Consider the following 72,089-nt stretch of genomic DNA (forward strand, 5'->3'; position numbering starts at 1 on the left):
AAATAAATTCAAACTTTTCGATAGTTTTGTTTCCACAAATAATTATAGAAGAAATTTACTTATTTCAATATAAATGTACAAACATATGTTTAGTAAAATATTCAATTTACATATGTATCGTGTAATTATAAAGTTATTTTGTCACATTTGATATAAAGTAAGAACTAGGCAAAATAGAAAGTTTTCCCGCACTGACATCTCTTAATAAAATATTTGTTGGCAAACACTGTTTTGACCTATATCTAGTTATAACAAAAATAAGAGAAAGATAACAAATAGATATTCAAAATCGAAACACACAACATATCTGCGATCATCTGAGAAACAAACTCGGGATGATTTCCTCCAGATTTACGAAGGGCTGATGTCATCTTTACCACATTTGGTTTAACAGCTTTTATCTGAGAAAAAAAACCTCTATCATGGAAATCATAACAGGAACATGTTAAGGGATCTTCCATATGGTACGATATTCCAGGGAATGTATTTACTATCTTGGTTTCTTTGATGGAGGATTGTGGCTCACTACATGCATGAATAAAAACGAAGCGATTACCAGATATGGTGAAATCGGTTTACCCTTGCGATGCATATGAAATCGACTGAATTTTTTGTGACATTCGTTTTAGTAATCTTTAGTTTTTATGTTGTGTTGTCTGTACTATTGTTTGTCTATTGGTTTTTTTCATTTTTGTTAGTTGCGTTGTCTGTTATTTTTGACATATGAGTTTGAATGCCCTATCATTACTTTCTCCTCACTTCAGGCACGTTATACTGATGATAATATAATTAGTTTCTCAATAATCACAATAAGCGTTTGTCAAATTGCTATACATCCAATTATTTTTTCATCTGATCAAGCGTGTGGCTCAAGTTTTTGGACATTTTTATATTTTGGATCAAAGGATCAAAGTTTGTCCACATTTTATTAAGAAAAACGAGCTATTTCAATTTCGGTGAAGTAACAATCTAAACACCTTCATGAAGTAATTCAGTCTCTGATAAAGGTTGACTTATTGGCAAGGATACTACATTGTATTATTGATAGAATAACATACGGAAGAATGCTAGTAGAGAAAAAAAAAATAAAGATTAATCTAACAACACATTCATTCACGAATATTTGTAGCACATGGGTTAATTATCAGTTCACGAGCTAAATATTTTTAGATAGTTGGAATCTATGATTATTTATTTTATTATTATGAAATTAACGTACAAAATGCAAGGAACAATATCTTTGTCCACGCATTCAAAAATTTGTTTTGATCCGACGTTTTCGACGTCTTGAAACGCCTGTGGTTGTAATATGTCAGAGGATTGAAATAACCACGTTAATTCATACGTGAAATTATCGGATTTTATTTAACTGGGGAATCAATGTAATTTATTGCAACCAATGTTCTAATTATGTATAAACAACATTGCTCTTTCGCTAATATACCAGTTTGGTCATCTGCTAAAAAAAGCTATATCGAAAATTCATAATTTTGCATATTTTCAGTCACCTTACACAGTTTGGCACAGCTTCACAAAGTTCTTTATTCAGTACTAGTAGTGGCTTGGGTAAACCAGAAAATGCAATATACCCACCTATAGCAAATTAATTTTCTTTACACCGTTGCTCCCATACTACACTCGACTTTAACACAGAACCGGCTTGGTGGATGTTTCAGTTTTCGTTCGAACTTGCGTACATCACAAGCATAACAATATATATTACAGGCAAATGTGTAAGTATGCAATATTATCGGCATTCCAATGGGGACTAACTGTGCACCACTTATTGCGGACCTGTTTTTGTATTGTTATGAGTTACAATTTATGACAAAAATAAGCAAAGACCCCTCGAAACAACATCTGATAAACACATCTAATAATACTTTTTAGATATTTGGATGATATTTTGGCTCTCAATAATGACGACTTCAGTATGTATATTAATGAAATTTATCCTGTTGAACTTACTTTAAATACAACTAATACTAACAATGACCACTGCCCTTTTCTCGATCTTGATATCTATATCACTAACGGAAAGCTGAATACTAATATTTAAGATAAATGAGATGATTTTTCATTTCCTATCGTTAATTATCCGTTTTAAGATGGTGACGTTCCTTTGTCACCATCTTACGGTGTTTATGTATCTCAACCTGTACGATTCGCTCGTTTATGTAACAATGTTTTAAATTTTAACGAGAGAAATTTATGTATTACTGAAAAATTATTACACCAGGGTTTTCGATATCACAAACTAGTCAAAACATTTACTAAATTTTATCATCGGTATAAAGACATCATTCGTAAATATAGCTCAACATGCAGACTTCTGATACGTTCAGGTATTTCACATCCATTTTTTTATGGAAATATTCTTTATAAAGCACAAAGGTGTCAGTATTCACCTCAGAAACTTACAAAACCTTTGAATAGACTTATTAAGAAGGAATATAATGACGATACTATGTTCTTCTCATATATGTTATTATGGTATGATACTAAACCCCTCAAGGGAAGGATTGTGCCTGATGTTAATATGATAAAATCATAATATTTCAGTCAGTTTAATTGAAGTCTGGAGCTGGCATGTCAGTTAGATGCTAGTAGTCTGTTGTTATTTATGTATTATTGTCATTTTGCTTATTTTCTTTGGTTACATCTTCTGACATCAGACTCGGACTTCTCCTGAATTGAATTTTAATGTGCGTATTGTTATGCGTTTACTTTTTTTCATTGGTTAGAGGTATAGGGGGAGGGTTGAGATCTCACAAACAAGTTTAACCCCGCCGCATTTTTGCGCCTGTCCCAAGTCAGGAGCCTCTGGCCTTTGTTAGTCTTGCTTTATCTTAATTTTAGTTTCTTGTGTACAATTTGGAAATTAGTATGGCGTTAATTATAACTGGACTAGTATATATTTGTTTAGGGGAAAGCTGAAGGACGCCTCCGGGTGCGGGAATTTCTCGCTACATTGAAGACCTATTGGTGACCTTCTGCTGTTGTTTTTTATTTGGTCGGGTTGTTGTCTGTTTGACACATTTTCCATTTCCATTCTTAATTTTACATATCGTAAACAGTCTCATACATTGTTTTGGGCATTCGACATTGAAAAATATTTTGAAGGGTTTGTTTCCTCGTAACTTAGATAAGTAAGACACCATTAAAAAAACGAATTGGTTAGTTGAGTAATATTTAATTAAAAGAGTAAACAAGGAGTTACATTTGGTGCCTTTGAATTTGATTTAAATCATTAAGTATGAAAGGTACGAATACTTCTAGAGTTTATGTTTGACATCGGAAATAATGGGACAGCCTGGAAGTCATATTGTGTAAGTGCAAAAGACGAGGCATTAGTTTCTCAAATTATTTTAACATCCAATTTCAAAATTGACAAGATCTCAAGCGGAGGTTCTTCATATGTAACATTAGTTAAAAGTAAAATCGCAAAAATACTGAACTCCGAGGAAAATTAAAAACGGAAAGTTCCTAATCAAACGGCAAAATAAAATGATGAAACACATCAAATAAATGGACAACAACTGTCATATTTCTGACTTGGTTCATGTATTTTGAAATGGTGAATTTAACCTGTATGTATTATTAATGCAGTTTTATAAGTATTAGCTACACATGCTACACTTGTTCATGCAACTGATAAAAATAATATGACAATGTGATGCTCTTCAACTTCGTATTTATTTGGCTTTTAACTATTTTGATCTGAGCGTCACTGATGAGTCTAATGTAGACGAAACGCGCGTCTGGCGTATACAATTATAATCCTGGTACTTTTGATAACCATTTACTGATTGATTCTTCAATACGTACAAACTAATCAGATGACAACTTTTAACAGTCGTGAAAGCATCATATATATATATATCAAATCTATTTATTTCTCAATCATATAGCGATATCTACATGTAAACATATAATAAAATTGAGAATGGAAATGGGGAATGTGTCAAAGAGACAACAACCCGACCAAAATAAAAAAACACAACAGCAGAAGGTCACCAACAGGTCTTCAATGTAGCGAGAAATTCCCGCACCCGGAGGCGTCCTTCAGCTGGCCCCTAAACAAATATATACTAGTTCAGTGATAATGAACGCCATACTAATTTCCAAATTGTACACAAGAAACTAAAATTTAAATAATACAAGACTAACAAAGGCCAGAGGCTCCTGACTTGGGACAGGCGCAAAAATGCGGCGGGGTTAAACATGTTTGTGAGATCTCAACCCTCCCCCTATACCTGTAACCAGTGTAGAAAAGTAAAAGCATAACAATACGCACATTAAAATTCAGTTCAAGAGAAGTCCGAGTCTGATGTCAGAAGATGTAACCAAAGAAAATAAACAAAATGACAATAATACATAAATAACAACAGACTACTAGCAGTTAACTGACATGCCAGCTCCAGACTTCAATTAAACTGACTGAAAGATTATGATTTCATCAGATGAACATCAGGCACAATCCTTCCCGTAAGGGGTTTAGTATCATACCATCATAACATATATGTGAAGAACATAACCCGTGTCATGCCAACAACTGTTTTTAGAATAAATGTGTTTAGTTCCGACGCAAAGACCTTATCAGTGACTCAATATTAACGCCAAAATATGCAATCTTTAATGACTTGACAACAGTATCGTAATTATATCCCTTCTTAATAAGTCTATTCAAAGGTTTTGTAAGTTTATGAGGTGAATACTGACACCTTTGTGCTTTATAAAGAATATTTCCATAAAAAATTGGATGTGAAATACCTGAACGTATAAAAAGTCTGCATGTTGAGCTATATTTACGAATGATGTCTTTATACCGATGATAAAATTTAGTAAACATGTTAATATGAAAGATGATGATTTTTTTGCCTTAAAACAAACACACAGATACGATACTTGTTTAAAAAATACAATCAAAAGTATCAAAGCTCACACCCCAGCCATACACAGCACAGGTATGTTGATATTGTTTGAATGATTGTTTCTCTCACTTTTTAACGTTACAATTTTGTTGTGCATATTTGTTGTAACAACTTACTAACTTTACATTTTATAATTTAGTATCCATCATGTTAGTTTAACTTATAGTTTATGGAAGCACTATTTGGTAAAATAATACAGTCTATCATATAAATAATTTCACAAAATAATATATTTAATAAATCATTGTGAATACACATACATATATTTGTTTTCATTGTGTAATGGAACATGTTCGTTCTTTGTCACGATATAATTCATTGAACGTGCATCCATTTACGGAAGGCGTATCATGACACTCAGAATAGCTCTATATGTGTTTAAAAACTAGAATTTTGGATCTGTCATCGTGAAATTGTTTTCTCTCGCCTGAAACACAAAATGGCAAAATACCATGTAGATTCCTTCCGCAAATGCACTATTGCAGAGTTATCTTTGGACGGTATTAAACCCTTTTTTCTTTGTATTTTTGATTCTGAAAAATTACTGACAGTCTCGCAATTGCATCAAATTTTCAGATTTTATTGAGTTCTTTGTCATAAAGCCGATTGTTTTGTAACCCTTTGAATTATTATCTTTCGTCACAATCTAAATTAAAGGAAATCCTATCTTTGTATTTTGCCATATGTACATGTATGATCTGTTAGCATACAAATTTCTAAAGAACTCTTTGCCAAATAAAATATTATTAAATTATTCATTTAAAACTAACAACCGTATGGTCAATAAATGATTCTTAATGATTGACTAATCCCTGAATGTCTGAAATAATACATTTCATACTTTGAGATGAGACTAATTTAGTTACTTACTAGTACTTTAGTTACTGTGGTTGGTTAAACATTCACGAAGCAGGTTAAACAAAGTACCATTAATGAATGTAAACTATCAAATGATCAATACAATGCAAGTTTGATTCTAAATGATAATAAATGGTAAAATTTAGGTTTCAGTCTTTTTCCTCTACCATTGATTCCGTAGGGACGTACCTGATGAGCTACTAGTATGTCAGATTAGCGTTATGTAATACAAATTTATGAATAAAAGCTTCCATTAGGTCAACAATTTTGTGAAAACAAAAATAAACAAAATATGTAACGGACAACAACGGGTTTGCATGACATGTATACGCTTCCTCTCAAAAAATAATAAAAGTGTAATATTTGTAACAGTAGCTTTAAATGTAATCGCATTGTATGGATTATGTCTAATTTTCAAACAAGTGTAATTTGTGTTACAGTTGCACATCGAATGGATGGGTTTAAGTTATATGTGACCAATACATCAACCATTCCACCTGATGGTTATCTTTGCTATGCTGATCCTGATCCAGGTTTGCCAAACATCACACAAACTATTCCTTGTAACCAACTTGGAAAATATGTCATATACTACGATAATAAAGGATATAAGGAGAGCAAAGGAAATTCCACTCGCTACGAAGGACCTATAGTTGAACTATGCTACGTTGCCATTGATGGTATGTTATTGTCATTTTGTGAGATACTTTCATTTTAATCATGCAGCCTTCCTTTTTAAAGTGCCAATAAGAAGATCTTTAGATGTTTTTATTTGTTATAGTTTGATACAATATTAAAAAAATAATAAAAAAACAACAGACATTTTTGACCATAGTATGAAGTTATATCCAGATGAGTTGAATAATATGGTGTAAATAATAAAACTTTTTTTTTGTATTTTAAAGTCAAAATCAAAACGAAAACATGTTTGTTAAACTGTAAACATAAATACTAAGTACTAAGTTACATTTTTTAGGAACAGAAGTGCTTCTACTTTCTCAAATAGTCAAAGGAATAGGTCATTCATTCCATAATCGAGAATTTGTATCACAAAAGTATTTTGAAATTAAATGAAGCTTATTTCTTAAGTTTAAACTAAATATGTTTAAAGTCTGTAAACTTTAATACAAAATTCTAAACGTACTTGGTGTTTTTCAACTATCAACTGGGGACAAATTATGCTGCTACCTGTCAACCACTATGTTTATGTTGCATTGTCAAAATTTAAATTGGCCTCTATTTATTCTAGACGGCACGCATTTTGACTCAACCAGTCTGAAATCGTCTCATGTTAACCCGATATTTCTGGACTGCAGTCTGATCCATACTTTACTTAGCTTGGACTACACCTTTTTCGACAGGAATTGTACCAATTTACAGGAATTTGAACCATAGTCAACCAAGTAACAATCATTTCCGACCAGGTCTGAAACCAAAATTTATCTAGTCATTTCCATATTCAACCTTAGCTGAACAACACACTTCCAAATTTCAACCAAATTACACCTATTTCTGTTTTCATTTATTGTGTGTAACGAAATAATGAGATATTCATAAGTATTTCCCTTTACCAGAAATGAGACAGTGTTACAATATATGTCACCTTTAAAAAACATAAAAAGCAAGATGAGTTATTAAACGGATTCCGGATCATGCAGTAAATAAAATAAAGTTTCAATGAAATGAATCTAATAATAAGATTCACATTACATACTGTACATAGGACATACCAGAACTTTCGACCATTATTCAAATATCTAAAATGGTACCCCAAATGTTTTTTAATTTTTTTTTAGATATATTTAAAGATTACTGGACAATATTCAGCTCTAACTTAAGTCTGTTACAAATGTTTGATTTCAGTGGAGGGATATTTGCTTATCCTTCTAGAGCATCTGAGTTAACCTATTATTTTTGTGGATACTTTGATATATTTTGCAATGACTAAATCAGTTAGTAATCGACTAATGAGTTTGAATATATATATTCCTTGTTATTTTTTTTAATTTATCTGTTACACGTACCACGGGGCATTGATAATATAACACATCAACATAATGAGTGTTGATACATTAAAAGTCAAGGAATGCATTTAATAACGAACGTACAAAACACTGTATAGTTTACTATAGTCCAGGAATGATAAAATGTGAAACAATTTAAACCACAAAACATCTGAATAAATGGATAAAGCTTTTGGACAAACACACATACGATAAGACCAATATGGCATCGTTAAACACGTGTGTCAGAGCGAATGGACCATGCTGAGTAAACAAGACAAACAGGATTTTTTTTTAAATAAACAAAAGATCATAGAAACACAATAAGCAACAACATCCATTTTTGTTCAAATTTAAGATACACAAAGTGTGTACTTTAAAGAAAACGGTCTCATTACTACGATGTTGAAACGGGAAGCCTTAAAAAATAACCAGTCTTCTTTCTTCCTTTACTTTTTTCTTTTCTGTCAGGTTGTCAAAAGAGCTTTTGGGGTAGTAACTGTAATCAAAACTGCTCCGAAAATTGCATAGACGAACATTGCTACCCCCGGAATGGTTCATGTGTTTGGGGCTTTAACAATAGAACTTATTTAAACGAGGTGCGCGATAACTATACTGCAGTTTGCACTGATTGCTGTAAGGAAGGGCGAATTGGAAACTATTGTAACAGGTGTAAGTTATTGTGATAGAATAACTTTGTTATGACATAACATTTCGTACTGCAACATTAGTAATTGATTTTGAAATTATTATATAAAAAAACTTGTACTTTTGAGCCGACAGCACAAAAACATAATACACAATGTGGTGTTTACTAATGTTTGTATAGAAAGACAAATTAAATATAAAAAATTTCTTCCCTAAAAAAATGAAAAGTTTTCACTCAAATTGATCTATAATGATGTTCTGGAGTTTACTGTATGTGGTCACTCTTAAAAGGACTTCATTTGCCCGTTTAACAATTTGCAGTATGATATTTGGTCATTCTTGTGAATGTGTATTATTTACATAAATATATTAATTAAGCAGTTGCATTATTTAACAAAATCTTTCAGAAAGGTAGGTCTAAAATGAGCATTAATTATTGTTTTGGGCGTAATTGACTTTTTAATCGCGCGTTGCTGAAGGGCCTTTTTGTAGACGAAACGCAGGTCTGGTGGCAACATGATATTTATGGTATATATAATAAGTTTATTTCTAGATCATAAAAGAGGGACGAAAGACACCAAAGGGACAGTCAAACTCGTAAATCTAAAACAAACTGACAACGCCATGGCTAAAAATGAAAAAGACAAACAGAAAAACAATAGTACACATGACACAACATAGAAAACTAAAGAATAAACAACACGAACCCCACCAAAAACTAGGGGTGATATCAGGTGCTCCGGAAGGGTAAGCAGATCCTGCTCCACATGCGGCACCCGTCGTGTTGCTTATGTGATTACAAATCCGGTAAATAGTCTAATTCGGTAGGTCAAATTCATGAAAGGGAAGGGGATTGTAGTTACGACGTAAGGAACATATCCGATATCATTTGTGAAACGGTTATTCCATAACGGTCAACCAACTCGTGATGGCGTCCGTAAAATTTACGAAGGGATGATTTCAACTTCACCATTTGGAACTCTTGGTTTAATAGCTTCCTTGTGAGCAGTAACCCTCTATCAAGAAAATCATGATAGGAAATGCAAGCACGGGAATATCGTATCAATTGGGAGATATATACCCCGTATGCAGGTGATGCTGGAATGTTGCTACTTAGAAATGGAAAGTTCACAATTGGAAAGCTGAAATCATCTCTTTTGTCGTAAAGTTTTGTCTTCAACCGACCCTCATTGTCAATTTCTAGATGTAAGTCAAGATATGAAGCCGACTTAACTGTATCTGTAGTATCCTTTATCTCCAATTCGATGGGATAGATGCGATCCACATAGTCACCAAATTTTGAATTATTAGTGAAAGAACGTCATCTATATATAACATTCAATTCGTAACTTACAAATCCTTTGCGTCTTTTTTTAAATATGCAGACGTTTGTGTTGATAAAATCCTAAAGAATATTTTAAATTTGAATTCGTTTTCTGATGCAGATTTTATTTGGAAAAAGTTTCGTTTGAAATTTAATTAGTCATTGAAATAAACACAGCTGTATTTACATTTGATTTTTAACAGTTTCTTCAAACAAAGAACAGCCTAGTAGCTTACTATCAACCCAGATTGGACTTTTTACTGGAGGTTTTCTCTTTGGTGTTTTGATTATATCCATTGTGTGGATTTTAGTAATAAAAAAACGGCAATGTCTTAAAAAAAAAGGTAAGGTCAATTATAGTATAATATATTTTGCATTCAATAGATTTACAGAAAAGTAAAGAATACTTTGTCTAGTCTATTGTGAAATTAGATTTGAAAAGTTTAATTAGTTCATGTAAATGCTGTATCAAATTATTGGTATTTCAGTATGATCAGCACTTTTGAAAACTTTTGAACACCATGACCAAACTTTGAAAGAATTTTGCATTACTAAGTTAAATTTATAATTCGTTGATAGTTTGTATTAATTAATATTTTGTTATTTGTAGACAATCATGATGTGACGAAAAGAAATCAGAGGTATGTACACAAAGTTTTTCATGTTTTTGAACATTAATTTGCATGCATATCGAAATACAAATGTAGCTTCGTATCTGATAGAAAAAAAACATTATCCCAAAGGGTAAATGAAGAAAACAACCACATTCATTGAAACGACACTACAAATAGCATAAACAGTCACCGTACTTCATATATTCATGGTGCTCATCGTTTTCATTTATCGATATTTAGTGGCACAGTTTCAATGCAACTCCAATGCAACACATAGCAAGCAATGTTAAAATACGTGATTAAATTGATGTTATTACTCTTTTCATAATATATCATGCCATTAGTGTTACATTTTGTACACTCAAGTTTTAAAGACGTACTGGAAAGTCAAAATTCATTGTGACACAATACACTTGATTAAATCCGTATAATTAAAGATTTTTTTTTTTTAACAATGTTGAAGATGAATGTCTGCAAACTTTGATTAATGTTCTTGAAAAAAATTAGAGTGACTGATGAAAACACAGTAATTCTGATATTTTAAAGCGGTGACTGGTGTATGTAAATAAAATAAAAAAAATAAAAAAGATGAATAAAATTGTATTTTTATACCATACTTTGAAGCATATAAGAAGGAAGCATATACTGCATGAATTGTTTGCCATGTTAGATAAACGTATTTTGTTTGAGTACAGATTGTTGAAAGAAACAATCAAGTTTGTCGATTTTAAATCGTTTCTTACTTTGCTATCAAATATTAGATGATTTCATAGAGAATATCTTTTTAAAAGAAGATGTATGTCGATTGCATGCTTTTAAAAGTAACAGTAACTATTAAGTTAGCTCTACACAAGGATAGGTTAAGTTGTTTTCAAAATGATTATTTTAAGCTGCTAGGTCGAAATTTAGTTTAATAAAAAAAAGAATAAAAGTTAATGCTCGACGAAAGGATTTTTTTTTTTAAATACAAGTTTTACGTTTAGTGAAGAAGTGTCAATCACCCTGAATGTAAAAGGAATATTCGGCTTACCTACAGAAATAAAGTATCAGGATACTTTTGACGGATTATATCTGCACTCATCAGATGCTAATTTTTCATCTTATAATCGGTAACGATACATACAATTTAATTTGTAAGAGCCAATCTTCAAAATTCAAATATGTTATTAAACTTTATCATGATTGACGTCTTAAACAAAAAACAAAATACTTATGTAAACCATTGCACGCATTATGTCCTTATGTCGACGTGCTTTCAATGGAAATTTCTAGTAGATAAGCTTCTCTCTGAAAAAAGAGTAATGCATTTAATTTATCTGCGTATTGTGTGTATGATTGTGTTTGTTCAAATACTGCAAATAAAACTTCAACAAAGTTCGAAATTGCAAAGCAATATATATTGAGTTTGTCGTATTTTTTTTGCGTTTTTTGGAACATGTTCTATGGTCATTTGAATCAGAAGAAAGACAATTGAACCGCTGATCAGAATCTTATCAAGTATTCCACTGATTATGTTATACTACATATGTGATGCAATGTAATACTAACAAACTAGTTTTTTGTAGTCATGGGCCACAACAAGATGACGATATTTGAATGGAAAATATATCTGCATATCAAGATCTAAGAAACGATTCCATGCCAAATGAGTATGACCAAATAAGCAGAACATACGTCAATCACTAAGTTGTTAGCAATACATATAAAACATTAGATGGAATCAATTAAACTTAATGCAATAAATATCAAATGATCATATTTAGACGTAGCAACCTCTATACAAAACAAGTACATGTTTATGCAAATGTGTCATTAACGAACATCGTATGAATAAATACTATTGTATTCACTTGACTGTGTGTTTGACTGAAACAAAAATGGCAAGTGTTTTCTTGTAGAGTTTTGATTGGACCATACCAACTTATATGATGTTATTGCTTGAGTTAATGAATAGAGTATGTTAGGGAAAATGAAAATATACAATAACTTGATGATATAATGTCAATAATTGAGATATTTAGGAAAAAATAAATGAGATAGTGTCAAAAAGATAAATGAAAACAAAAACTAATAAAGCCTAATTAAGACACTCTTAATTTAAAATTAAAGTTTGATGAACATAATCATATTAATTGCAGATGTGTTAATAAACCCTTGCATGCTTTGCCGAGTTTGATATATTGTTTCATGTTATTTTGTCTGTAATTAATCAGAACTGTCTCACTTTGATTCTAAAATTACACAAACTGTGTAAGGTTTTCCTCTCAATATTTATGATATTAAAGTCCTTCCAAGTGTATTTTGCGTTCAATTGTCCTTTCAGTGCTTCTTCATGTTTTTTGTTATACATTTAAATCGTTGATTAACAAGTATGACCAAAGTATAATATAAGTGGAAAAAAGCTATGAATCAATATGCAAAGTTATAGCATGAACAGTAAATTAACAAGGAATTCATGATGTATTTAATAGTTGTTTTTTGCTTTGCACATACTCACAGTACTTTACAGAAAGTGATGTGCGAGCACTCTTATATCGGTGCTTTGAGTCTGTTCGTTATTGGTGCTTTTAAACAATCAATTGCTGTTAAACCAATTTCAACTGATTTAAACATAGTGTTTCAATGTTTCAGCATGAATATTATCTTCTTTTTTTTTTAAAACCCATGAAATACACTAACCCCATTGACTCCAGAGAAACTTTTTTTTTTGCGTATTCCTTTTGCCTCAGATACAAATACATGTAAGTGAATAAACTATTCATAATTTTTTTTAAACACAAGCATATGTTTTCACTTAGTTCTTACACACCTGCAACCTTTAGTGTGTACTTTTTTCCTTTTCAAGTTAATATCCCTTGTTAGTTTATCGATGAAGAATTGGATAAAAGTAAGACGTTTGGGCTTCCAAAGTTGTTTTCCTCAATTGTTTACGATGAGTGATTTTGTTTTCCGAATCACAAGTTTTGCTTAGAGTTATTGGTAAAGCACATTTATAGTCTGTAGATCTGTAAAACTACCGAGTGTTTCTAATTGCAACTTTTTTTACTAAAGATGTATTCGATTTAATGTAGATGGGTGCATTGCAGGAGATGTTTATTCATTCAAAGGAATTGATTTTGATTTTTGTATGTTCTTAAAAGACATATCACTTTTAAACTCCTGTTTAATATATAAATCAATAGTACATAGCACAACCCTTTCAGATAAAATGAACACATATTATAGTACGTTAGTATTTTAGAAATATATGTAGACCAAAAATATTTAATGATCCTATTTAGCTTTTTATGTCATAATCAATGATATAATGACGATGGAATAATAGTAAAATATGTCTACATTAAGTGATCAAATAAAAGTATCAATATAGAAGTCAAATATATCTACACATCAGGATCTCACTAGGGATAGTTTATCGAATGGGTGTGATAATAATCATACATCAATGTCAATAACACAACAACTGACGAATAACTCTTGCTAAAAGATAAAATATTTTTTTCTTTCTTAAACCAAGCCGAAATGTGACAAAAACGTGGAATGAAATCAGGCATTAAGTGAACTATCACAATGATATTATATCAGGTGGATAAAGACACCATAAAGCGTTCAAGCTGTTGTGTACGATAGAATGGTCTAAATCTTTTGTCTATTGTGAAATATCAGATAATTATTTGGTATATATGAAATGTGGTAAGATTGCCAATTTTGTAAATTATTGCAACACTTTCGATTGGATACTGTACATCAATATTTAAATTACTTATCATAAAATCAACTTTTGAAACCCTTTTTCATTGAACAAATTGTTAAACAAAACCAACAACTGGATTCTTCTTTTGCATGATCATAGGCATGGTAAATCTGCATATTTCATTTATTATTACACAAAAGTTTATCGATATATCAGAAACATCAGAACACCATGCCATATTTTTATACTATGGCGTATATTCGTATTTGTTTAGAAAAATACATATTTTTTTTCAATAGATACAATATGAATAAAAATTAAATTAAATTAAATCAAACTTTATGAATAAATAAATGCCCATGATGTTTCACTTGAGAGGTTCACTGAATACATAACTTCGATTAATAGGGTATTGATCTGAGTCGACAAGAAGAGTGTTAAAGTTTATTTCGATGACAGGTAAATAATATTAAAAGATAAATAATTATTGGGATCAATTTAACACTCATAATTTTGTTTATAGTTTTCCTTGATGTTTTCAACTGAGGAGATCAATTTGCTTTAGTCTAGAATTTTAGTATATTGAAGGACCTTTTGTCTAAATTTAAAAACTAAATTTAAATTGTAAAAAAACTCGAATTAGCTCTCGCTGCGATACAGTTTTTTTGTACTAATGTGGCGTAATGTAAACAACAATCAATTAATAAATCTGCTTAAGTGTCTAACCTTATTTGTTTTAATTAATATTAGCCGTAAGATGGTACATGTGCGTATATACTTCATCCCAAATAGCATTACATAGGGGGATATTGTAAAGTGTTAGTAATGTATGCATGGCTAGATTTCGGTTATACATCGATGCACTCTAACACCTACTGATTTAGAATAAACTGTTAGGTTCATCAAACATAAAGGAAAGGTATGTCTATTTTTCTTTTTAGTATATTTTATATTTTAAATAATCAAACTACTGATATTTATTTGAATGCATTATAATTGCAAAGAATATTGTGTAGATATATATATGCGTTGGTAATGATATAATAAATGCAAAATATGGTTACTTTTAGTCCTTCATAGTTGCTTTATTAACTTAAGGAAATACTTTTTTGTTTGTTTTAGTTGTCCTTATAACAGTTTTAGTATCGTTACATGTATATAACGTTTTAGTATTATACATTTTTAAATAAGAAAAAAACTATTGTTAAAACAGTACATTATAAAGTAGGCAAGGAGAAATTATTTGTAATATTAAGTATTGTCAATACGCAAATGTTCATAATGATTGTAATGTCAATATAGAAGTGTTGGTGGCATACTGATTAATTAAAAATCGAGATTGAACTGGACTTTGAACAATCAAACTTATTTAATCCGTGCTCTTAAAGAACATTTCGTAAATTAATTGACAAGGAACGTCAACACGCAAATTGGGTAGTCGAAATATTTAAGGCATAAACATACTAAACAAATGATGAGCTATATGATTGAAAGTGACCAGGCGGGAGGATAGAGACACAGACACGTTAATTTGAATCTCTATATAAGTCGCTCCTCACTATCCTACTACCTGTCGATACATATATTTTTGGCATTGCACAAGTCATGTATTCTCTGACTGTTCACGACGTTAAAATACTAAATCCCTGGGATGTGTTTTAGTTGATTTTAGTCTCTGATGCATGATTTTCTATTATTAATTGGTTTTGGCTTTTAATCAGCAGTCAGTAACTGCGAGTACTTTCAAATCGTATTTTTGTTGTTAATTCGATCTGTTTATAATGTTTTTTTGTTATTTTATATTTATATGGATCTTGTGTATATACTAGCTTTGATTATTTGGAATATCTCAAAATTTTACTCCTTACTAAATTTGTATAAACTTCAAGATTTACCTGTATTTTTTTTCTAAAGTGAAAATTTTCGAAGGGTTAGATATTTCGCAGTAGAGTCTTGCCATGGCTTTTTTTGATTTTTGACCTTGAATGTTTGTTCCTTATATTTTATTAACTGTGCATTTGCATTTAGATTTCGCCGATAGAATGTATACGTTCATGGTGTATTAATTTACGTTTTTTGATTGAGTTAAGCCTGCAAATGGATATTTTATCATGTGGTTTTATATGTTGTGTTGTTATGCTATTGTTTCAGAAAAACGGAGAAGGTTTGGATCCAAAACGTTTAATACCGCTGCACTTGTTTGCACCTGTCCTAATCTCAATCTGATGTACAGTAGTTGTTGTTTGTTTATGTAATTTATACGTGTTTCTCGTTTCTCGTTTTTTATATAGATTATACCGTTGGTTTTCCCGTTTCAATGGTTCTACACTAGTAATGTTGGGGCCCTTCATAGCTTGTTTTTCGGTGTTAGCCAAGGCGCCGTGTTGAATGCCGTACATTGACCTATAATGGTTTACATTTTTAAAATTGTTATTTGGATGGAGAGTTGTCTCATTGGCACTCACACCACATCTTCCTATGTCTATAAACACATTCGTAAATATTTAACGATGGATTACATTGATGATAGTAATCATTGTAAAGTTATTTTCGAAAAAAATGAGACAAACATATTTTGAAAATTTATAATGTTTGTTTGGTGACATCGACTTAATTTTCACAAAACGCTATTGTTATTGAATAAGTAACCATGACCATACGTGTATGCTGATCAAAGAATTATTTGTGATTTAAATCTGTAAACACTTCGAATTCTGAATTGACAGTATATTCGCTTTTATAATATATCGCAGTTGTGCAACGATTACAAGTGAAATGGGTGCGGTCGGATCTTACTGCACTTAACTTCTAACATTTTTAAAGATAATTATGTCGCTCTTTGCAAGTACATTAATTATCAACATTTTTATTATCATAATGCGAATTACCATGGCATATCAAATTATAATATTCATTTGAACTTTTTTTTGTAATGGCATATGATCATTCGAAAGAAAGTTAAACGTGTAAATTATGGTGAAAAATATCATATGGAAATGCAAAAAAACAGAACAACAACAACAAAAACAAAAACAACATTGTCAAAATTATTTGTTTAATGTTTTGGTATAAACATGATAAATGTTTGTTTGTTTGTTATTGATGGATTGTATACAGTTCATGCTGATTGTCATTTTAATTTTATTATTTTGAATAAACATGACATGCGTTTTTTAAACTAAGAATTTTTAAAAGGTAAATAAGAAATACTTTGTTTTAAAATCTAATTTGTAACTTTACTTTTATTTAAAGTAAAAAAGGTGAAAAAAAAGGTTACACACAGTCAATAATTGAAAAGTGAAATATTTTGGTGTAGCTCTAACAACCTTTTCTTGTATTAATACGTTATAACATCTATAAGATTATAATATCAGATTCTATATAAGTCAGTCTCTTGATAATCCCAGACGTTTTCATTTAAAATTGATAAAATAATATTAATGGCATTTTTTCCCTGTGCCATATATTTTAGGAAAGTTTAAGTGCTAACTATATCTGCTTGCTGTACATTGTAAACTATAGCTATTATCTAGTGAGTCTCTCGTTGACTCCCGACGTTACGTTTAAAATTGATAAAATATTCTTAAATGGCATTTTTTTCCCTTTACCATTTATTTTAGAAAAAATTTAAGTGCCTACTATACCTGTTTGTTATACATTGTTTACAAGTCAGAAAACATGTTACTACTGTTATCAATGACTACTGTTCTGTTGAGTGTTGCAGCACAACGTAAGTTAATAATGCTATTATTTTAATGAAAAAAAGTGTGTTCACCTTATCAGAATGAACATATGTATATAGATATAGAGGAATATGTGGTATGAGTGCCAATGTGACGACCATCCAACCAAGTTACAATTTAAAAAAAGTAAACCATTATAGGTCAAGGTACGGCCGTCTACATGGAGCTTTTGCTCACTACGAACTGAAAGTTATACAGGGCCCCAAAGAATAACAAGAGTTAAATCATTTAAACGGGCAAAACCAACGGTCTCATTCATATAAATAAACGAGTACGAGGAACACGTATGGACCACATTAACAGAGGACATTCACATCGCCATATAATAACTATACTATTAACAAATATAAGTTATATTTTGGATGACAGATATCCTTCTTCAATAATTTTACGATGTCAAATGAATCATGTAAATATATTCAAACTGAGACACTAGTAAAATCTTAAAATCTATACAATTTAAGCGAACATCACAGACGCTGGTACAATTTTAAAAGTTCCAAACACGGCGCTATAACTACACAGATATGCCAAAATACAATTAGTTATTTGCGATGTAAACTGACACAACTCTAAATTTCCAAAGGTGGTGGCAGTTGAGATGTTAGAACTACTGCATGGATATCAGTCCTAAAATTTTTCAAGTTGGTATACAATTTCAAATTTGACAACGGTAGGGCAATTGCAACAATAACTACACATTTAAGCCTCCCAAACAAATAGCAGTTTAATAATGTGGCAAAGTAAGTGAAATTGTATTTATGAAGGTAAAACAATTAAACGTGGCTACGTCCTTCAAATTGAATGGGGCTCTGTAATTTAAACTGGTATGATTTTTTTTAATTTGAACTTTTAATCCAGTGCGGAAGCCTAAGTTACTGGAAACAAGTGAAGGTAGGTAAACAATTTTTTGAAAAAAGTGATGACAGGAAAATGAATGACTCATTCTATGTTTTTTCATTTATGCCCTCTTTGGAAACTGTTCTTAACTTTCTTATTCAAAATCTTTCCCGATCGACCAACCCTGGTTGTGGTCTATGATTGTAAGGTTTTTGAGATCAGCTTGGACGTGCCTGGGTGATCTATAATGACGACTTACGGGTAGGTCAGGCTTGCAAGTGTAGTCACTTCGATGACCATTCATGCGTTGGTTGAATGACTGCTCTGTCTCGCCACATACTGCATGCCACATCGACACCAAAGGACTTATGCAATAGTATATGCTTATTTTTAATGTCTCAAATTTCGACAACATCAGTTTACACATGGTCAAATTTCATCAACTTTTTAACCTTTATGTTGTGACCGTCATGAATGGACTAACCCACACCAACGTAACTTGCCTCAAATAGCTCTACTTTTAGAAGTCAACTGTTGGATACTTATTTCGTAATTTATGAATTTTCCTTTAACCTTAGGCAATCTTTTGTCATGTGTCTCGTGTTTAGATAGTCTTTCTAGCTCATATACGCATTTGGAAAATTGAAATCGGACAAAAAAGGGTCTTCTGAAGAGTCGATTTTCCCTTCGGTGTCTTACAAAGGAATTTCAAAGGCTTAACATTTGCAAAAAAGATTCGCAAGCAAATAACTGCTGATCTAAACTGTTTTTGAAAAAAATGTACAAGAAACGACATCCTCGGTTTTAGGTCAAGTTGAAGTAAAACATCGGTAAATGCATGAAATTCCGCATCTTTTTATCCTAATGACCTTTGCATAGACTGCTGTACCAATAATAGATTTATTCCCATTTAAAAATTGTTGGGGTCAATTTGTTAACTAAGGTTCACACGCTAAATCCAGACTATATACATATACTATACTGGCATCCCTGGTTCTTCATGATCAATAAAAAGGACAATAAACCTATACAAATTACACTTTTTGCACCTGATGATTAACTGTGGGTACAATTACCACCCAGCCTTCCCGTCTCCTCCCCTATTTTAAACCAGTCCGCCCAATGATACCCCACCTTATATTTAATAAAATCAATTTGCCTCAGAGGTAGGATAAAGATCATTTGCAAATAAGTTGCATTTTTGGCAAATAAACGAAAATTATACATTTTCTCAAAATAATTCAGCATTGTAAACATCACGGCCCTTGGTGGTCAGATTTGGCTGTGTTTTCGTCTTATTTTGGAACAGAATGGATAATACAGGTTTGCACGGGTTAGATCAACAACACATATCAAATTTTCATGTTTTTTTTTTAATTAACCTTTAACCGTGATGTGGCCGTCATACTACGGACTTACCCAATCGTTATTTGGATATAATGGCTCTACATACTTTTAGAAGTCAACTGTATGATATATTTTCGAAATTCATTCATGGTTCCTCAACCTGAGGCTTTCTATGTTCATGCTCCTCGTGTATGAATTGCATTTTGAGCTCATAGACCTATTTCGAAAATTTAATTCAGATAGAACTGGGTTTTCAGGAGCAGTTGGCTTCCCTTCGGTATCTCGCAAGGGAGGTTCAGAGGCTTAAAACACATAATTACTACTGATCGAAATTGTCATTGAAATACGTACAGGAAACGTCAAAAGCCTGGTATAATGTATGTACGGTTACCACAACAGATGCGTTTTATGGCAGATAATGTCTTTTTATATCATTGTGTTTTGTATCATTGAAAGAATTGTTATCTACTGGAAAAACATGAATTATTGGCTAATATGTTTTTTATATATAGCAACTGCGTTTTTTTTGTAGATAACTTAACACCGTATGGCAATGCTACTCAAAGTTCTTCATACTTAACTGCTCCTGTAAATGCCATACATCCACCTATAGCAAATACATTTTCCTTTCCTTACTGTTCTCTCTCGAACATTCAGACAACTGCGGCTTGGTGGATGTTTCAATTCTCTTTTGGAACTGCTTACATTACAGATATAGCTATCTATTACCGAGAAAACTGTAAGTAAAACCAAAAACTCAAAAGGTATAGATATCATCTAAATATATTAATGTATTAAAATATAAAAACTTAGCGCCACAAACCTTAACTCATTACCTGTCAATTATTTGATTAATGACTATATTCGGATTACGAAATGGATAGGTTTCCATTTAAAGTATCAAACAAGACTCATTGTTGAAGGCCGTACGGTGACCTATAGATATTAATAATAAAATTGAGAAAGGAAATGGTGAATATGTCAAAGCGACAACCACCCGACCATAGAGCAGACTGTCTGTTTCATTTTGGTCTTTTGTGGATAGTTGTCTCCCTGGCAATCATACCACATTTTCTTTTGTATAAGTTACGAAATATATTTCCTTAACTTTAACCGAACATGACCAAAAATGAAACTATCGTACTTTAACGCCATTTTCAAATTTAGATGCATTTTATTGCTGACTATGGGGTATGGGCATTGGTCATTGTTGAAGGCCGTATAGTGACCTATAGTTGTTAATTTTTTGTGTTATTTTGGACATTTGTAGAGAGTTGTATCATTGGCAATCATACCACATCTTTATTTTTTATATACAGATTGATCGGATATATTTGAGATACGGTTGTTGTGTTAGAAGTTCTTGACATAATCATTACTCTATAATTTTAAAGCATCCCCGTTTATTTGTATGCGGTTGCTCCAACCAAAATGTTCAGAAACGTACTGTGTTAATTTCTCTCTGTTCTCTTTTTTTCACCTGTCTTGATTTCCAATTATGACTCATCCTATCATTATTTAAGTGAACAGTAAATGATTGCCAATCTACATGATGGTAGTCGTAAACTCAAGGTGTTCAATTAACATGTTTAAAGAATGAATGTCAACTAGTCGCAATTTCATTTTTTTTTTAATAAATTAAGTTTGAATCTCAGATTGTTATAAATATTGTGTTCGTTATTGTCAGGTAGATGTCATGCTTTCAAATATGTGCTCTTTGTTTTGTTCACGCATCTTTGTCAATATAATGAAATTGAATGCAACTGTCATCTAGTTAGCTAGCTATAAAACCAGGTTCACTCCACCATGTTCTACACAAGACAATGCCTGTACCTAGTCAGGAATAAGATTGTTGTTATCCAATTGTTTGGTGTGTTTCAGCTTTTGATTTTGCCATTTGATTTTTGAATTTTTCTCGGAGTTCAGTATTTTTGTGATTTTACTTATTACACAGCATGTGTTGTCAAGTTAAAAAAATGTATTTATTATTACAAGTGTAGCACGCGTTCCTGATTGAAATAAATCTATCCTCGTAAAACAACGCGTTGTACATTACAAGTTATAAAGAGTAATGGTTATTTATTATTATGTCCAAGATGGATTAGCCACTATTTGAAAACAATCTATATCCTCAACTTACAAACCCAGTGGTGTTTTGAATTATCAACTCACCCTGTTAAGGGCATACGATACAGTTTTGATCCTGTATTTACAAGTTCATGAAAATTTGCAACTAGGCTCTTTTTTACCTGATTAAATCATATATGTAATAAAAAATATACCTTCATGTGCTACTTTTTGAGTAAAGTAAGGTCGAAATTTTGTATATTTGCTCAAAAGACAGATTTGTGGCCGTAATTGTTTTTTCGAAAGAAAGACATAACTTTTTCGTTATAAAAGATAAGTACAAAATGTTTTTTTGTTAAATAATCGTTTATTTCTGTTTTTTATTAGTATCCTAAAAAACATGCATTTTTTAAATTCAGAAATATCTCATAGTTATCAAATGTTTATGAATTGAGGACAAAACGTCATTTTTTGCTGCATGTTTAACAAAATTTTAAAAAATCCTCTATTTACAGTTTTATAAAATTTGGGTCACATAATCTCCTTGCAAAATCAAACAAATTGCCGTTTTGAAAAATAGGGGTCCATGAACTCGTTTTCAAATAAATCAGTTTGAATGATAAGAATCAGTCGAAAAATGCATCTTTTCCGGACATGTCACAGTTTGACGTCGCGAAAATAACATTTTACGTTAGCAACGTCATACCTCCCCTGTAACTGTATCGTATGCCCTTAAGCATCTCATTCTAATATCATCATGGTCTTTATTTACCATTTTATAATTCCTAAATTTGGAACGGAAATATTTATCCCAAAACACAGGATTTACAAAATTTAATAGTTAGCCAAGACATGACCTACACATGTGCACACCACTATTTCTTTATAATAAGAATAAATGAAAAGTTTCACTTGTTTCCTTCATCGTTGCAATAAATTATATGAATGTTCATAAATTAAAATTATGACCTCTCAGTCATTTGCTACCGTCCAAACTAATACTAGTGTGCTTTCTATTACAGATGCACATCGCATGGATGGGTTTAAGTTATATGTGACCAATACATCAACAATTCCACCTGATGTTATCTTTGCTATGAGGATCCTGATCCAGGTCTGCCAAACATCACACAAACTATTCCTTGTAACCAACTTGGAAAATATGTCATCTATTTCGATGATAAAGGATCACAACACCATGGACCTGTAGTTGAACTGTGTTATGTTGCCATTAATGGTGGGTTATGGGTTATATACCAATTGTTTCAAGTACAGTGAAAGAGATATATTATCTTTGTCACAATTTATTTGACCGTTATGGAATATCTGTCTTATAGCTGACAATGAATGTGTTCCAAATACCGGAGCAACAATATTGTTACTTGTTCCATTACATAATATCATTCTTTTAGCGACTGAGTTTGTACTTAGAAGCAGCATTTCGTGTTACCCAAGGATAACATTATGTTAATACCTCTTCAAAGTATATGAGACCACTCTGTCATTTTTGTGGGTGTTAGGTGTTGGGTGTTGCTCAAATGTCAGTTGTTTTTTTATGCTTATGGACATTTTTGTCCATTGTTTTGAGTTTTTCTTTTTAATCATAATAACAACATAACGTCTGTTTAAATAATGTAGATGAACAGAGAATGTACTATTTGGTCAACGCTCTCAGTGTGATTCAACACTGTAGAAGAAAACTTTTTTTTTTCAGGTTGTCAAAACAGCTTTTGGGGAAATAATTGTGATAAAATGTGTTCAGAAAATTGCATAGAACGACATTGCCATCCCGAAAATGGTTCTTGTGTTTGGGGTTGCAACACTAAACATTGCTTAAATGATATTTGCGATATACAAACTGCAGTTTGCACTGATGGTTGTGAGCCGAAACGAACAGGACACTATTGTAGCAAGTGTAAGTAAGTGTGTATAAGATAACTTTGAAAAAAAATAGCAAAAAATGTGTGAGTTTTAATTGATGGTTGTATGGAGAGATATATTGAAAAAAATGTTTGCACATAAAGCCAACAGTAGTATGCCGCTGTTCAAAACTCATAAATCTATGGACAAAAAACAAAATTGGAGTAACAAACTAAAACTGAGGGAAACGCATTATTTATAAGAGGAGAACAACAACACAACATTAAAATATAACACACACAGAAACGACTAAGCATTAGACAACATCCTATGAGAATAACAAATATAACATCAAAACTAAATACATGAATTCGGGATAGAAAAGTACAGTGACACGTCTTATAGTAATGTGAAATAACACTCAAATAAAAGAGAAAACAAACGACACAACGGAAACACAAAGTTAAAATGTTACACACACAGAAACTAACTATGGTATAACAATGGCCATTTTCCTGACTTGGTACAGGACATTTTTTAAGATAAAAATGGTGGGTTAAACCTGGTTTTGTGGCATGCCAAACCTCGCATTTTAATGGAAATGTTAAACATAACATTGAAATGACAACTTAATATTGCAGGACTACAATACAAATAAATATTAGAACGTATTAGACAAAGAAACACATGATTAAAAGATAACAAAAGGCATCAGGTTTTAAATTCAATACGCCAAAAACGCATAATTATTATATATGTATATACATGTATTGTACAATAATCATAATAGAAACATTTTTTTTAATAATAACGTTGGTACAATATTAAGCATACTGGGAATGGTCCGGACCATATGAGTATTTTGACCATACGCGTATGGTCACGACCATATGCGTATACTCATATGGTCTGCCAAAAGCGTATACTGTATACTAATATTGTCCGACCATACGCGTATGTTCGGACCATATGAGTATAAAACTCGTTTAGTTATTCACGGGCGAGACCATATGAGTATTTGGACCATGTAGGATTTTTTTTTAAATTACATTATAAAACATGGTATCAGAGCTTTTTTGCACTTGCAAGTCGGTTGTGCACGATCCTTTTCATTTACACCGTTTGTTTGCGAGTGAAAAGCTAGCAGTTTTGAAGCTGCGTAAAGTAATACCGAGGTCATTCCGATATGTATACGGTGTTGTTAAGATGCTCTAGATCTCAAATATCGTACTTTGATTGCAATACACCATATTTACAAGACAACTTGAATAAACTATATTACTTTCCATTGACTTCTTGTGTAACAGCTCATTAAGAAATTTTTGGATTAATTTATTTAAGCCGACATATTGCCATGCACTCGTTATACCAAATCATTGATGACCATCGGTTATGTCCATCGGTATAAAATATAGTAAGTAAAATTTACTATCTGAAACTTTTATTTTTTTTATTTGCTAATCTTTTTATTATTTTAAGATAATAAAATAACCTATAAGATAGTGTTTTTTTAATGGACGGTTAAACCATATGAGGAATTTAGAAGTATTAAAAGTAAAAATGTAGCAGAGTGTTAATTACCCCGAACATACACATACCGTTGGCCCATACGAGTACTCATATGGTCCGGAACAAGGATATTATGTAGTCAGACAATCTGTATTGAATATTCCTAAAAGTCAAACATGAAATTATCTCGAGATTTAAGTATACGTCAAATAAGAATTAAACCTTTACGTCAAGTCGGTCTTCAATATAGGATAATACAAAATATTCCAAATAAATATTGTTTTAGATAACATTGCCTCTGACGGTATAGTCTCACAGACGCCAAGTGGTAGTCAACCGTCAAGTCTAGCAAATGATGGCAACACAAAATCATGTTCTAAAACAAAAGGAACAACCGTGACATTTCAAGTTGACCTACAAAAATAAAGCATTGTAACTGGAGTGCATATAATCTTTGGTGGTATGTGTCTTAACTGTTTACAAACAATTTCCAATGTCAAAAACTGATACAATTATAAACCATTTATTACATTCATGCAAACAACTTTATCACATTACTGGTACTAACGTTACGGTACCATGAGCCCAATTCAGTGATGTTCCAGGTCAAACTAAAATCTAAACTGTATTAATGGAAAAATTCAAGGAAAATATTTAACTTTGTAAATAGAACTTAAACATGTTACAATTCAAATGATATTTTATCAAATTGTTGTCATTTTTAACAACTCTTTATCAATTTAACTTGCTCAATCAGTGTTTAATTGATTAATATATATAACACAAGAATTTGATCAAAGTTACTATAATCTCATGAGCTCTCCTTTTAGAAGAAGGTGTTGTCTAGTGAAAGGTCACCAAATTTTAGATGATTTTTAAAAATTGCTATATGGTATTTTTCGTTGGTGAAAGTTGTGTTATTCTTTAATTTCTGTTTGCATTTGAAAAAAAAAACTATATTAAAAAATTGCTACCTCAGATTTTATGTGTTTGCAAAATTCGAAAGTTCATTTCGATATAGAAATTTCAAGAAATGAGTGAGAATCTAAATCAAGTTTACACACATAAACTCTGGGAAACTGCGTGACATCTAGAATGAGTGCGATTGTGTATTCATAGGGAGGTATTGATCTGTGCTGTTCATGAACAATCTGCGATGAAAATTCAAACTCTGTCAAAATGTTACAATCCTGAATTAAACACATTACAACACACACAATAACACATGTTGCCAAACTTTGTCACTGCACCATCAAAGATTAATGTCAATACTCATACACACAATAAATGTCTATATCTTTTGTCGTTTTTCTTTTATTACTCTTACATTTTAAGTCTTCTTAAGGGTTGCCAGTAAACCTATGATTATACCTGAATAGCCATTGTATTATCAAATTGAAGAATTGTTTTTCAGAAAGTACTACACGAGAGGGAAATCATACTCTTTACGCTTCAAATACAAGCACTTCTTGGAAATCTGGCAGCATTTTATATAAAGAAACATCTTTGCCATCTGAAATCAAGTTGTATGCTGTTTTTAGATACATGACATATGAGTCTCCAGTTGAAGGTTTACTTCCGGAACTTGAAGTGTGTGAGATTGGAATTGTTGGTAAGCTTTTCATTTAAAAAATTAGAATATCATACGTTACGATTAAGACACAATTATCAGCTAGTGTTTTGTTTCGCCTTTTGAAAAAGGGGCATTATAATGTAAACCAATATTGTAAAATAGAGTTGACAGATACCAATTGCAAAGGAACATTAAAACTCATAATAAAAAATCATCTGACACCGCATTGGCAAACAACGAGATTGAAAAATATAAAAATTAATTAATTATATACAATATCATAACATGGAAAACATTAACCCCACTGGAAATTATAGTCATCTTAGGTGATCACGTAGAAGGAAAAGATCCGGCTCCACTGTGTTAACAACATTTATGCACTTTCACATGAATTAAATTGAGAACGTAAATGGGGATATACAACGTGTGTCAAAGAAAGAACAACCCGACAAAAGAGCAGAAAACAGTCGAGAAAATCTCGCACATGGATTTGGACCTCAGCTGAATCCTGAATAAAAATGTGTATCAGTTAAGTGAAAATGGACGTCATACTGATTATAAATGTTGAACCATTTTGATATTAGCTAACACATTTTGCGACTGCCTAAATGTGATTGCAGGTGATACTATACAATGACATGCATTTACATGTCCATCTGATATAACTCAGTCATTTATTGGATCACATTCGATTGAGGTTCACCTTTTCATATTGAAAATACAAATACCATCCATCTCTTTTGAATGTTTTTATTTAATATCTCACCTCAAACATATTACTTATAAAACATTTGTGTAAAATATAAAAAATGTTTTATATAACAGTTGGACACATTGTATTACAAAAAAGGACTTCAATCAAAATGTAATATTGTGACGACTTCGACAACTTTTTCTCTTTTTTTCAGGTTGTCCTCCTTCACATTATGGCCTTTTCTGTAACCGATCGTGTCCAGAAAATTGTAATGGGCCATGTGACCTTGACACCGGGAAATGTATATTTGGATGTTTAAACGGATGGCATGGAGATAAGTGTGAACAAGGTATACCGACTTTTTTTTCTTGTTGAATTACAGTTGAATGACCTCATGTCACAGGCGATTAAAGTATAAATACAGAACAGTGGTGTTCCGTTACAGTTTGAAAATAGAACATGCGTATTTACACCATTTCATGTGTACCTGGTACTTCATTCGCTGTTAAAAAGACGAAATTGTACAAATTGAAAATTTACGTTACACATGTTACATATATGCCGCGGGAACAGACTTATGACTGTTATCAACTGCTGTTCAGAGCCGTTCGGGATCGATGCGAAATTCATTTGGAATTTTTTAAGATTTCACACTGAAATTAATTCGTATTAGAATGTATTGTGTATTGTCCAAACAAATCGCAGAACGAGATATAATACCTTAAAGAAAGGTAAATAATTTGCCTGTCAATAAATTCAGCTTTCAAACTCGAATTTTTTCAGCATGTGAAGCTGGTACATACGGCAAAGACTGTCTTGCTACATGTTCAAAACATTGTTTGTATCCACAATGCCATGGAGTGACTGGAGAATGCTTAGTTGGATGTAATGACGGATGGCAGGGGTTCCATTGCTCACAAAGTTAGTTGTGCTTCTTTTTTCATTATATAACAAATGATAAATATTGATGAATATATTACCATTTCATTTACTCAAACTCACAAAGTCAAACTTGTCATAAGTGTTGTACTGTTTTGCTTTATGGTTGAATACATTTTTCAAATGACATATATTTTTTTGGAACTTGCACAAGTTCATGTAATACGTACTGGTGTTGTTTAAACAAAGAGGCGAAGAGTTCCAAAGTAGTATTCTAGCATATAAATTGAAAACCAACTGCCATGGCTTTGCATTTGTTGCTTTTGTTTTATTGTACTTAACATTACAATTGTACATTGAAAAACCAATATAAAAAGTCGAAATCTTATCTGATCGAATGTTCTTTTTTATGATAATACATATACATGAAAATACGTGTATATACAATTTGGTATGCTTGCCAATCAGATTACAGTTCACCAAAATTCAAATGAAGTGGATGTTAGCAATCACATACAACCATACAACCTTTAATCAAACCCATACAGTAAAATGGTTTGAAAGCAAAAAAAAAAAAGAAAAATATGAATCAATTAAATTGAGAAAAAAATCCTTATCGACATCAAAACAATTAACGAGAAACAAATATGACCGACATGAACCAACGACAACCAATAAACACCATGCTCCTTAGCTCCTTACTTGGGCCAGGCACATACATAACAGATATATCACAAAAGATGTGGTTTGAGTGCCAATGAAATAACTCTTCATCCAATTCACAATTTGTAAAAATAAACCATGATAGGTCAAAAGCACGGTCTTCAATATGGAACATTGGCTTACATAGAACAGCAAGCTATAAAGATATATAAAGGGACCCAAAATGACTGGTTTAAAACCACACAAACGGGAAAACCAACGGTCTATTCTATATAAGAAACGAAGAACAAGAAAACACTTAGGAACCACATAAACAAACGACTACTGATTATCAGGTTCCTGACTTCGGACAGGTACAAATACATGCAGAGAATTGAAATGTTTTTATAAGTATCAAACTTCACCCTGACCTGAAACAATAATGTAACATCACAACATAGAAATACACACTATGAAATATCAATTGAAGTGACTTAACTCAACCAAAAGACATATAAACACAGGTGAAGATACACTTAACTAAAACATTTGATATCTGACACAATGTAAATACGAAATCAACATGTCTGTAAGATCTCAACTCCCCTCAATCTGTGATAGCGTGAAGAATAAAGCACATCATACGAACAAACAGTAAAAATCAGTTGAAAATGGTTTACCTCATCAAATCAGTACACGCATTATGTTCAGATTTAGATGTTGCATTCCAAATTCCAACCTTTTTTTTCAGGATGCCCTAGTGGTCAATTTGGGAGAAATTGTTCCATGTTATGTAAGGGTTGTGTGTCTAGAATGTGTGATCCTAATAATGGATTATGTGATATAACAACCGCCTGTAACCCTGGGTATATAAACGGAAAATACTGTAATACACGTAGGTGAAGTATATTTTTAGAATTGTGCTTACACATGTACCATTGTGTGACAATGATAACACAGTTAACTAAGCACATTACAACTGGACATTTGTAAGCAAAAATTCATTAAGTTAATTTAACGATTTGTTCTACTTCGATCAGCCGCATCACAACTCAGATATCACTTTGACAACTTAAACCTAACACGTCTTACAAAAAGACTGACAACTGGACATCGATTGTAATCCATAATGCAAACCTTTTTTTTTTCATTTTAACTCTATAGAGCATTTTAAAAAAATCATAATTTTGACGGCTTTTTGAGGTGAGAGGTTTTTTTTGTGGTTCCTTGTCGGAAGTCTCACCGTACATTTAAGATAAATAACAGCAAATAAAGCATTGTTCTTCTGGTTTAAATATGTTTTTGATATTCATATACTGATTGTGCGTCATGAATGGATCGATTAATATCGTTTGTTTTTCTATTATACTTATAGAGGTAAATTCTCGTATTTTGTGAAGGCAGAAGAAAGGTAACCCCATTGCGTGAGGTGTTTTATAATTTGTATTTTTAGTCTGGTGTATTCATTCGTTAGATGTCTTCTCTCATGTGATCCAATTCATTTTCGCATTAACTGGTAAAAGTTTGTGTATCATATTTAAGATATAAGTTAGTCGCACACTACATCTGCTTAGTCCTCATTCTTTCTATGTTAATTTTTTAAACATTTATGGTACCTGCGTCCTATATATCGTATTTAATTTGACCTTTTTAACTTTTTGGGATTCGAGCGTCACCGATGAGTCTTTTGTAGACGCAACGCGCGTCTGACGTAAATACAAAATTTAATCCTGGTATCTATGATGAGTTTATGTTCACCTACCATAGTAGTTATCGAGGTTTTAGATATACCAGATCAGGTACTAAGTATCTACTTATATGCTTTCGTTTTTGGATAAATGTATTCATGTTTTGATCATTTAAGACAACCAGCAAAAAGGTGTACTACAATGACCAACTATAGTCCTTCAGCTGAATTCGATAACTGCAACTTTACGTCAGAAGTATTTTGATTTAAATATGTACTACCTTCCAATATGTTCTTTTCGACTTGACCGATCTAGTGATGTTACATGTTTCAAGGTCTTCCAGCGCTCACCCGTCTTTTAAAAAACATACTGGAGATGTGTTTTGCTAATTTGATTTTGAGGTTTGATGTTTTGTTTGCAGTCTTCTTTAACAATGTTTGAGGAACAACTGAAAAAGATTTCAAAAAACATTTCGAACGCATCAACCTATGCAAGTGTTTTTTCCCTCAATTACCCGATTTCATAAAACTCACTGTTAAGAATATATAAAACTATATTGAAGTATTTTTTGCCTTACATGTATGTAGATAATGCAGTGCCTGCAATACAGGATAAGTTATATGTGCATACACTTTTCTTTGATAACTTTATTTTACAGCCTGCATTGATGGTTTATACGGTATAAACTGTCAACAGGTATGCTCACCACTATGCTTACATCAACCTTGTGATCGTAGAACAGGAGAATGCATTGGTGGATGCGTGCACGGATTACAGGGAATTAATTGTACAGAAGGTCAGTCTTTAGTAACAGTTATCTTTCCTTTGATCTCCTCTGGTCTTTTTATGATGCTGATGCTCTCTTTATTGTATATGTGTATAATACAATTATTATTCCTGTTATTTTCAAAACCATAACTTGTTCGATGATTTTTTTATTCATTGTGCATGCTAAAAATAGTTTGTACCGGTTCTAAGATATGTTTAACATGATATGTAAGTGCTCAATTATTTATACATGTATCTAGAATGAAATCGAACAGCTATACAACAACAATACTTAAATTCAACTACATAATAATGATTTTGTTATTTGAAATTATAATTTTTTGGGTGCTATTTTAAAATTGAATCTACCAAAGGCATATATATTTATTCTCTTGAATATAGTATCTGCAATTAAAGAAAACAATGGTTCCCCAGTAATAATTCAAGTTGGTCTTTTCGCTGGAGGTTGTCTGTTTGGTGCTGTGATCACAACTCTTGTCTGTTGTATAACCATAAAAAAGCGAGAAGAACGAACAAAACAAGGTAAGAAGTAGAGTACATATGTTTTGCTATATTTTAATAATATTTATAACCGGATGGAGCAATAAATGTTTAGTACAACATTAAATTTTATCATATATGTGAACTGACATCAAAATCAGCACCATTGATATCATTCTAAGTAAAAAGAATGTTATGCTATTGAGAAATTACTCCTAGTACAATTGGATTATAATTTTGGACTCCATCTTGTACATGTATAATATTTAGTGTATATTTTTTTTATTGTAAATATAGTGTAGTTGAGTTTTATGATTATAGTATTTATTTTCAGATCAAGGTATTATATAAACACATAGAAAAATACTTGTTTGTAATGATACCAAAAACTTTAAAAAAAAACGTGATTGTTCTGTTTTAAATAGTATATAGTAGATTTATCATATGAAGGTAGCTTACAAAAAAACCAAATAACTATGTATGTTGTGCAAAACATTGTAATTAAAATTGAGAATGGGAATGCGGAATGTGTCAAAGCGAAAACAACCCGACCATAGAGCCGAAGGCCACCAATAGGTCTTCAATGTAGCAACAAAATCCCGCACCCAGAGGCGTCCTTCAGCTGGCCCCTCCAAATATGTATACTAGGTTAGTGTTGATGGACGTCACACGAAATTCCGAATTATAAACAAGAAACTAAAATTAAAAATCGTACAAGACTAACAAAGGTCAGAGGCTCCTGACTTGTACAACTTTGTATTTTTTTCACTTTCGATCTTTTATATCTGGGCGTCACTGGTGAGTCTTGTGTGGACAAGACGAGTTTTTGGCGTATTGAATTTTAAACCTGATGCTTTTTGTTATCTATTAATCATGCTTTTCTTTGTCTAATATGTTCTCCTTTTTATTTGTATTGTAGTCCTGTAATATTATGTTGTCATTTCAATGTTATATTTAACTTTGCCATTAAAGTGCGAGGTTTGGCATGCCATAAAACCAGGTTAAACCCACCACTTTTATTCCCCTTTAAAAGTGTCCTGTACCAAGTCAGGAAAATGGCCATTGTTATAATATTGTTCGTTTCTATGTGTGTTGCATTTTAACGTTGAGTCGTTTGTGTTTTCTCTTATTTTTGAGGTATAGAGAAAAGACGTGGCACGGTACTTGTCTATCCCAAATTCATGTATTTGGTTTTGATGTTATATTTGTTATTCTCGTGATGTTTTTTATGTTGCTTGGTCCGTTACTGTGTATGTTGCGTTTCGGTGTTGTGTCGTTGTTCTCTTATATTTAATGCGTTTCCCTCGGTTTTAGTTTGTTACCCCGATTTTGTTTTTTGTCCATGGAATTATGAGTTTTGAACAGCGGTATACTACTGTTGCCTTTATTTGGGACAGGCGCAAGAATACGGAGGGTTAAACATGTTTTCGAGATCTCCACTCTCCCCCTATACCTCTAGCAAATGTAGAAAAACAAACGCATAACACTACGCACAGTAAAAATCAGTTGAAGAGAATTCCTAGTTCAATTTTAGAATATGAAAAAACGAAAATAAACAAAATTGCAATAATACATAGATAACAACTGTTTACTAGCAGTTACTAACATGCAAGCCCCATACCCCAATTTAACTGATTGGGAAATTATGTCCTTATCATATAAATATCATGCACATCCCTCCTGTTAGGGGTTTACTATTATACCATCATGAAATATATGAGAAGAACACAACCCGTGTCATGCCAACAATTGGTTTTGAATAAATGTGTTTAATTTTGATACCGTAAAAAAATCACTTAATATATAATGTTTTTTTAGGAAAGGAGAATACAAACACGGGGACACAGAGGTAAATATATCATTTATAATGTTAATATTCATGCACACATATATAATTGTTCAAAGCTTGGGGGTAATGCCCCAGTGATAAATTAAATGTGTAATGCCCAACATTTGGCATTATATGTTATTGTAAAGGAATACATTGACAAAAACGGCACGGTGTGAACCAAACTTTGACTTATAATTGTTTAATTTTATAAATTGTGACTTAGACGTATAGTTGTCTTATTGGCACTCATGACACATCTTCTTATATCTATTATGTCTATCTGCTTACCCTTCCGGAGCACCTGAGATCACCTCTAGTTTTTGGTGGGGTTCGTGTTGTTTATTCTTTAGTTTTCTATGTTGTGTCATGTGTACTTTTGTTTTTCTGTTTGTCTTTTTTTTATTTTTAGCCATGGCGTTGTCAGTTTGTTTTAGACTTATAAGTTTGACTGTCCCTTCGGCATCTTTCGTCCCTCTTTTGTAATTTATGCATTACATGGCATTCCAGAAGATTATAACTTGTATGATACAGCATCTTATTGTACAGCTTTCAGGGATAATACCATAAAAAAGTACCTATTGCTTTATTCTTTAATTTGAGAAAATAGGAAAAATTATAAACAAATCAGTGTTGATATTAAAGCTTAAATTATAACTGTTGATATTAAAGCTTAAATTATAACTGTTGATATTAAAGTGTAAATTCTAACTGTTGATATCAAAGTTTAAATTCTAGCTGTTGATATTAAAGTGTAAATTCTAGCTGTTTATATTATAGTGTAAATTCTAACTGTTGATATTAAAGCTTAAATTATAACTGTTGATATTAAAGTGTAAATTATAACTGTTGATATCAAAGTTTAAATTCTAGCTGTTGATATTAAAGTGTAAATTCTAGCTGTTGATATTAAAGTGTAAATTCTAACTGTTAATATTAAAGTTTAAATTCTAACTGTTGATATTAAAGTGTAAATTCTAACTGTTGATATTAAAGTGTAAATTCTAACTGTTGCTATTAAAGTTTAAATTCTAACTGTTGATATTAAAGTGTAAATTCTAACTGTTGATATTAAAGTGTAAATTCTAACTGTTGCTATTAAAGTTTAAATTCTAACTGTTGATATTAAAGTGTAAATTCTAACTGTTGATATTAAAGTGTAAATTCTAACTATTGCTATTAAAGTTTAAATTCTAACTGTTGATATTAAAGTGTAAATTCTAACTGTTGATATTAAAGTGTAAATTCTAACTGTTGATATTAAAGTTTAAATTCTAACTGTTAATATTAAAGTTTAAATTCTAATTGTTGATATTAAAGTTTAAATTCTTACTGTTGATATTAAAGTGTAAATTCTAACTGTTAATATTAAAGTTTAAATTCTAACTGTTGATATTAAAGTGTAAATTCTAACTGTTGATATTAAAGTGTAAATTCTAACTGTTGATATTAAAGTGTAAATTCTAATTGTTGCTATTAAAGTTTAAATTCTAATTGTTGCTATTAAAGTTTAAATTCTAACTGTTGATATTAAAGTGTAAATTCTAACTGTTGATATTAAAGTTTAAATTCTAACTGTTAATATTAAAGTTTAAATTCTAATTGTTGATATTAAAGTTTAAATTCTAACTGTTGATATTAAAGTTTAAATTCTAACTGTTGATATTAAAGTGTAAATTCTAACTGTTGATATTAAAGTGAAAATTCTAACTGTTAATATTAAAGTTTAAATTCTAATTGTTGCTATTAAAGTTTAAATTCTTACTGTTGATATTAAAGTGTAAATTCTAACTGTTGATATTAAAGTGAAAATTCTAACTGTTAATATTAAAGTTTAAATTCTAATTGTTGATATTAAAGTTTAAATTCTAACTGTTGATATTAAAGTGTAAATTCTAACTGTTGATATTAAAGTGTAAATTCTAACTGTTGATATTAAAGTGAAAATTCTAACTGTTAATATTAAAGTTTAAATTCTAATTGTTGCTATTAAAGTTTAAATTCTTACTGTTGATATTAAAGTGTAAATTCTAACTGTTAATATTAAAGTTTAAATTCTAACTGTTGATATTAAAGTGTAAATTCTAACTGTTGATATTAAAGTGTAAATTCTAACTGTTGCTATTAAAGTTTAAATTCTAACTGTTGATATTAAAGTGTAAATTCTAACTGTTGATATTAAAGTGTAAATTCTAACTGTTAATATTAAAGTTTAAATTCTAATTGTTGATATTAAAGTTTAAATTCTAACTGTTGATATTAAAGTTTAAATTCTAACTGTTGATATTAAAGTGTAAATTCTAACTGTTGATATTAAAGTTTAAATTCTAATTGTTGATATTAAAGTTTAAATTCTAACTGTTGATATTAAAGTGTAAATTCTAACTGTTGATATTAAAGTTTAAATTCTAACTGTTGATATTAAAGTGAAAATTCTAACTGTTAATATTAAAGTTTAAATTCTAATTGTTGCTATTAAAGTTTAAATTCTAACTGTTGATATTAAAGTGTAAATTCTTACTGTTGATATTGAAGTGTAAATTCTAACTGTTGATATTAAAGTGTAAATTCTAACTGTTGATATTAAAGTTTAAATTCTAACTGTTAATATTAAAGTTTAAATTCTAATTGTTGATATTAAAATGTAAATTCTAACTGTTGATATTAAAGTTTAAATTCTAACTGTTAATATTAAAGTTTAAATTCTAATTGTTGATATTAAAGTTTAAATTCTAACTGTTGATATTAAAGTTTAAATTCTAACTGTTGATATTAAAGTGTAAATTCTAACTGTTGATATTAAAGTGAAAATTCTAACTGTTAATATTAAAGTTTAAATTCTAATTGTTGCTATTAAAGTTTAAATTCTTACTGTTGATATTAAAGTGTAAATTCTAACTGTTGATATTAAAGTGAAAATTCTAACTGTTAATATTAAAGTTTAAATTCTAATTGTTGATATTAAAGTTTAAATTCTAACTGTTGATATTAAAGTGTAAATTCTAACTGTTGATATTAAAGTGTAAATTCTAACTGTTGATATTAAAGTGAAAATTCTAACTGTTAATATTAAAGTTTAAATTCTAATTGTTGCTATTAAAGTTTAAATTCTAACTGTTGATATTAAAGTGTAAATTCTTACTGTTGATATTGAAGTGTAAATTCTAACTGTTGATATTAAAGTGTAAATTCTAACTGTTGATATTAAAGTGTAAATTCTTACTGTTGATATTAAAGTTTAAATTCTAACTGTTGATATTAAAGTGAAAATTCTAACTGTTAATATTAAAGTTTAAATTCTAATTGTTGATATTAAAGTTTAAATTCTAACTGTTGATATTAAAGTGTAAATTCTAACTGTTGATATTAAAGTGTAAATTCTAACTGTTGATATTAAAGTGAAAATTCTAACTGTTAATATTAAAGTTTAAATTCTAATTGTTGCTATTAAAGTTTAAATTCTAACTGTTGATATTAAAGTGTAAATTCTTACTGTTGATATTGAAGTGTAAATTCTAACTGTTGATATTAAAGTGTAAATTCTAACTGTTGATATTAAAGTGTAAATTCTAACTGTTAATATTAAAGTTTAAATTCGAATTGTTGATATTAAAATGTAAATTCTAACTGTTGATATTAAAGTTTAAATTCTAACTGTTAATATTAAAGTTTAAATTCTAATTGTTGATATTAAAGTTTAAATTCTAACTGTTGATATTAAAGTTTAAATTCTAACTGTTGATATTAAAGTGTAAATTCTAACTGTTGATATTAAAGTGAAAATTCTAACTGTTAATATTAAAGTTTAAATTCTAATTGTTGCTATTAAAGTTTAAATTCTTACTGTTGATATTAAAGTGTAAATTCTAACTGTTGATATTAAAGTGAAAATTCTAACTGTTAATATTAAAGTTTAAATTCTAATTGTTGATATTAAAGTTTAAATTCTAACTGTTGATATTAAAGTGTAAATTCTAACTGTTGATATTAAAGTGTAAATTCTAACTGTTGATATTAAAGTGAAAATTCTAACTGTTAATATTAAAGTTTAAATTCTAATTGTTGCTATTAAAGTTTAAATTCTAACTGTTGATATTAAAGTGTAAATTCTTACTGTTGATATTGAAGTGTAAATTCTAACTGTTGATATTAAAGTGTAAATTCTAACTGTTGATATTAAAGTTTAAATTCTAACTGTTGATATTAAAGTTTAAATTCTAATTGTTGATATTAAAGTTTAAATTCTAATTGTTGATATTAAAGTTTAAATTCTAACTGTTGATATTAAAGTGTAAATTCTAACTGTTGATATTAAAGTGTAAATTCTAACTGTTGATATTAAAATGTAAATTCTAACTGTTGATATTAAAGTGTAAATTCTAACTGTTGTTTTTAAAGTGTAAATTCTAACTGTTGATATCAAAGTGTAAATTCTAACTGTTAATATTAAAGTGTAAATGCTAACTGTTGATATTAAAGTGTAAATTCTAACTGTTGATATTAAAGTGTAAATTCTAACTGTTGATATTAAAGTGTAAATTCTAACTGTTGATATTAAAGTGTAAATTCTAATTGTTGCTATTAAAGTTTAAATTCTAATTGTTGCTATTAAAGTTTAAATTCTAACTGTTGATATTAAAGTGTAAATTCTAACTGTTGATATTAAAGTTTAAATTCTAACTGTTAATATTAAAGTTTAAATTCTAATTGTTGATATTAAAGTTTAAATTCTAACTGTTGATATTAAAGTTTAAATTCTAACTGTTGATATTAAAGTGTAAATTCTAACTGTTGATATTAAAGTGAAAATTCTAACTGTTAATATTAAAGTTTAAATTCTAATTGTTGCTATTAAAGTTTAAATTCTTACTGTTGATATTAAAGTGTAAATTCTAACTGTTGATATTAAAGTGAAAATTCTAACTGTTAATATTAAAGTTTAAATTCTAATTGTTGATATTAAAGTTTAAATTCTAACTGTTGATATTAAAGTGTAAATTCTAACTGTTGATATTAAAGTGTAAATTCTAACTGTTGATATTAAAGTGAAAATTCTAACTGTTAATATTAAAGTTTAAATTCTAATTGTTGCTATTAAAGTTTAAATTCTTACTGTTGATATTAAAGTGTAAATTCTAACTGTTAATATTAAAGTTTAAATTCTAACTGTTGATATTAAAGTGTAAATTCTAACTGTTGATATTAAAGTGTAAATTCTAACTGTTGCTATTAAAGTTTAAATTCTAACTGTTGATATTAAAGTGTAAATTCTAACTGTTGATATTAAAGTGTAAATTCTAACTGTTAATATTAAAGTTTAAATTCTAATTGTTGATATTAAAGTTTAAATTCTAACTGTTGATATTAAAGTTTAAATTCTAACTGTTGATATTAAAGTGTAAATTCTAACTGTTGATATTAAAGTTTAAATTCTAATTGTTGATATTAAAGTTTAAATTCTAACTGTTGATATTAAAGTGTAAATTCTAACTGTTGATATTAAAGTTTAAATTCTAACTGTTGATATTAAAGTGAAAATTCTAACTGTTAATATTAAAGTTTAAATTCTAATTGTTGCTATTAAAGTTTAAATTCTAACTGTTGATATTAAAGTGTAAATTCTTACTGTTGATATTGAAGTGTAAATTCTAACTGTTGATATTAAAGTGTAAATTCTAACTGTTGATATTAAAGTTTAAATTCTAACTGTTAATATTAAAGTTTAAATTCTAATTGTTGATATTAAAATGTAAATTCTAACTGTTGATATTAAAGTTTAAATTCTAACTGTTAATATTAAAGTTTAAATTCTAATTGTTGATATTAAAGTTTAAATTCTAACTGTTGATATTAAAGTTTAAATTCTAACTGTTGATATTAAAGTGTAAATTCTAACTGTTGATATTAAAGTGAAAATTCTAACTGTTAATATTAAAGTTTAAATTCTAATTGTTGCTATTAAAGTTTAAATTCTTACTGTTGATATTAAAGTGTAAATTCTAACTGTTGATATTAAAGTGAAAATTCTAACTGTTAATATTAAAGTTTAAATTCTAATTGTTGATATTAAAGTTTAAATTCTAACTGTTGATATTAAAGTGTAAATTCTAACTGTTGATATTAAAGTGTAAATTCTAACTGTTGATATTAAAGTGAAAATTCTAACTGTTAATATTAAAGTTTAAATTCTAATTGTTGCTATTAAAGTTTAAATTCTAACTGTTGATATTAAAGTGTAAATTCTTACTGTTGATATTGAAGTGTAAATTCTAACTGTTGATATTAAAGTGTAAATTCTAACTGTTGATATTAAAGTGTAAATTCTTACTGTTGATATTAAAGTTTAAATTCTAACTGTTGATATTAAAGTGAAAATTCTAACTGTTAATATTAAAGTTTAAATTCTAATTGTTGATATTAAAGTTTAAATTCTAACTGTTGATATTAAAGTGTAAATTCTAACTGTTGATATTAAAGTGTAAATTCTAACTGTTGATATTAAAGTGAAAATTCTAACTGTTAATATTAAAGTTTAAATTCTAATTGTTGCTATTAAAGTTTAAATTCTAACTGTTGATATTAAAGTGTAAATTCTTACTGTTGATATTGAAGTGTAAATTCTAACTGTTGATATTAAAGTGTAAATTCTAACTGTTGATATTAAAGTGTAAATTCTAACTGTTAATATTAAAGTTTAAATTCGAATTGTTGATATTAAAATGTAAATTCTAACTGTTGATATTAAAGTTTAAATTCTAACTGTTAATATTAAAGTTTAAATTCTAATTGTTGATATTAAAGTTTAAATTCTAACTGTTGATATTAAAGTTTAAATTCTAACTGTTGATATTAAAGTGTAAATTCTAACTGTTGATATTAAAGTGAAAATTCTAACTGTTAATATTAAAGTTTAAATTCTAATTGTTGCTATTAAAGTTTAAATTCTTACTGTTGATATTAAAGTGTAAATTCTAACTGTTGATATTAAAGTGAAAATTCTAACTGTTAATATTAAAGTTTAAATTCTAATTGTTGATATTAAAGTTTAAATTCTAACTGTTGATATTAAAGTGTAAATTCTAACTGTTGATATTAAAGTGTAAATTCTAACTGTTGATATTAAAGTGAAAATTCTAACTGTTAATATTAAAGTTTAAATTCTAATTGTTGCTATTAAAGTTTAAATTCTAACTGTTGATATTAAAGTGTAAATTCTTACTGTTGATATTGAAGTGTAAATTCTAACTGTTGATATTAAAGTGTAAATTCTAACTGTTGATATTAAAGTTTAAATTCTAACTGTTGATATTAAAGTTTAAATTCTAATTGTTGATATTAAAGTTTAAATTCTAATTGTTGATATTAAAGTTTAAATTCTAACTGTTGATATTAAAGTGTAAATTCTAACTGTTGATATTAAAGTGTAAATTCTAACTGTTGATATTAAAATGTAAATTCTAACTGTTGATATTAAAGTGTAAATTCTAACTGTTGTTTTTAAAGTGTAAATTCTAACTGTTGATATCAAAGTGTAAATTCTAACTGTTAATATTAAAGTGTAAATGCTAACTGTTGATATTAAAGTGTAAATTCTAACTGTTGATATTAAAGTGTAAATTATAACTGTTGATATAACCCTGATACTGAAATCATGTATTCTTATTTTGAATACAAAGTGTTTCGTCGTGCACAGTTATACTCTCCCCTCTTTTTGTATTTATCAGGTCTTCATTGTTCGCAGTATATATGCGACATCCAAATGTTGTTTGTTTTTGGCACCAGCATCATATAAAAAGCATGAATTGTCGAAAAGCCCTTTTGGTACTGTTAGACTAATATAATATGTATTTATCTGTCGGTACACGTGCTGAATAACTAAAATCCCATGAACCCTGAGCGGGTATTGTGTACATATAAGCCAGTATTTCGGTCACAATAGAATACTGACAAATATTCAAGCCATCACGTTGCTGTACTTAAAAATGAAAATGCGTTTTTTTTATTAATATTTTGTCATAAAATTTTAAATAAGCATTAATATCGAATTTTATCTTCCTTATACATAGTTCTGATCTGATTTTTAGTATTATTTGCGTCGCGTCAAGGGGTGACACTTTAAATTTCAATCTACGTACACGCCATCTTGGAGAAATTACTTATCACATATTCATTAAGATTTGTTGCTGAGATACAGCAATAGCTATTGGCTTAAATGAGATAAAGAATTACAGACTTTTCTCGTCTCTGAATAAGACATCAAATGCATGAAAATTTACTAGTGTATTTCAGTTTCATTCAATCTTAATTAATTCATGTTCGTTTTTTATGCATATATTTCGTAGATCAATTCAATATTGAAATAGTAATTAATTACTAATACGTGTTTGTTTGCTTTGTTAATCTGGAATATGCCTAATTTGCTTTGCGTCTACAAAAGTACATTTTCGATATTTTATAAATTCAGACATCTAGACACACCTCCAAAGAGGCACACATCAAGTATTGTGTGTCAATTTGTTTTTGTTTTAATTTTCAACATGTAATTTTAGAGTTTTAAAAGAATGGGTGTAAACTATTAAATTTAATCCATTTGATATCAATCAATATAAAGAAATATCACACTTCTAGTTACGAAGTCAATAACTTGCTACACACATATTACCTTTAATAAGAAAAGAGCAAAGCCGTCCATGGCTTTTAGAAAGCTCACACTTATTTTAATAATTTTTTGTTTTGTTTGATCACTGTTTCAATGTTTGTATTATTTTGTGGATCTTAAAATTTTGTGTTTCGAGTGGTATAAATAGTTACCAAAGGTTCCAGAATTATAATTCAATACGTCAGACGCGCATTTCGTCTACAGAAGGCTCATCAGTGACGTTCAGATCAAAAAAGTTATACAGTCAAACAAGTACAAAGTTGAAGAGCATTGAGGAACCGAAATTCCAAAAGTTGTGCCAAATACAGCTAAAGTAAACTATTCCGTGGATTAGAAAACCCTTAGTTTTTCAAATATTTCAAGTTTTGTAACAGGAAATTTAAAAAAAAATAATCAATATGCATGTCAACACCGAAGTGCTGACTACTAGGCTTGTGTCTGGGTGGACTTTACTTTTGAACCTTTCACATTGCAGGTTAAGTAAGCGTTTTCTTTTATAAGGTTAACATTTCCATGTTTTGGTAATTTCCACTACCAAAGATACATTGAGAGAGATATAGAATATATAACAAGGTAATATCTCATTACACATACAAACTGACAGCTCCATAGCTAAATATAAACAAAAATGAATAAAAGACAAACAACAGCTTAAAGTATAAAAACCAAGCAACACTATAATGTATATGTCTCATGCATACATATTCAGCCTTGTAAGAGTTAACTTTACTCTTTTTCATGTTGGTTTCACCAGCCCGTCATTTGTCTTTGTACCGGGGTAGTGATTTACAAATATTTTGGCGCAGTGAACTTGTTATCGTTAATCTTATTTCAAGTTTTGAGAATGTGTTTTCCTTTAAAAAAAAAATATTGCAGTGGTACATTGTGTCAAACCCTTATAGCTTTCTACATATACATTCCATTAAAATATGATTTAATTGATACTTTGAAAGCTTAGGAAAAGGAAATAAAGTTTTCACCGTTGTGTCATTTGCTTCTCTGAAAAAAATCTGTCACTTTTTCCTTCAGATGCTGATGCATTGAAAGAGAATAACAAAGAAATATTTATTCTGAGCATTTTACCTAAAGCGTGTTATTGTAAAGGAACTAAAATTATATCTTTGCAAACATGTGAAGGCATTTCATATTGATTAGGTATTCATATTTTGTAGGCTAGAACAACACCATTATAACGATGTTAGAATGGAAAATGTATCTACTTATCAGGAAATTACGACAGAAGCCACGTCAAATGAATATGACCAGATAAACACAGCATACATCAATCACTAAGCAACTGATATATAGATAATACACATGTTTAAGTTTATATCTACTAATACATATTCATTGCAGATTTAAGTCATCATCATCTGTCAAACACTAATCAAATACATGGTAATGAGAGTGTGGGTGTCTGTGTGCATAGATATGAGAGAGTGAAAGAGAGAGAGAGAGAGAGAGAGAGAGAGAGAGAGAGAGAGAGAGAGAGAGAGAGAGAGAGAGAGAGAGAGAGAGAGAGAGAGAGAGAGAGGGGGGATTTATCTTTTAATTTCACATTAAGATATATTGATCATGTATTGTCTATGAATTATCTAACATTTTGGGATATTGAACAAGATAATAAAAAAATCGTAAACACAGCTAGCGATCTTCTTCCGCCTCATTTTTAAACATACGTCAATGTTAACATTTCTCTCAAGTTTACAGAACTATATCAAGATTATTTGCATAGTTGAGAAAACATTGTCTACTCTAACTATGAACAACGTCGTCGTTTTCTAGGGAAAAATGTGCGACACGTTTTGTGTCTTTTAAATAAAGTCTTTGTTTCAATCGCTCAAATGATATGTGATTGCCTCGAAAGCAAATTGTTTAATTACTTCTGCAGTTTTTCCTCTGTTCTTCCTTTGTTTGTTTATAGCCTTTTGGTCGTTTGACACACTGATGACTGCTATGCCCCTATATTGGCAATGTTACCTATTATGTCTATTTTGTTCAATCATCGTTGTAAATATGATGGAACGTTTACGACTGTCATACAAGCGAAAGGTTTAGTGCTTTAAAACCTGGTTCAATCCACAATTTTCTACATTTGGAAATACCTGTACCAATTCAGGAATATAACAGTTGTTGTCCATTTGTTTGATGTGTTTTATCATCTGATTTTGCCATTTTATTAGATACTTTTGTTTTGAGAGTTTTCAACTCATTTGTAATGTTGTTATCATTGTATGCACCCACCCTAATTCAAAAGGGTTTGTAATTTATTTAATTTTGTATGTGCTTTTATTTAGAAAGTGTACATATCATTTAACGTTACACAACCGCTTGGTATTTTAGTCAAATGTTATCGTCATGCCTTTTTTTTAAGTGAAAACTGTTGTTATCAATTTTATATGTCGTATTTATGAATTTATAGATACTAAAACTGAGGAAAACACATCACATATAAGAGGAAAGCAACGAAACAACAGAAACACAACACTCAAATAAACACACATAGCACCGAACCATAATATAACAATGGCTAATTTACTCACTTGGTACAGGCCAATTAAAGAAAATATTATTGGTTGAAACTTGTTTTGTGGCTAGCTAAAGCTCCCGCAAACGTAATGGTTTCAACAATTTATTAGTCAACTTCTCATTTTCCTACAGTAATATACAGTCATTCCCATCGTACGTTTTTTTTATATCTTAAAGAATAATTACAAAGATTACACTCGTGTATGTCCCATTATACAAACTTGTTAACACACAAACTTTAAATCATTCAGTGTTAGGACATCACGAAACCCATTGTTAAATGATAATTTGATACGGGGTAGATATCTCCCAACTGATACGATATTCCGTGCTTGCATTTCCTATCATGAGTTTCTTGATAGAGAGTTGCTGCTCACAAGGAAGCTATTAAACCCAGAGTTCCAAATGGTGAAGTTGAAATCATCCCTTCGTAAATTTTACGGACGCCATAACAAGTTTGTTGCCCGTTATGGAATAACCATTTCACAAATGATATCGGATATTTTCCTTACGTCCTTACCCCTAGTTTTTGGTGGGGTTCGTGTTGTTTATTCTTTAGTTTTCTATGTTGTGTCATGCTTACTATTGTTTGCCTGTTTGTCTTTTTCATTTTTAGCCATAGCGTTGTCAGTTTATTTTGGATTTATGAGTTTGACTGTCCTTTTGGTATCTTTTGTCCCTCTTTTGGGCCTATATATTTCTACTTAAAAGTTTGTATGAAAATGAATGCACAATCACCAAAACTTTACTGTGTTAAAGATCCATGATAATAATACCAAGACCATATATATTCTATAAGAAAGAGATGAACACTTTACAATAATTCTATACATTACATATAGCTGTCTTAATGCTTTTGATATTTCCAAAAACCATACATGCAGCACACAAAAACATAACATACTGCTAATACAATTGCGAATTGAAATGTGGAATGTGTGAAGGAGACAACGTTCACAACCTGATAAAAGAGAAGACAACAGCCGAAAGCCACCATGGGTCTTCAATGCAGCGAGAAACTCCCGCAACCCGAAGCGTCCTTCACCTGGTCCCTAAACAAATATGCATACTTGTTCAGTGATAATGGACGTCATACTAAACTTTGAATTTAACACAAGACACTCAAATTGAAAATAATACAAGTCAACAAAGGCCAGAGACTCCTGACTAAATTGCGGCGGGGTTAAACATATGTTTTGATATCTCAACCCTTCCACTATACCTCAGGCCAATGTAAAAAAAAACCACACGTACAACGATACGCACAGTAACACTCAGTTAGGAGAAGTACGAGTCTGATGTAGTATGTATCTGAGAAAAGGCCCTTATCATGAATCTTTTTTACCTTGCTCATTGATTCCTGAAATGTGTTCTTAGTCAAGTGAGCTTTGTCTGATGGACATGATAGCGTTGCGATGAACCCATATACCTTATATAGTAATTCTATTCGTCATTAAAAGATAATCACAAATAAATGTTAAGTATGTACAAAAAATAGTTTTCATATATTGACAATATTAAACTTTATTTGGAATATCACATAAGAATAAAATTTTAACTATCTTATTTTCAATACAGATCGATATAAACATCAGTCAAAACTTATTTGATAATCAAACAACAATTTTCATGATAGGTAAATGTCATGTTCATTTTGTATCTTGATAGGTAAATGTCATGTTCATTTTGTATCTTGATTATACAATATCTGACCATATACCATGTATTAATTGCTTGACATGGATACGTTCAAAATAATTACCTCGAGTCTTGATATTGTTAGAGCATCATCAAGCTGTCAAGCAAGTGACAATATTTTTTATTTGCATTGACTCTATGCAATTAATACACAAAAATTTATGTGTTCATGCTTTATGCTTCCAATAGTAGGTAGAAGGACGAAAATAAACTTTAAAAAATTTTTTGGTAATGAATTTGAAAGTCAAGTAGTGATCTGAAAATATGAAAAATTAGCGTTTCGGAAGCTGTCAAGAGATTTCAAGACCCCCTTAACATAAAAATGTCCATATTGTGAGTTTTGAGTCGATGAAGTTTTCTATAAATTTGAAATAAATTGTTCCAAAAGTAATAACACACTCTGTAAAATATGGTCGCCTTTTTCATTTTTTTTATTCATTGTCTAAAAGAAACGCATTACGAAATAACTGTGGTCTCGGACCTAAGTATGCAATTTCCTTAAATCGCAATAACTAAAATTGCATTGATGTTTATTCTTTAAAAATCGCAATACTGTAAACATGATAAATGCCCGCAATAATTTCTGAATTTACGTGTTTCTTAAATATAAAAGATGGTATGCTTGTTAAACGTTCACTTTCAATTTAAAGGTAAAACAACAAAACATGTAGTCATAAATTTTTTTTATAGTTCGTAAAATATATATTCCTATTTATTGTGCAATAAAGGAAATTATTATCATGAATGCAGAATAAATGAACAATACAGACCTTAAAATTAATTCATCAACATGGTGGTAAATATGTATACATTATATTTATACATGTATCATATTTAATCTGCTGTAGAATAAATGAACAGTTATAAATACAAGACAAATTGTGCTGTTCTTCTTATGTTGAGTATAGATAAGATGTTTGCAGTTATCGGCCCTTAGTATTTAGGGACATCACGTGACACATGATCGACGTGTTTAGTTTGGTTGTCAAACTAATTGTCATTAATAAAATAAAATCCCGCCACGTTTCCAAAGTTCTTCTGTTGATCTTTCTGATATATATATTTATAGGGTCAGATTAGATGTACATCAGTGTCGATATAAGTTCACACACTAGGGAGCAACAGGAATAATGTTTATGTACATTTAAAGTAAGCCTACTTTCGTTTCTAAATAGATAATTTAGTACACAATCTAAACCTTACGTGTACATACGGAAATTTTCCGGTTGACAATAATAGGTATTATTTTTTTCCTGTGTCTATGTGAAAATCTTCAGATAGCAATGAACCAGTTTATAATTTTTGCTACAGTATCTAGTTTCATTTGAAAACAACTAAAGATATTTAGCGAAATTGCAATTTGAGTTTGGCGGAACATATTAAAACATACACCTAAATATAGTACAATGCATATCAATAAAAACTATATATTTGTAGAATGTATAATAAATATAGTTTATTTGTTTACAAACTTGCATGACGCCACATCTATTAGATACAGTAATTCGCCAGTAACATTTTAATATGCATTTAATTGGAATTCGTCTATCCCTTAATGTATCTATATTTTTGTTGTTACAGGAATGTACCCCGACGGAGAATTGATATAGTTTTCCATTGCTAAACAACGAACATTTTTTTAAAAGCATGGCACCTCTTTCTGAAGAAGAGGAAAACTATGTTCGATTAGTGTTGTTTCTGAAAGGAGTTGCACCTAGAGCAGTTCGTACACTGTTTGACAGAGAATTTCCACCAATTCATCTACCTTCAACTCTGAATACAAACTACAACACTTTGGATGACTTGAAATTCAAGAGAATTGTGAACCAGGCTCAATGGAATCTTTTGTTTCCGAGAAATGGTATGTTTTTATGTAAAAACTTACAGAAAAATGCGTGAAATCAGATTAAAACTAATATATCGAAAACAAACTGACAACACCATGGTTACAAAAAGCGGGGGAAAACAGGCAAATAATATTACACAAGACACAACATAACAAACTAAAGACTAAGCATCACGACACCCACCAAATTTTTTGGGTGATCACAGGTGCTCCGGAAGGGTAAGCAGATTAGCGTCACATGTGGAAGTCGATATGTGGTCTTTCCCATTGTTTTATACATACATGTATTGATTTTTACGTGAGTTCACTTCTGCTTCTTTTTTCTAGATGTATCACATGCCTAGAGGAGCAACAATTATATCTTTAAATGAATGATAAAACTTGTAAATAAAATTAAGGGGCATGCAAGTAAACTTTTACAATTGAATTTTTGAGTTAAACATCATATTGGACACTTTTGTATTACTAAACAAAATATAAGTATATAAAACAATTGTATTTATAGACTGAGTAGTGCATATTCACACTGATTTTACTAGATTAACACATTTTATATATGTGTATCTACACAATGATGTATAAAATCTAATCCTTCAGAAAAAGGTCTTTTCAGATTATTTAAAAAAAATTCGTCAAACCTTTGAGAGAAGAAGATATCAGTCGAAGACAAATGCAATTTATATGATAATTGAAGTTATTAAAGATTTTCACTCAAAACCATTTGGTACGTTCTTTACATTATTTAAATTCTGTATTACTAATTAAATAAATGTAAATATAACGTATGCTTGATATTCAAAACTGATCAGTAAACTGTTCTAGCATAACACATTTCAACACTGATGTTAGAACTAGAAGTGAAACATGTTTATTGGTTTTGATATTACAGGGGTACCCGATTCGAAAACGTTTGATGTAACATTGATGATCTGTTTGATCAGAAACTTGACATCTGTCATTCCTGCAATCAATGGATTTGACAGTCTACCACTGCCAGCGCAGACAACTCCAGGATCTGATCTAGCAAGAATAAAATATTACAGGAACAAACTAGCTCACTATGATAGTAATACGATAGACACTGCTTATTTCAATACAGCGTGGACAGATATATCAGATGTATGTGTTTAATTTATACTTATTACATTGACAATGATAAATAAATCATGCATTAAGTAATTAATATAATTTAAAAATGAGTATAGTATTTGTTTATTTACTCTGGCATAGTATAAAGGCACTTTTACATCCGACGGCTCTATTTGGGACTTTTGCCAAGTCTACATGTATGATGCATTCGATACAGTCTTCTATAGGGTTATTGATGTTAAAAGAACAAATTTCTAAATCGATACTGCTAATTGTACATATACAAGATAGATAATAAGTGTTTAAAACAATTAACATTATATCAAACATTGAACTATGTATTTCTAGGCTGTAGGCCGATTAGGAGGTCAAGCAATGTATCAAGAGTGTCAAGAGTTAAAGGTGAAAATTTTAGATCAGTCAAATCAGGAAGTTATATTGGAAATCAAACAGTCACTAGAAGAAATGAAAGAACTGAGACAACAAATGGACAATTTGGGGAAGGAACACTCAAAAGTGACAGATAATCTAAGAGAGTTACAGGATTCTCACATAACACTGCAAACTTCCCACAGTTCCTTACTTGCTGAACACTTAAAAGTCACAAAAATGTTGAAAGACCCAATACCATGGAACATCAGAGGTATAGTTTTTTTATAGGATTGTGACATAAAATAAATATTTCGTATTTTTTTCTATTTCGCATATAATTTCTGTATTTCACATTGTGAGGATTTGTTTGATATTTGTGTTTCTGAAAATGACTCAATTTTATGGTTCAATGATCCCTATAAATGGTTAATGGCAAGGTCGGGTCCTATACACTACTTTTTTTTATAATTGTATATATAAATACTGTGAAAATTACCTGATCATCTATCTTATGTCGTTTTTATTTTTCTCTTGTGAAAATTAAGATTTTGTGATTTGTTAATTCTTTATTTAATAGAAAGAAATGTTTAAGCACAGTAATGTCCATTTACACACCGCTTTATTACTGTGGCGAAAAGTGTTTTTGTTTAAATCATGTAGTTAGCTTATTTGAATGGTTTTAAGGGGAACCTTCTAGGGCTTAACTGACTTTGACCTAAATCCGGTCTAATTTGCAACCATCCAATAAGGTTAAAATTTACTATGCCGCTATGATTATGTCCTTGTGTAAAATAGTGTAAATTCTTTTTTTTTGGGTACTAATGTTCGTGGATTGAGAAAGACATCCATATTCTTGGATATATTTTCTAAATGTCTGCATAAAAAACTTGGTATCCTACTAATAAAAATGCATCTACAGTAGTGCACTTGATGTCATGTCAAACAAATTGCTTTTTATCTCACCTGGCCAAAGGGTCTAGTTAACTCTGTTCATCACTTTATGTTCGTCGGCTGTCGTCCATTAATCTTTGCAAAAATCATCTCATCTGAAACAACTAGGCAAATTATAACTCTAATATAAGTACGATTCTCTTGTTTCCAGCACCTTGCCGATGTATCCGCCTACTAATTATGCTGACCTGCTAAACCAAACAAAGAACATAGGGGTACATGCAAATTGTGTGTATTATTTTGAAATTCGTTGTAAACAGGAAAAACCTCACTAGAAATCAATGTTCAACCTAGTGTTCATTTATTTGAACATTGTCATACGATTATGTATAGGAAAGTATTGCTCTTAAATGAAAAAAAAAATAACCATTGTTTTCCTTTCATCTTGAAAACAATTTAAAATGTGCGCTTTCTATGGAAAAAAGATTTTAACCAAATGAATGTAAACTTCTTTTGCATATAACATGTATCTTAACGATATAGTAGAAAGGCATGCAAGCTTGTTAACAGACAAACATGATCATCATGGTCGAATTAATTAACCGACTTTAAATGAGATTTCCAAATTCTTGTTATGCTATGAAATAACTGTCTTACACACTCACAAATCGATCAATAAATTATTTCAGTATTCATTATTTCTTACAAACAAAAAGCACACAATTTAGGCCAACAAATCAGTTGAGACGCAAGCTCCCACACCCCTGTGTAATTTACATATTTAACTCGTATAGTTTAGCTAGTACATGAATAAACATTTGTAACAATCTAGCACATTACCCTATATCATGTTTATAGTACATATAGAGAATAAAACAAATAAACTCTTTTTACCTATATAGCATCAATATATCTTAGTGCCAGAGGGCACGAAATTAGTATACCATTGTGTATGGCCTCAATTTAGTATTGTAATAATTGTACATGACTTACATGTCTTAATGGTATTGTTTGATAAATATTTAGTTTGATATAAATGTTCATCATTTTAGGTGTTCGGTACGATTTCCAGTCAGTTAAATATATTAAATTTGCAATTAAAGTAATTGTTTTATATGTGTCGCCTACGATCACAAGAGTTACATTACCTTTATAACATTAATAGAAAAAAAAACTTGACCACAAAATCTGTTTTTCTAGATCAATTTCACATTACTTTTTTAAAACAGTGTAGCATGGATATCATTGTTTTGCAAATCCCGAAATTCCATGTCGACATGTGCATATAGTGTACTATAAAAATCACAAAAAAAAAATATTTGAATCTTGTCGTTAAATCTAGACAAACGTACTTCAATAATGCCATTAAAATTTTAATCTTGAAACTCGTGCTTAAGTGTACTCGTGGTATATGTAAGTATCGTATCAGACGTAAGAGTATTTAACACTATTTTTCTTTTTTTTCTGATATTAAAAGCTTGTATTATTTACGATACACCTGTTTTTGAAAGATAGATTTGATTAGGAAATGAATGCTGTTTTACCGGATAAAACAAAGACTCTTAATTTGTAAGAAAGCTCTCATATGCGTGTATTTACAATTGGACGTTCACACCAATCAATTATTATAATGATATAATTAGACATACATGCTTCTCCACTGTTATTTCCCCATATATAGACATGATGAATATAAGCATCTTAACTACAAAATCAGAATTGATTGTGGAACCTTATGAATCTTCTTCATTACGTCTTACTTAATGAATAAACAAATCTTGTTTTAGGACAAATAGAACATGAATTAGAAACATGGGAAGCAGACGACAAAACATACATAGAAACTAACGCAGCAAGAAGTATATTGAAATGCATCAAAGAAAAGGGTTATGTTATTGTTACTGCAAGTTCTGGATGTGGAAAATCGTCATTGGTACGCCATGTAGCACTACAAATGCAGAAAGATGGCTTTGATGTATTACCGGTAACAAATCCTAATGACATAATCACGTGGTACAATCCTAAAAAAGAGACCCTTTTTGTGGTAGATGATTTTTGTGGTACATATACATTAAATCCAATAAAATATGAAAACTGGAAAAGTTGCGTGCAGAAAATTAATACATTAGTAGAAAAACAACATGTTAAATTAATTATGTCTTGTAGACTACAGGTTTACAGAGATGAACAAATTAAAACTTTGTCACTTTTCCAGCCTTGTGAATGTAATCTTTTGACTGAAAATCTGCGTTTATCCAAATCAGAAAAACAGTCAATAGCTAAGTTTTATCTGAAAGAAAAAGCTTCTAAGATCAAAGGGTATTATGACACTTTTGACTGTTTTCCTCTTCTGTGTCAATTATACCACAAAAATTCAAAACTGAATGTTGTAGATTTTTTCAAGAATCCATTTACAGTTTACAAAGAAGAAATAGATAACCTACAAACAGAAGGAGCACATGGCAAATACTGTGCACTCGCTTTATGTGTGATGTTCAATAATTGCTTGAAAGAAGAATGGCTGACGGAAGATGTGGATAAAGATATTAAAAAAGTTATTAAGAACACATACGAAAGGTGTAAAGTGGTCAAAGGAACATCTAGGTTGGTTCTACGTGACGAGCTGGATTCATTAAGTCATACATTTATCAGAAAGGAGGGAAACATTTACCGAACTATTCATGACAAACTTTTTGATTTTCTCGCTTTCTACTTTGGTAGTGTAATGATTCAGAGTCTAATAAAAAATGCTACAAATCGGTTAATTCGTGAAAGGTTTTTATTTGAAGAAAAAAGTACGAGTGATGAGTTTACGATTATTGTACCAGAAAGATATCAACAAATATATATTAAAAGAATGGTAGATGACTGGTCAAATGGAAATATAGAAGATGTGTTCTGTAACATCAACATGAACAATCAAATCTTTAGACAAAGATTCCTACTTCATATCAAAGGTTTGAAAATATTACAACAGAAACAATTGGCTAGTACATCTGACACTCATAACAATAGTACCCCACTGCTACAGTGTTGTTTTAAAGGAGATATTGAATTGGTCAAATGGTGTTTACATCATTGTCTCAGTAATGTAAACCTTTGTCGTATTGGTGGGGCGTCACCTCTGTTCATGGCTTGCCAGGAAGGACATACAGATGTAGTTCTTTTATTAATAAACAATAAGGCAGACGTAGATATTTGTAATAATAAGGTAGTATCCCCTCTGAACATTGCTTGTCAAAAAGGCCACACTGACGTAGTTAAGACGTTAATACACAATTCAGCAGACATTAATAAGTGTGGTGAATCTGGCACGTCACCTCTGTTCATGGCTTGTCAGAGAGGACTAACTGAGGTAGTTCAGACTTTAATTAACAAAAAGGCAGATATCAATGAGTGTATTGCAACTGGAGCATCCCCTCTGTTCGTTGCTTGTCAGCAAGGGCATGCTGACGTAGTTCAGATGTTAATAGACAACAAGGCGGACATTAATAGGTGTCATTATAACGAAGCATCACCTCTGTACATGTCCTCTCAGCTAGGACATACTGAAATAGTTCAGATGCTTATTAACAAAAAAGCAGACGTTAATAAGTGTTATGAAACTGGAGCATCTCCCCTGTTTATTGCTTGTCAGCAAGGACATACTGAAATAGCGCAGATGTTAATAAATAATAAGGCAGACATAAATAAGTGTGATAATGAAAAATTATCACCGTTGTACATGGCTTGTCAGAAAGGACATACTGAAATCGTCCAAATGTTAATTAAAAATAACCCTGCAACGTCGAACAATTACTTTCCCATTAAAACCCTGTTAAAACCCAAGTAACCCATAAACAGCCCCGTCCAATTTTGAAAATTCACTCTAGAAAAACACCATTATGATCCTTCTTAATCGTCATCAATTCAAAACATTCTAGTTAATGAAGTCATCAAATAGCAATTATTATAATTTTTATCAAAACCTGTTCTTTAAGCGTTGCCATTAGCATGATTTTTTTTTTGTAATAAATGACATAATGCTAATGTAATGCATACTATATATAGATTTCATATTTCATGTTTATTCAATTATTAATTTACAACCATCATAATTATCCCAAACCACAACTTTTAACACAAGTGTATACAATAGTCATTCCTAGCTTTCAGAAGCATTTTAGATAATCACACGATTGCCATTTATTGATTAGAACTGTCTTAAAGGAGTAGGTCCATTAAGACCCCTTTTTGACCCCAAATTATAGCGGGTTTACAAAGTTGTTGAAATGTAAACTTTTAGTTATGTATTGGACAGTAGAATGCCTCTGCTACATAAATAGGGGCTGTTTTTGACAAAAAAAGCACATATATAGGGTATTAGCACCATAAACTCATGCAATATTAATGAAATCTTTACAACTCTAGCATTTTAGTTAAATTTTAGACGGTTTTCGTGTAAAACGAAAGTGGCCGCATTCGTGTTCATCCTTAATATTAAAATGGAAGTTGTATTTTATGATAATACATAGCATATCTGAAGGTGTAGGATGAACACGGATACGGCCACATTAATTTTTGACAAAAACCATCTGAAAAGTGACATTTTTCGGCATATTTGGTAGATTTGTCATGTTTGAGCTTGAATTGGATCGTTTTTAATGACTTAATCAGTTAAAATCTTTCAAATAAACTAAATAATTCAAATGAAATAGACACGTAAGTGTTCAAACAGAGGTCGAAATCTTTCGTCAGATGAACCTGAAATTTGAGGCTAAAATCAGCCCTTATCGGATCTAATCCTTTGCCAATTTGTGTTGGTGTAGTAAATTTCTAATTTTGAAGTTTTAATTTATACTTAATATAATTAATATTTTATACAACATTTCGGTGTTGACATGATTATCAATGATGTGGTCGTTTTTTTTTAATTTTCTGTTTACAAAACTTTTTCGAAATACTAAGGATTTCCTTATTCCAAGCAAACATACAATGTACCTTAGGCGTATTTGGCACATTTTTGGGGAATTTTTTATCCTTAATGCTCTTCAACTTTGTACTTGTTTGGCTTCATAATATTTCGATTTGAGCGTCACTGATGAGTCTTATGTGGACGAAACGCGCGTCTGGCGTACTAAATTATAATCCTGGTACTTTTGATAACTATTTAAACCACTGGGTCGTTGCTACTGCTGGTGGACGTTTCGTCCCCTAGGATGTCACCAGCCCAGTAGTCAACATTTCGGTGTTGACATGAATATTAATCATGTGGTGGTTTTTTTAAATTTCATGTTTACAAAACTTTTATTTTTTCGAAAACTATGGATTTTCTTATTCCAGGCAAATATTACCTTAGCCGTATTTCGCACATTTTTGGGGAATTCTGGATTCTCAATGATCTTCATCTTTGTACTTGTTTGGCTTTATAATATTTCGATTTGACCGTCACTGATTAGTCTTATGTAGACGAAACGCGCGTCTGGCGTACTTAATTATAATCCTGGTACTTTTGATAACTATTAGTTAGAAACAAATATTTTGACTTGCGTTGGTGTATATTTGATTATTCTAATTGGCAACAGAACCACGGGTTTTAATTTACAAGCACAACTATGAAAACGTTTCAGGGTATGTACGGCATCTATTATTCCAGAATAGCCATTAATCATGAATTTTCAACCGAGGTGTAACTGATGTAGTTATAACAAATAATAATAAAAGAATGGAAATATAATTAAATTGTTTTTTTGATTGATAGCGTTCAGTTTTCAACAGAGTTAATGGCTTGCTGCATTTAAATTTGCTTTGATTTGTGTTATACATTTTATATATGTTAACATTGTTTTTTCTGGAGAACAATTAATATAATGATTCAGTCTAAAAGTATCTTGCTTTAGCGTTTGTTGTTTTCGACTTTTTTTCGTTAATGTCCTTTATCATTTTGGGCTCTTTACAGCTTTCTGTTCGTGACAGTACTTTGACCTATAATGCTTTTTATTTTACAAATTGTGACTTGCATGGAGAGTTGTCTCATTGACAGTCATACAACGTCTTCTTATATCCACATACACCAGTCATACAATTAAAAAAATGCTTAGCGTTTAACACTCTGAAAAACATAAATACATGTTATCAAGAAAACAATGACCTATAATTCAATAAAACCAAATATTCAGGTCAAAATAAAATCAATCTTACCTGACAGTATTTACACAATGGTGTTTAACACGGCTACTTTTGTTGTCGAAATCATCCGCAGTAATCCTACCCTAGTATGCTAAAAATTATGTTTCCAATTTGTCATCGATAGACGACAGATGACGATTGACATACTTAAAATATATTTTAAATATTCTGGCCACGAGCATCACTGAAGAGACATGTATTGTCGAAATGCGTATCTGGTGCAAGAAAATTGGTACCGTTTATTTTATTACTACCACTGGGTCGATGCCTCTGCTGGTGGACTATTAGTCCCCGAGGGTATCACCAGCCCAGTAGCCAGTACTTCGGTACTGGCATCATAATACGGATTTTTTGTGTTATTAAAATTTGCTGTTATAAAATATTAGAAATTATTATAAATTAAGGAATGTATCTCCCTCATGCAAAGCTCTGATTCCTTTCATGGATGTGGCTATACTTTTTGGACCTTTTTGATTATAGCTTTTCATCTTTAATATAAGCTTTGGATTTCAAATATTGTGGCCACGAGCATCACTGAAGAGACATGTATTATCGAAATGCGCATCTGGTGCAAGAAAATTGGTACCGTTTATTTTATTGAATCATATTTACGGATGATGTCCTTGTACTGAGGTTAAAAAATAATTGATCGATGTTTTGACTAGTTTTGATATCGAGAAAAATAAACAATAGTTTTATTGCACACGCATTTAATATAATGGTATGCTACAGAGATTGATTTATATATCAGAAAATGTTTAAAATTCCACAAAACCTTGATGTTTGCGCAAGTGATATCTGATTTGTAAAATTGATATTAGGGTGAAATAGATTTTTATTTCTTTATATGTGCTGTTTTCTACCATGCATCGGTTTCAAACTTATTAATGCATCCAAATATATCGGTATTAGATGGAAATAAGAGCAATATAAGGAGTCTGGACTCTATTGAACCCACGTATTCAACAATTTGACTTGCATTTTTCAATATAAGTTTTTTCAAAGTTTATCTTTTATCTTTTTATCCTTATCTGATCTAGTTTGTATGTCCTTTATAAGAAAACTGTAATGCATTGGTTCTTGATTTTGTTTTCCCTGGTTGTATTATGCCATTAAAAACATATACGAGAAAAACCTGTATCATGCAAACAACTGGTTAAAAGATAAATCTGTTTATTTCTGATGCAAAGACCCTATAAGTGAATCAATATAAAAGTCAAACTATTCAATATGTTATGACTTGACATCAATATCGTTACTTTATCGATTCTAAGATAGGTATAGGAAGATGTGGTATGAGTGCCAATGAGACATCCTTTCATCCAAATAACTTTAATGTAAGATGTCTGCATGTTGAAATAAATTTACAAATGATGTCCTTCTACCGATCCTTAAATCTATTTGGACTAGTTTGTGATATCAAATACTCTGAAGGACGCCTCCGGGTGCGGGAATTTCTCGCTACATTGAAGACCTGTTGGTGATCTTCTGCTGTTGTGTTTTTTTATTTGTTCGGGTTGTTGTCTCTTAGACACATTCTCCATTTCCATTCTCAATTTTATCTTGTGTAATAATTTTTCAGTAATAAAGTTTCTCAAACTGAGATCTGTTGTAACATACACGAGCCTATCGTACAAGTTGAGACACATAAACACCATAAGATGGTTACAAGAGAAAATCATATCAAAAATGGATTATTGACAGTAGGATTCATTTTGAATTTTCTAATCCACATGTATGTACATTTTATATACAAATAATTTAATGCATGGAAATAGTGACTTTGATACTAAGTATTAGTTAATTTGTAGAGATCAGTCTTGTGATCAATACTCGCCTAATTAGATAAATATAGACTGACTAAAGTAAAACTGAATGAAATAATATATTCCTTTAGCAATACTTGCGTCCAATTTTATCTCCGATATCATTGGTCTTAAATTTTGAGCAATAATCATGTGGTATTTATAAGATAAAAACCTAATATATGCTATTTCATTTTTTGTTTTATCTTTACACAATGAAGTGGGTATTTATTGCAGGATTATGTATGACATTATTTGGAATTCATGTTTTGGCAGCAGTGTCTTTAGCAAAAACAAGAAAATTAGCGAAGAACAGATTTTTTCGGTTGGCTTTTTATCTGATCATTACTGATGCTTGTTTGGTTATTGAGTATGTTTGGAAGGTTATTACAATGAATATTAATGAATTCAGCATTCATGGTCCGCATCAATACCATTGTTTAGTCATGATACATTTCTGTCCTCCTTCAATCCTATGTTCCTTATTGACGACATTTAGCATGTGCCTCCATCGTTTGAATGCTACATTTACAAGACCTAACAGAGTGTTGAGTGCTTTGACCAGCAACATTGCTATAGGACTAGGATTTGTTTTGGTACACGTTTACGTCGGATTGCGTTGTTTGTTTGAGCTACTGCACCCACATGTACCCTTACCATGCGATCCACTATATAACACACACAAAGACTTTCTCCTGTTTGTAGATGTTCCTAATGCCATCGTCGTTTCGTTGATTGCATGCTGTTACATCGTGGTGATTTGTAGAATAAGAATAAAGAAATATTTGGTTATGGAAATCGCGACCTTGAGTGAGACCCAAATTGAGCAGCAAAGAAAAGCATCGTTGAGATTGCGGAATAACACGATAACCCTAAGCTGTATCATCGTTGTGACCGCTTGTGCAATTTTACCCAGAACTATATATGGTCTCTACATTAATGTTAGTGATAATATTAATGATGAAATCATCAAAGCTACCAACAATCTGATTTTGATGAATCCGTTGGTAGACCCTTTCATTTATATTTTCAGATTCAAAGAAATACGCAGTCAATTTGCCATCAGATGTTTCCGGTCTAACAAAACCACGCCTACGACAATAACAACGACTAAACCAGCAATTGCTACGAAATCATCTGGTCCTAATACTTAGAACAATAACCAAACACAAAATTGACGACTTCGGGAACTATATGTCCATCCACAAACAAAAATCCTATTTGTTTTTGATATATTTGTAAAGCGTGTTATATGAAAATATAATTGGAATAAATGTAAAGTGCAATGTTTTCATTATTGTAAGGTATGTAAAATATACAACTTTCATTCATATATTCATTGGTTAATGCTTTAAAATATTATTGTTTTTTTCTGAAACATCTCATACTTTGATGATAGTACATTTTCTTCATCATCAGATCTTCTTCATAAAAATAATAAGGAGAGATGTGGTATAATTGTCAATGAAACAACTATCCATCACAGTTTAAAGTTAATTAGATGATTATAAGCTACTGTACAACCTTGAATAATAGGAAAATAAATGTCTTCTTATTCTAAAAAAACTTATATCTGATGATCCTTAAACTTAAACAGGTCGAGAACTCTAGATTTGCTGTCGTCATAATACATTTGCATAGTAATTTCCAAAACACAAGGCCAATATGGCCTGGGAACACTGGCCAATCGACTCCATGAACTACATTGAAATGAAAGCTACTACGAGTTTACCCACACTCTAAAAAACGTGGAATAAGAGGGAAAACAGTCATCTAATATAATGCCTGGGACTTTCATAATACATGTACATGTTTTTTGTTCTGCGAATATGTTTAATGTAATATAAATATATCACAATCTTCAATTTGGATGCTCAGATTATAAAAGGACTGTTTACTGGCTTCACGATTTGACCTTCTTTTTTATATGGAAAAAGTAGTTGAACAGATTTTTTCCATTGTTATGCACTGTACCTATGCATTAATTTTACGGCGATATGAAGTGACATCTGTGCAGTGTGATAATTTTATTTAACTTATTTTAACCAGCATATTAACATTTCAAAAAAAATATATTTCGAAAAACACGAGAAACTGGCTCATACACACTTCTATCTAAACTGGGTGTGTACACTTTTTATAAGAACTTAAACTTAGCACATCATGATATTCGTTATGATAATCAAAAAAGATTTATAAAAGCGGGATGATAAAAAGCTCAAAACATTTTGTGTAGTTTTGTCAATCGATAAATAAAATTGAGAATGGAAATGAGGAATGTGACAAAGAGACAACAACCCGACCGTAGAAAAAAAATAACAGCAGAAGATCACCAACAGGTCTTCAATGTAGCGAGAAATTCCCGCACCCGGAGGCGTCCTTCAGCTGGCCCCTAAACAAATATATACTAGTTCAGTGATAATGAACGCCATACTAATTTCCAAATTGTACACAAGAAACCAAAATTAAAATAATACAAGACAAACAAAGGCCAGAGGTTCCTGACTTGGGACAGGCGCAAAAATGCGGCGGGGTTAAACATGTTTGTGAGATGTCAACCCTCCTCTATACTTCTAGCCAATGTAGAAAAGTAAACACATAACAATACGCACATTAAAATTCAGTTCAAGAGAAGTCCGAGTCTGATGTCAGAAGATGTAACCAAAGAAAAAAACAAAATGACAATAATACATAAATAACAACAGACTACTAGCAGTTAACTGACATGCCAGCTCCAGACTTCAATTAAATTGACTGAAGGATTATGATTTCATCATATGAACATCAGGCACAATCCTTCCCGTTAGGGGTTCAGTATAATACCATCATAACATATATGAGAAGAACATAACCGTGTCATGCCAACAACTGGTTTTCGAATAAATGTGTTTAGTTGCGACGCAAAGACCCTATGAGTGAATCAATATTAACGCCAACACATCATCATAAAATATATGAGAAGAACGTAACCCGTGTCATACCGACAACTGTTTTTTTTAAATGTGTTCAGTTCCGACGCAAAGACCCTATAAGTGAATCAATATTAACGCCAAAATATGCAATCTTTAATGACCTGACAAAAGTATCGCAACTATATCCCTTCTTAATAAGTTTATTGAAAGGTTTTGTTAGATTCTGAGGTGAATACTGACACCTTTGTGCTTTATAAAGAATATTTCCATAAAACAATTGAATGTGAAATACCTGAACGTATAAAAAGTCTGCATGTTGAGCTATATTCACGAATTGTGTCCTTATACCAATGATAAAATTTAGTAAATGTTTTGACTAGTTTGTGATATCGAAAACCTTGATGTAATAATTTTTCAGTAATACATAAATTGCTGTCGTTAAAATCTGAAACATTGTTACATACACGAGCGAATCGTACAAGTTTAGATACATAAACATCGTAAGATGGTGACAAGGGAACGTCACCATCTAAAAATAGACAATTTTCCATTTCCATTCTCAATTTTTATTAACGATTGGAAATAAAAAATCATCTCTTTTATCAAAAATTTTAGTATTCAGCTTTCCGTTAGTGATATAGATATCAAGATCGAGGAAAGGGCAGTGGTCATTGTTAGTATTAGCTTTATTTAAAATAAGTTCAACACAATAAATTTCTTTCTGAAGTCGTCATAATTGAGAGCCAAAATATCATCCAAATATATAAAAAAAATACTAAATTTGTGTATCAGATGTTGTTTCGATGGGTCTTTGCTTATTTTTGTCATAAATTGTAACTCATAACAATACAAAAACAGGTCCGCAATAAGTGGTGCACAATTATTCCCCATTGGAATTCCAATAACCTGACGATATACAGAATCCCAAAAGCGTACAAAAATGTTATCTAGTAAAAATTCAAGGGCATATATAGTATCAAAGTCCATCTGTTTTGATTTTATCCCAAATATATCTTAGAGGAATGTTATTGATCGGCTGCTGTCATATTGACTTATATGCAACGTTGTCAATCATATAAACCCTCTGAATCATAGTGGGTGCCATATCGCCCTCTACGGTTTTCTTAAACATGCTATGTACAAAGAAACCAAACGATGAGGTATGAGTGCAAAATGCAATAACTTTCCATCCAAGACACAATCTATTAAACTAAGCAATCATTTAAGCAAGGTAAACATAATTTGCGTCACACGTAAATAAGCTATTACATGTGCGAGAAATAAGTAAGCATATTTATGCATATTCATATGAGGTAGTGTTCCCGACCTGTTAAAACAGTCAAAAATAGTATTGGCGACTTCTGGGATTATTTCAAAAACATTTCACAACCAAACTTGTCGTTTGTTTATGTAATTTATACGTCTTTCTCGTTTCTCGTCTTTTTATACAGTATAGACCGGTGGTTTTCCTGTTTAAATGGTTTTACACAAGTAATTTTAGATGCCTTTATAGCTTGTTAATCGTTGAGAGACAAGCGCTGTGTTGGCGGTCGTACCTTGGCCTATAATAGTTTACTTTTTTTAAATTGTTATTTGGATGGAGAGTTGTCTCATTGGCACTTATACCGCATCTTTCTGTATATGTTAACATTATTAGTTGATATGTTAACGAAAGCGTATTAGAGTACAATATGATTGGACTTATTCATGTTATTTGGATGGATTAAATGTAAAATGTAGTTGTTGATTATTGTACGGTATGTAAATAAACAATTTTAATATATTTATGGATGGTTTTTTTCTTAAAATAATATTTTAAGCTTTGAACCATTTCATACTTCGGTAAACATGTAAAAGAATAGAGTCTTCATTTTATAGATAGATATATATAATATTTCTTCTTTATGTAAAGATAAGGAGATGTAGTGTCAATCCTTCAAAACTTCCAAGTTAAAGTTAGCAATTACACGTAAAAGCAACCGTACAGTTTTGTACAATTGATAAACCCAATACCGTTTGGTCGGCTATAAAAAGCCCCGATTATAAATAGTTAATATGGCAAACATGAACAACAACAACATATGAGCTAGGGGGGCCATACAGAATGCGACCCTGTAACCATCCCCTTTCCGGAACAGTTATGATCGAGTACAGAAGTGTGGAAAAGGATACAAGAGGGAAAACAAACCCATATATCAAACACAAACTAACAACGCCATTATTAAAACAGATAACAAGACGAACAGACAAAAATATATACATAAGACACAACATAAAACCTAAAAACTAAGCAATACGAATCCAACCATAAACTTGGGGTGATATCAAGTGCTCCGAAATAGTAAGCAAATCCTGCCTGGCAACCTTCGTGTTGTGCATATAGTCAAGATCGGTTGGTCACAATCACGAAAAGGGAACGTGATTGAAGTAACGACATACGGAACATATCCAATATTGTATATGAATGAATCAACCAATTCGAGATGTCAACTATACAATTTACGAAGGAATTATTTCAACTTCATCCTTTGAAACACTTGGTTTGAAAGCTTCCTTGTGAGCAGATACCATCTTTCAAGCAAATCATGATTGGAGAAATTCAGGAATATCGTATTAATTGGGAGATATATACTCTGTATGCAGGCGCTGCTGGAATGTCGCAACATAGAAATGCAGAGTTAATAATTGAAAAGATGAAATTATGTCTTATGTCGTTAACCTTTGTTGTTCCACCCTCATTGTCAATTATGAGTTGTGGTCAATAGCATAAAAACAGCATATACAAATGATTTGTATGGATATAAGTAGAAATATATATGATAAAAAGGCAGAGTGGACGTGGACACGAACTAATACTTCCAAAAAACACACAAACATTGGTCAACATATCTGAGAGAACTTGCAGTTACTGACCGTCAGGTTACGTATGAACAAGCAGTAATTGATGTATTATCTGATAATTTAGCAATTATCAATTTCCCCAACCTTAGTAGCAATATATCAACTTCACCTGCACAGTTGGTATCGATTCAGAATGGAAGAGATATCGGCAGTTACTCAGACATTGAAAAATGTTACCAGTGTTGAACCAATGTGGTGAACCAATGTGATGAACTAGAGGTATGTCTCTTCTTTTTTTTAAAAGAAGTTCATCAGAAAATACCAATATACTTTTATCTTGTTCATAACTTAACCGTATCAACTTCACAAATACTACCAATTGGTCCTGAAATATAGTTTCTATATAGTGAAGTTGTGTATAGTTTTAATTACGTGTGATCGTATTCTGATGTTCCTCTTTGTAATTAATTACTGTTTAACCTACTTTCGGCATTAACCATTCAACGTAGTTCGGTACTTATACATCCTGTTATTATGCAATGGTAGGTATATGTATACTTGTTTTTACTTCGTGTATATGCCTTTTTGTTTGTCTTTGTTGGCATGATAAAAAAATGTATAGTGATGATTATTTTAAATCGATGTTTACTGCTGTATCCCTATCTTTGACTTATTCACCTATTATGTCTGTATGTTTTGTTCCATTGTCAAACTGATGGAATTGTATGCAGCTGTCATACAAGAAAGAGATTTAATCACCTTCCCTATGGAATCAGATTAATACTTTAAAAAATGATTGTATTAAATCAGTAATATGAGAGCTGTCATCAATTCATTTGATGTGTTTGAGCTTTTGAATTTGCTATTTGCTTATTGATTTTCCATTTAGAATTATCCTTGAAGAGTTCGGTTATTGTTTATGAAACTTATCACACTATTTTTACTAATCTCAACATCATGTATGTTTGTGTTGTTTAGTATTTGTCTTGTCCTTATATTGTTAATAGCCTTTTTGTCTTTTTTCATTTTCCTATGGTTGTGTTAAAGTGACGGAAGTGATATTAAGAAAACGAATAATACATATGGCAAAAACACGAAACACACCAGTTTAAGAAATACCTTAGAAAACTAAACAACACAAACGTTAACAAATATGGTGGTTAACACACTCTAAACACTTACCAGTCAAAAGCTTTTGCCAGATTATTGTTAGGAATAACAACTGAGTTTTACTGTGCATATGGTAGTGCCTTTGTTTTTCTACATTGGCTAGAGGTAAAGGGGATCGGTTGAAATATCAAACACACGTTTAACCCCGCAGCTTTGTTACGCCTGTCCCAAGTCAGGAGTCTCTGGTCTTTTTGAGTCTTGTATGATTTCGCATTTTAGTTTCTTTAGTGTATATGTCAAAGTTGATGATTATAAAAATTAGATAAGATGTCTTTACCAATGTACAACATAAAAGGCCAATTAAACGTTTATAATGAAAATGAAACAAATCAAAACGTACGTTTATATTCGCCAAACCCCTTTCTGGAATATTTTTATAGCTTCTAACATTATGTTTATTTCTTATTTGATACACGTTGAAAATTCATATATCGACAAAATAAATATGTATAAAATGCATCTCCAAATTTGTATATTTCTGATGATAAGTTATTTGTCATGTATTTAATCTATTTTTTTATTTAAATTGGCAAGGTTTGTTTAAGTTGTGTCATTGTATATTTATGACACGTTACAGCCAAAAATATTGGCAAATAAAGCCGTGAACATAACTCAGTCTTCCGACTAAGCCCTTCAGAGTGAGAATTTCATATCTTCTCTCAATTATAAAATGGTTTAAGTAGAGATATAAATATGTCATCTACTACTGATTAGGGGACAGATGATATTACATAAAACAGATGTTTAAAACAAAAACTGAGTGTACAAATTTTTGATAAACCCTCAAGTAAAGAAATTACAAAGTAAAAAGTAAATATTCTGATTTAGTTTTACATCTACACATTACCTCATAAGATATTAAAAAGAAGAAGCACGAGTTTTGAATAATGTAATATTTTTCATAGTTTTATATGTTATATTTAAGCTTTGAATCTTTAATATGGTAAATTTCGGTAAATTTCAACAGCTTAATTAAGTTCAATATAATACATTAATTTGTTGTTACTAAAAAGTAAAATCACAAAAATACTGAACTCAGAGGAAAATCAATTTGGAAAGTCCATAATCACATGGCAAAATCAAAAAACAAAACGCATCAAAAACGAATGGACAAGAACTGTCATATTCCTGACTTGGTACAGGCATTTTCAAATGTAGAAAATGGTGGATTAAACCTGGTTCTATAGCGCTAACCCTCTCACTTTAATAACAGTCTCATCAAATACTATTAGAGCTCATCCACACCCTCTTATTGCATGTATTGATAGACTGTCGAAAGATGTTCAGAAGAAAAAGAAAAGAATATAAGAAGAACGATTAGGTCTTTTCTCATCTATGGGATAGATCCCATTGATAATAAATGATAACTCAATATTTTTTTATGGTAGGGGTGTGTCATTCTGGCCTAAAAAATGTACCAATTTTAATATACATGTAACATAACGTTCAGCTCCTATAGCCAGGAGCAGATCCAGAAATTTTTGTTAAAGGAGGATGGGGGGCTGACTGACCTAATAGGGGGCTGCTCTAGTCATCAGTGATTCCCTAAATATTCAACCAAATTTTTGTTTTCCCATGAAAAAGAAGGGGGGGGGGGGGGCAATTGTAACTTATTTTGAAGGTGAACTTTCATATTAATTCATATATTAGTTTAATTCAGTACATTGACTATTTATAATTTAAGATTCTGAATAGCATATTATATATGAAATGAAGATCATACATACCCCAAATCAATATATAGTTATTAAACGTTAATGTATTTTTATATAGTATGTCATTTTTATATAAAACCTCTCAAAAAAGGGGGAGACAGTGCTGTGTATTTACTATTAATCCATTTATGCAACAATTACCACTTGTGCCAGATCAGGATAAAATAACATGTGCTTCTTGTCATCTAACAAATTTTAATTGGAGTGACAGTTTAATTTGAAATTATGGTGTTTTTTTAAGTGGTGCAAATGATAAGCCCAACATCATTTTGATGTGATTTCTCGGGCTTAGTTGCAAGACTGAACTAACGTGATTCCAATTATATATTAATGACACAATCATGATATCGTTGAAAAACAGATCTATTGTGTCCCTTTTTATTACATGAAATAAATTGATGTTGATTACAAAAAGTAGTAAAGTATACGCCTTAGCTTATTTAGACAAATTTATAAAGAGAGACGACAGATATTTACAAGATGCTCAAACTATACATCACAAAAAAAATATTATATGGAAAACTTAACAGTGAGCTACATGAACCCTACCCAAACCATGAAAATATCAGGTTCTCTAGAAAAGTAATCAAGTTCTGCTCAATACGTGGCACGAGTAAAGAATGTGTAAATACTAATTCATCTAGGTTTATTATGTTGAAACAACATCTTTAACTAAATGTTGTTTGATACATGTGTATGGAAAACAGTTCAGAAAAATTGTAATATGTTAAAGTCAAACATTAATCTTCTTTGGTATAATTTTTAGGCAAATTCAGACGACGAGGATTAATCTTTCAAATTGTTATTACTTTGTTATTATTTAGTTTATTTAAAAATCCTGATCATCAATTGAAAATATAAAAAAGAAGATATGGTATGATAACCAATGAGAAAAATTTTGTTCTTCATTTTTTATCATATAAAAAACCTGATATCGCATCCAACTCATAAATCATAATTCTACGTGATCTAATGGCAGTTTTTCCTGTGATACGTGATACGGAGGGTAGATACATTAAGAGGTGAATAAATGAACTAAACGACATTATTACTGCGAATATAAACATTTTGTAAATACCACGAAACAGCAGGTAAAAAAATAGAAATACACGTCAAACAAAAAAAGCACACTAATTGGAACATACATATTCTGCTAGGAAAATATGTTTTGAAATAAGAAGATCAATGATGTTGCTATGTCCGTGTTTTATACAATGAAAACTGCTTTCTAAAATACAAGGAAATAATATTAATAAATAATTTGTTAGATGTATTTAGAAACATATTCAGGTTATTGTACTGTATTTAAACATCATCATTATTTGTACAATGTTTAAGATATTTCTGTAAAGAAAAAAGGATTTCCCTCTCTCCTTTCATTAAAATATCAAAAGAAATAAGTAAGACTTACACTATTTCCACGTAGGAATAATGACTTTTGTCTAGTTTGAAACACAAAAGAGATCATTGTTCGCTTAAAATATTGTTTTACATTTTAAATTTGTCATACATGTACCGTTTGGTTTATTAGATGACTGCGTGGTATCTGTTTGTTCATTGATGATGGCCGTATGATGACCACCATGATGGAATTTATTGATCCCACACATTTGACCATCCGTTTATGTTTTAACATGAAAGGTTTTATTTTATTAAAAATATAAAAGTGAAAATTGAATAACTGTTTTGAACCATATTTATTTTCTAAATCGAATCAGCCCAAAAAATAAATAATTAAAAAGACGTATGGTTCCATAATGCATAAACAATACCATCCTAAATGAACGTTTAGATATTAAGTTTTAAGTTTTGAAAGTATTGTATCCCGGAAAATTTTACAATTTCTTGCGGGAGACAAATGGAAAAAGATACTGGTCTTTTGATCAGATTAGTATGAAAGAGAAAAAAATAAACTTTCAAAAGACTGTTTTATTGCAAGTTAAATTAATGAATAAATCGGTTCAATAAGGTTTATATCGTTCTCGTTTTCAGCTGTAGTACAGATTTGTTTACCACATTACAAAAATAGAAATATTGTGAAATCATTCAAAACTAGGAAATCCGGATGCATGGTAGTAAACCTAGAATATAAAGATACAAAAAGATAAATACATTTACAACAGCCACTTCACAGAAGGTTAAAGATCAGACTCACTACGAATTTTACAAATCAGATTAAACTTGCTCATAAATCATTGTAAATTGAGATGATGTGAACTGATAAAATTGTCCTGATGCATACTACTTGGTATGGAATACTTGTGTAATTAAAATCAGTTGTCCCTTTTATTGAAACAAATAAAGGCAATAGTAGTTTATCGCTGTTCGAAATCCATAAATCGATTGAAAAAAAAAATCTGGGTTACAAACAAAACTGTGGAAAACATCAATTATTAGAGGACAATAACTACGCCAAAACAGAAACACAACATTTAAATGTAACACAGACACAGAAACGAACTATAAATTGGTATAACAATGGCCATTTTCCTGACTTGGTACAAGACATTTAATTAAAAATTGTGGATTGAACCCGTTTGTGTGGCATGTCAAACCATGCTTGACGTTGTTTGTTTTATTATGTTTCTTAGTCTGATATCTGGGTACAAGGTATCTTTATCTATGGAAAGGATTGTTTAAAAAAAATCTTTTATCGATTTCAAATTCCGCTTTTAGAAATTTGTACAACTTTAATAATCCGCTATCTTCAATAACATCAAGATATTGAGTTTTTCCAAACAGAAAGAATTATGGTAAGCATAAATACATGGAATAGTAACTCTTCGAGGATCAATTATGAGTTAAATTAAAAGCTTCAAATGAATTTTGCATTTTTTAGAGTCTGTTAGTTTAGGTAATTTCAATCACTCATCTTAGAACATGCTTAGTTTATATATTCATTTGACTGAATTAGTTTTAAGATAGATACAGAAATTGTATTTAAAACAAAAACTTGAGATGAAAGCCATCTCTGTGGGCCCCGCTGTAAATAACGTGTGCCTATATTGAAAAAATGATATGAATCACTTTTGAGGTTATTACAAAGTATCATTACGTGCTGAGAGTGGTTGAATTATATGTTTTACATATGTTTTAGTTATTGTGAAATATTTGGCAATTTGATTAACCTGATAAATAGTCTCAACTAACTTGTATAGTATACAAGTGAGATGACTGCCTTGTGTAATTCATTATTGACCACTAGAGGACCGGATTTAAAGGTTGATGTGTAAATTTTGAAATCATAACGATTTTCAAAATAAAGAGCGGACAAGATATGTACAATATCACTGGGGTAAAGCTGATGACCGTAACTGCATTCACGGTCATCTCAAGATGTCGGATGAAAAATTAGGTCAGTATTTGTTTTGTTTGTTTTAAGTGTTTCTAAAGCATTTTCTTTACAAAGCATACATTGGTACGATGTAAATGTATAAAAGAATCACACGGAAATCACATATTACTACCGAGAAATGTGTATGAAACAGGAAATTGGATTTGAAAAAATCGGTAAGATGACCGTAAATCGTAAGTGAAATATTTTCAAGATGACCGTAGCATAAAACAAGGATGACCGTGATTGGTAAAAAGATGACCGTAATTTGTAAAGGATGACCGTAATTTATAAAGGATGACCATCGATTCTAACAATTATCCGTATTTGTATAACCTTTTTTGTATCAAATAATAAATTGTGTTGGTACAAAACGTATTTATAAGACTGCATTATCCTATAGGTAGAAGACAATAAGACTCGCTTCAAATACATAGTTCACCAACTGTATTAAATCGTATCAGAATGAAAGAGGAATCTTGCTAGCTTTGAACATGAGCTATCTTGTAGACAATGTGCTTACTCTGTAAACATTCTAACCTGCCTGTAAATAACCCAAAGTAAACAGGTGTATATATGTTGCACCTGCTTTGCACGATAGTGTTGCATATATATTATTGGAGGGCACCTGTAAAAAATCTAAATTATACAAGTGAAAACCAAATTATAAGTTTAGAAGAACTAACTATAGCATTCAAAAGATGTTCCTCCAATTTTAAAGTCAGTGGCGATTATGTCCAAGAAGGGTGTCCAACGGAATTAAAAATGAACTTTATTAGGTCGTTAGTTTTCTCGTTTGAATTTATTTTACATTGTTATTTAGGGGGCCTTTTATACTGACTATGCGGTATGTACTTTGCTCATTGTTGAAGACCGTCCGGTGACCTAAAGTTGTTGATTTTTGTGTCATTTTGGTCTCTAGTGGAGAATTATCTTTTGGAGAGTTGTCTAATTGGCAGTTATACCACATCTTCTTTATATTTATGAACTATTGCCAAATATTGAAGCAAAACTAAAAGAGAAAGGGCGATATGAAGACTTCATTT

At 30.7% G+C, this 72,089-nt stretch overlaps 4 protein-coding genes across 4 annotated transcripts; all 4 read left to right on the forward strand.

Moving 5' to 3' along the window:
• Positions 1–14,499: 14,499 nt before the first annotated feature.
• LOC134724466 (uncharacterized) lies at positions 14,500–23,928 on the forward strand. Its single transcript, XM_063587496.1, has 5 exons — positions 14,500–14,534; positions 17,696–17,805; positions 20,538–20,744; positions 23,095–23,309; positions 23,787–23,928. The coding sequence occupies exons 2-4, from the start codon at positions 17,754–17,756 to the stop codon at positions 23,280–23,282; spliced, it is 447 nt and encodes a 148-aa protein (XP_063443566.1). The 5' UTR covers positions 14,500–14,534; positions 17,696–17,753; the 3' UTR covers positions 23,283–23,309; positions 23,787–23,928.
• Positions 23,929–26,877: 2,949 nt separating this feature from the next.
• Positions 26,878–44,091, forward strand: LOC134724465 (multiple epidermal growth factor-like domains protein 10). The gene is made up of 8 exons (XM_063587494.1): positions 26,878–27,053; positions 27,923–28,057; positions 28,492–28,629; positions 29,981–30,124; positions 31,576–31,713; positions 32,088–32,228; positions 34,005–34,035; positions 43,846–44,091. The coding sequence occupies exons 1-8, from the start codon at positions 26,987–26,989 to the stop codon at positions 43,964–43,966; spliced, it is 915 nt and encodes a 304-aa protein (XP_063443564.1). The 5' UTR covers positions 26,878–26,986; the 3' UTR covers positions 43,967–44,091.
• Positions 44,092–48,547: 4,456 nt separating this feature from the next.
• On the forward strand, positions 48,548–51,374 carry LOC134726078 (uncharacterized). The gene is made up of 4 exons (XM_063590475.1): positions 48,548–48,761; positions 49,636–49,865; positions 50,184–50,478; positions 51,310–51,374. Exons 1-4 carry the CDS (start codon positions 48,548–48,550, stop codon positions 51,351–51,353), a joined length of 783 nt encoding a protein of 260 aa, XP_063446545.1. The 3' UTR covers positions 51,354–51,374.
• Positions 51,375–53,052: 1,678 nt separating this feature from the next.
• Positions 53,053–54,930, forward strand: LOC134726079 (ankyrin-1-like). Its single transcript, XM_063590477.1, has one exon. It carries the CDS (start codon positions 53,053–53,055, stop codon positions 54,928–54,930), a length of 1,878 nt encoding a protein of 625 aa, XP_063446547.1.
• Positions 54,931–72,089: the final 17,159 nt, after the last annotated feature.

Source organism: Mytilus trossulus, chromosome 7 (assembly GCF_036588685.1).
Source record: "Mytilus trossulus isolate FHL-02 chromosome 7, PNRI_Mtr1.1.1.hap1, whole genome shotgun sequence".
NCBI classification, from domain to species: Eukaryota; Metazoa; Mollusca; class Bivalvia; order Mytilida; family Mytilidae; genus Mytilus; species Mytilus trossulus.

Excerpts from the sequence above, each read along its gene's own strand:
- LOC134724465 (XM_063587494.1), top strand. The coding sequence starts at position 26,987 with ATGACATATGAGTCTCCAGTTGAAGGTTTACTTCCGGAACTTGAAGTG. Across the intron at positions 31,714-32,087 it reads GGGAATTAATTGTACAGAAG|TATCTGCAATTAAAGAAAAC; the intron begins GTCAGTCTTTAG and ends TCTTGAATATAG. Across the intron at positions 32,229-34,004 it reads AGAAGAACGAACAAAACAAG|GAAAGGAGAATACAAACACG; the intron begins GTAAGAAGTAGA and ends ATGTTTTTTTAG.
- LOC134726079 (XM_063590477.1), top strand. The coding sequence starts at position 53,053 with ATGCAGAAAGATGGCTTTGATGTATTACCGGTAACAAATCCTAATGAC.
- LOC134724466 (XM_063587496.1), top strand. The coding sequence starts at position 17,754 with ATGTTACTACTGTTATCAATGACTACTGTTCTGTTGAGTGTTGCAGCA. Across the intron at positions 17,806-20,537 it reads GTTGAGTGTTGCAGCACAAC|ATAACTTAACACCGTATGGC; the intron begins GTAAGTTAATAA and ends TTTTTTTTGTAG. Across the intron at positions 20,745-23,094 it reads TATCTATTACCGAGAAAACT|ATGCACATCGCATGGATGGG; the intron begins GTAAGTAAAACC and ends TTTCTATTACAG.
- LOC134726078 (XM_063590475.1), top strand. The coding sequence starts at position 48,548 with ATGGCACCTCTTTCTGAAGAAGAGGAAAACTATGTTCGATTAGTGTTG. Across the intron at positions 49,866-50,183 it reads CGTGGACAGATATATCAGAT|GCTGTAGGCCGATTAGGAGG; the intron begins GTATGTGTTTAA and ends ATGTATTTCTAG. Across the intron at positions 50,479-51,309 it reads AATACCATGGAACATCAGAG|CACCTTGCCGATGTATCCGC; the intron begins GTATAGTTTTTT and ends TCTTGTTTCCAG.